General features: G+C 57.7%; 1 protein-coding gene across 8 annotated transcripts; it reads left to right on the top strand.

The window, feature by feature from the left end:
* The first annotated feature begins 34,554 nt into the window (after positions 1-34,554).
* On the top strand, positions 34,555-55,670 carry ACBD4 (acyl-CoA binding domain containing 4). 8 transcript variants are annotated; one of them, XM_024104580.3, is made up of 10 exons: positions 34,555-34,661; positions 35,927-36,021; positions 37,636-37,756; positions 37,852-37,936; positions 38,373-38,493; positions 46,396-46,502; positions 47,830-48,016; positions 53,220-53,407; positions 54,008-54,052; positions 55,068-55,670. In XM_024104580.3, exons 2-10 carry the CDS (start codon positions 35,940-35,942, stop codon positions 55,191-55,193), a joined length of 1,062 nt encoding a protein of 353 aa, XP_023960348.2. In that variant the 5' UTR covers positions 34,555-34,661; positions 35,927-35,939; the 3' UTR covers positions 55,194-55,670. The 8 variants fall into 8 exon arrangements, with proteins under 8 accessions (XP_023960348.2, XP_065433993.1, XP_005282915.2 ...); XM_065577921.1 differs by lacking the exon at positions 34,555-34,661 and adding an exon at positions 34,826-34,847; XM_005282858.5 differs by lacking the exon at positions 34,555-34,661 and adding an exon at positions 35,216-35,628.
* Positions 55,671-69,402: the final 13,732 nt, after the last annotated feature.

Consider the following 69,402-nt stretch of genomic DNA (forward strand, 5'->3'; position numbering starts at 1 on the left):
TATTTGTCAATGGAATTTGTCTCTTTTCACCTTCCAGCCATTCCCAAACCTCAGCCAGTATTTGTAGGTGACAAATCTCATGAATTGTCACAGATTGCGGTGTTACTAGAGGAGGTTTTGGAATTAACTGATAAGTCACTGGGACCAGATGGCATTCACCCAAGAGTTCTGAAAGAACTCAGATGTGAAATTGCGGAACTATTAATTATGGTTTGTAACTTGTCCTTTAAATCAGCTTCTGTATCCATGACTGGAAGATAGCTAATGTAACGCCAATATTTAAAAAGGGCACTATTGGTGATCCCGGCAATTACGGACCAGTAAGTCTAATGTCAGTACCGGGCAAATTAGTTGAAACATTTGTAAAGAATAAAATTGTCAGACACATACAAGAACATAAATTGTTGGGCAAAAGTCAACATAGTTTAGGTAAAGGGAAATCGTGTCTTACTAATCTATTAGAGTTCTTTGAAGGGGTCAACAAACATGTGGACAAGGGGGATCCAGTGGACATAGTGTACTTAGATTTCCAGAAAGCATTTGACAAGGTCCCTCACCAAAGGGTCTTATGTAAATTAAGTTGTCATGGGATAAGAGGGAAGATCCTTTCATGGATTGAGAACTGGTTAAAAGACAGGGAACAAAGGGTAGGAATAAATGGTAAATTTTCAGAATGGAGAGGGGTAACTAGTGGTGTTCCCCAAAGGTCAGTCCTAGGACCAATGCTATTCAACTTATTCATAAATGATCTGGAGAAAGGGGTAAAAAGTGAGATGGCAAAGTTTGCAGATGATACTAAAGTGCTCAAGATAGTTAAGACCAAAGCAGACTGTGAAGAACTTCAAAAAGATCTCACAAAACTAAGTGATTGGGCAACAAAATGGCAAATGAAATTTAATGTGGACAACGTAAAGTAATGCACATTGGGAAAAATAACCCCAACTATACATACAATATGATGGGGGCTAATTTAGCTACAACGAATCAGGAAAAAGATCTTGGAGTCATCGTGGATAGTTCTCTGAAGACTTCCACGCAGTGTGCAGCGGCAGTCAAAAAAGCAAACAGGATGTTAGGAATCATTAAAAAGGGGATAGAGAATGAGACGGAGAATATCTTATTGCCCTTATATAAAACCATGGTACACCCACATCTTGAATACTGTGTACAGATGTGGTCTCCTCATCTCAAAAAAGATATACTGGCATTAGAAAAGGTTCAGAGAAGGGCAATTAAAATGATTAGAGGTTTGGAAGGGGTCCCATATGAGGAGAGATTAAAGAGGCTAGGACTTTTCAGCTTGGAAAAGAGGAGACTATGGGGGGATATGATAGAGGTATATGAAATCATGAGTGATGTGGAGAAAGTGAATAAGGAAAAGTTATTTACTTGTTCCCATAATATAAGAACTCCACTAGTAACCTCCCTCCAGCCTGACAGTTCACCTTTCAGTACGACCCGTTGTAGTCTCCCCTTTAACCAGTTCCTTATCCACCTTTCAATTTTCATATTGATCCTCATCTTTTCCAATTTAGCTAATAATTCCCCATGTGGAACCGTATCAAATGACTTACTGAAATCGAGGTAAATTAGATCCACTGCATTTCCTTTGTCTAAAACATCTGTTACCTTCTCAAAGAAGGAGATCAGGTTGGTTTGGCACGATCTACCTTTTGTAAAGCCATGTTGTATTTTGTCCCAATTACCATTGACCTCAATGTCCTTAACTACTTTCTCCTTCAAAACATTTTCTGAGACCTTGCATACTACAGATGTCAAACTAACAGGCCTGTAGTTACCCGGATCACGTTTTTTCTCTTTCTTAAAGCTAGGAACTATGTTAGCAATTCTCCAGTCATACGGTACAACCCCTGAGTTTACAGATTCATTAAAAATTCTTGCTAATGGGTTTGCAATTTCGTGTGCCAGTTCTTTTAATATTCTTTGATGAAGATTATCTGGGCCCCCCGATTTAGTCCCATTAAACTGTTCGAGTTTGGCTTCTAACTCAGATGTGGTAATATCTACCTCCATATCCTCATTCCCATTTGTCATCCTACCATTATCCCTAAGCTCCTCATTAGCCTCTGAAAGACTGAGGCAAAGTATTTGTTTAGACATTGGGCCATGCCTAGATTATCCTTAACCTCCACTCCATCCTCAGTGTTTAGTGGTCCCACTTCTTCTTTCTTTATTTTCTTCTGATTTATATGGCTATAAAACCTTTTACTATTGGTTTGAATTCCCTTTGCAAGGTCCAACTCTACATGGCTTTCGGCCTTTCTCACTTTGTCCCTACATGTTCTGACCTCAGTAAGGTAGCTTTCCTTGCTGATCACTCCCATCTTCCACTCCTTGTAGGCTTTCTGCTTTTTCTTAATCATCTCTCTGAAATGCTTGCTCATCCAACTTGGTCTACAACTCCTGCCTATGAAATTTCCCCCTTTCTTGGGATGCAGGCTTCTGATAGTTTCTGCAACTTTGACTTGAAGTAATTCCAGGCCTTCTCCGCTTTTAGATCCAAAAGTCCTTCAGTCCAATCCACTTCCCTATCTAATTTCCTTAATTTTTTAAAGTTAGCCCTTTTGAAATCAAAAACCCTAGTCACAGATATATTTTTGTTTACCCTTCCATTTAGTTTAAACTGAATTAGCTCATGATCGCTCAAACCAAGGCTGTCCCCTACAGCCATTTCTTCTAAGAGATCCTCACTACCCACACCAAATCTAAAATGGCATCCCCTCTTGTTGGTTCTTCAACTACTTGGTGAAGGAATCCATCAGCTATCACATCTAGGAAAATCTGAGCCCTATTATATTACTAGCACTTGTCCTCCAGTCTATATCTGGGAAGTTAAAGTCTCCCATGATCACACAATTCCCATTAGTATTTACTTCATTAAAAACATTAAAGAGGTCTCTATCCCTATCCAAATCAGACTCCTGTTGTAACAGACAGCAAACCCCCCAAAGACAGGGATAGAGCCCAGGAATCGAGATGGTGGGGAAATTTCATTGAAACCGTTTCTGTCCGAAAATCCCATTCAAACTAAACCAGTTTCTTTCTTGAAATCATATCAAGTGGCATGAAAATTCTTTGCAAAAATATCTTGTTGCAAAACAAAAGCATCTTCTGTGTCACAAAAAGAACAGGAGTACGTGTTTGTCTCGTCGCACACAAAGAGGAGACACTCAAAAATTAGATAAGATGTTTCAGTCTGAGCTAAGTAGTTGCTGCTCTTAACAATTGCAACATAATAAAATACAAATAAAATAGACTATTTCAGCCATTCTATTCTGTCATAATCTGATCTGAGTAAACATGATAGGACACCTCATCTTATGCACTGCTCCTAGTGACACTCTCCAATAGATCCCCATCCTCCACCTGTCGGGAGGTAGGTAGGGGTGGATTGTTATCCCTACTTGAAAGAGGGAGAAGCTGAGGCTGAGCAAGGAGAATTGACTTGTCTTAGGTCACACAGCCAGTCCGTGGCAGAGTTGGGAATAGGACCCAAGAGCCCTGATTTTCAAACTAACCATCGGATCTTGAATTTCAGACATTGAATGACCTGAATAAAGTGCTCTCAAGTGAGTTCCAGACCAGCAAGGGTTCATAGTAATTATTCAGTATTTTAGGAGAACTGGAATGGTAGAGAAAATAATGAACTGCAGAGAAGCAGCAAAATTTGTCGAACATATGACTGGTTATGACTATTTACTTGGTCTTAAAAGAAAACAACAGGGACCTGAGTCTCCACCCTGTCAATAACGCCCTGGTCAGCCAATCAGGGTAGAGACCGAGGGGCGGGAGGATGAGGGTTCTCACCAGAGAGCCCAAAGGATGGCCCAGGTCACCGCTGGGGATCACTGTCTGAGCACTATTTCAGCCCCACATTTTTCGGTGGACCTCCCACAATGGGAGTCGTAGAGCAACCCCCACGACACACACACACACACCCTCCTGGTGGTGGGAGGGGAACAGGGGAACAGACAAAAGAAGTAAGAGATGAAGAGAAAGGAGGGAGGGATGGAGGAAAAGGTAAAAGAAAAAGGACAAACCTTAATGTCCCCAGAGATTCTAAGGGACAAAATCCCAGGTGGGGAATAAAATTTGGCCACTTTAAGCTAGTGTTTTCCATGCCTAAAATTCAGATGGCGCCAGATGCATCAGACTGAACAGGTTCCAAACCTCTCAGAGGCTCTTACCTTCTAAACAGGGACGTCAGTTTTCTAGTGAAATCAGGAAAAAGAAAGGAGAAAACTCAAAAGAGGTTCCTCCTGGTGCTCACGTACGTGACCCCTAATACTCTCTCAGACCTCAAAGAGAGATCTCGAGAAGGAGACTTGCTGAAGCAAAGCCACAGGGGTCTCTGAGGTTTCCCTGGCCCTGAGCCCCTGTCCTGCCTGGCTGATGTCAGCATCCCTCTGTGAGGTCACCACCTCCCCTACACCTTTGACCAATAGGCTGAGGTCCTGAAAAGGCCTTTGTGATGTCACTGCCACACCCACCCCTCCCCTGCAGTGCTAATGTCCTGCCACAGGGCAGACACTTTGGAGGTTTGAGCTACTCCCTGTGGATCACCCCACTCAATGAGTGTTCATTCTAGGAAGCAAGCCGGCTAGACAGTAAAACATCACAAGCTGCTCCCAATGCTACACTCGGTTTCTCAGAAATGAGTAGACTTTATGGGCAGAAGAGACAGTTAGAGCATCTAATCTGACCCCCTGCATATCACAGGCCTCCTGTCTACCACAATAGCTACTTTTGGGGCAAACACATTCCAGAAAGGCATCTAGTCTTTATTAATGACATCAAGAGATGGAGAATCCACCACTTTCCTTGGTAGTTTCTTCCTGTGTTCAATCATCCTTGCTGTTGAATATTTGTGCCTTATTTGTCATAGGAATTTGTCTCTTTTCACCTTCCAGCCATTGGGTCTTGTTCTGCCTTTCTCTGCTCGATTAAAGAGCCCTTTAATACCCAATATTTTCTCTCCATTAAGGCACTTCAACACTTCAGTGAAGTCACCTTTCAATCTTCTTTTGATAAGCTAAACAGGTTGAGCTCTTTCAATAGCTCACTAGAAGGTATTTTTCTCCAGCCCTCAGAACATTTGGTGGCTCTTTGCTGCCCAGCTCCAATTTCTAGGACCATCTTTTTCAAAGGAGGACATCAACACTGGAGGCAGTATTCCAATAGCAGTCTCACTGCTGCTGTGTCACCTCCCTATCCTACTCACGGCTCTGCTCCTTCGTCTAATGATGGCTTTAGCCCTGTTCACCACAGCATCACACTGGGAGCTCATGTTGAGTGGCTTTTCCACTCTGGCCCCTAAATCCATTTCAGAGTCACTGCTTTCCTGGATACACGTCCCCATTCTGGAGGTGTGGCCGGCATGCCTTGTTGCCACGCATAGGACCTTGCATTGGGCTCTGCTCAAACTTGTTTTCTTTGAATGGGTCCAGCTGGCCGAATGAGCCAGATCGCTGTGTATCACTGCCCTCTCCCCATCAGTAATTACCACTCTGCCTGTATTTTGTCACCCCCCAATCTTATCCGCAGTGATTGTATGTTTTCTCCCAATTCATTGATAACAATTATTTTTAAAAATTAGTCCTTGAGAGCTTCTTCAGACCCTTAGTACCCAGGACCTGCTCCCCACATCACAGTGAGAAATGCTGTCCAGCCCTGCTGGTACATAGGGGGTAAGAACAGAACAAATGTACCTTTAGGAGCTCTGAACAACATGTGGGGGTCAGCAGATTACAAACGCACGACAGACCTGTAGTGTAGACAGGTCCCAACTGTGTCTCGGTTTCCCACCCTGTAAAATGGGGAGAACAAACAAAACCTTGATTAGCTCCATTTGATAGCTGGGGAAACCGAGGCACCCAGCGGTGCAGAGACTCGCTCATGGTCCCAAAGCCAGGAATAGAAAACAGCAGATCTGATAGCCAGGCCTAACCCTGGTTTTCCTGGCCTTGCTGCTCTAAGTTTAGTCATAGCCTCCATGTCTTTTCCCCCGTGTCCCTTAACCCCACGTCACTGCAGAAGAGAGATTTTCTGGTAGCCAGCTGGCTCTCCTGCATGTGGATGTCGTTCCAAAAGACGTGCTCTGGCTCAGTCCCATGCTATGGTTGGCTGAAGGAACCACTTGGTCACATACTAGCCCTGAGTTATACAGGAAGGGCGACTAGATGCACATAATGGTCCTTTCTGACCTGAACCTCTATCAATCGCTACATTTTCTGCTCCTAGGAAGAGAACTCTGGACCTATTTTCTCTCATTCACTTTCAGTCGGAATAATTTCAATCCAGGCCAAAGGATTTCCTCTTCCATTGTGTCTTCAGCACCTTTGCGAGCAACCAGTTACTGTTACCCACAGGTTTCCAGTTTCAACCTGTCCCTGGTTGAGATGGCCAGGAAAGGGGTTGGAGCTCAACTGCACCTGGCCCAGGTGATGCAGCTCCCTAGGGTGAAGGGAATAAGTGTGGGGGTCACGTGACAAGACGCAGCCTGTGACTAGGACCCAGGCCTGCTGAGAGATAGAAGGGCAGCCTGTGCTCAGCCAGGAGAGAGACCCCAAGGGAAGCAGGCATGGGAGGGGCTTGGAGAGTCCTTTAAAGGTCAGGGACAAGCTGGGAAGGGGCCAGGCTGAGCACTAAGTACAAGGCCCTAGGAGGGAAAGACAGGGCAGTTTAGGAGATGGGGCAGATAGTCCAGTTGGTTTTGGCTCCCAGGATCAGACACCCAGAGGTGAAGGTGATTGTCGGGGCTTCTGTCCTTCTTCCCCAGTGTAGATTTGATAGTGGAGAAGACTGATGCCGTAAGGGGGAAGTGAGTTACCCCAAGGTCACCCAGTGAGTTTATATCACAAATGCATAGTCGGAAGTATCCAATAGAAACATGGATTTTCCAGTCTCTTCTTTCTAGGAGTCCCCAGGGCTAAGGTAAAACCCCTGCTGCCCCTCCCCATTCTGCTCACCTCCAAGATGTGCTGGAGTCTGTCTGTGCTGGGGGGTGCTGTCAGCAGGATCGAGAGCTCATCATCCATGTTCTCTGGGCAGGCCTTGCTCAGAGCCTGCCAGCGGAGGGAGACCAGGGGTCAGGAGCCTGCATTAGCACCGGTGTGCCATTGACCAGGAGCTGGCTGAGGTAAGCGCCGCCTGGCCGGAGCTCACACCCAGAAACCCTGCCCCAGGTCGGAACCCCCCCATACACCCAAATTCCCTCCCAGACCTCACACCCGGCACCCCAACCCCCTGCCCCAGGTCGGAACCCCCTCCTGTACCCTAATCCCTCCCAGACCCCACACCCCCACCCGCACCCCAATCCCCTACCCCAGCCCTGAGCCCCCTCCCGCACCCAAACTCCCTCCTAGAGTCCGCACCCCAACCCTCTGCCCCAGCCCAGATCCCTCTCTGGCACCCCAACCCCCTAATCTCCAGCCCAATCCCAGAGCCCACATCCCCACCGGAGCCCTCACCCCTCCCTGCACTCCAACCCCCAGCCCCAGCCCAGTGAAAGTGAGTGAGGGTGTGAGAGCGAGCGACTGAGGGAGCTGGGCTGGGCTGGAGTGAGTGGGGGTGGGGCCTTGGGGAAGGGCATGAAAGGGGTTGGGTCAAGGGCGTTTGGTTTTGTGCAAGTAGAAAGTTGACAACCCTAATTAAGGACCAAAAGCAGCCTCCTTAGCAGGGCCGGCTTTAGCAAGAGCGGGGCCCGATTCCTGGGGGCGGGGCTTGCAGCCGCGCCGTGGGGGGGGGGAGAGACACGGGGAGACCCGAGCCGCGCCGCGCCGCGCCGCGGGGGGGACGGGGGGAACGGACACGGGGAGACCCGAGCTGCGCCGCGCCGCGGGGGGGACGGACACGGGGAGAGCCGAGCTGCGCCGCGCCGCGGGGGGGACGGGGGGGGACGGACACGGGGAGACCTGAGCTGCGCCGCGCCGCTGGGGGGACGGACACGGGGAGAGCCGAGCCGCGCCGCGGGGGGGACGGGGGGGACAGACATGGGGAGACCCGAGCTGCGCCGCGCCGCGGGGGGGACGGGGGAGGGGGACACAGGGAGAGCCGAGCCGCGCCGCGGGGGGGGCGGGGGGGGACGGACACGGGGAGACCCGAGCTGCGCCGCGCCGCGGGGGGGACGGGGGAGGGACGGACACGGGGAGACCCGAGCTGCGCCGCGCCGTGCCGCGGGGGGGACGGGGGGGGGACGGACACGGGGAGACCCGAGCTGCGCCGCGCCGCGGGGGGGCTGGGGGGGGACGGACACGGGGAGAGCCGAGCTGCGCCGCGCCGCGGGGGGGACGGACACGGGGAGAGCCGAGCCGCGCCGCGGGGGGGACGGGGGGGGACGGACACGGGGAGACCCGAGCTGCGCCGCGCTGCGGGGGGGACGGACACGGGGAGAGCCGAGCTGTGCCGCGCCGCGGGGGGGACGGGGGGACGGACGGACACGGGGAGACCCGAGCTGCGCCGCGCCGCGGGGGGGGACGGGGGAGGGGGACACGGGGAGAGCCGAGCTGCGCCGCGGGGGGGACGGGGGAGGGGGACACGGGGAGAGCCGAGCTGCGCCGCGCCGCGGGGGGGACGGGGGGGGACGGACACGGGGAGAGCCGCGCCGCGGGGGGGACGGGGGGGATGGACACAGGGAGAGCCGCGCCGCTGCGGGGAACGGGGGGGGACGGACACGGGGAGAGCCGAGCCGCGCCGCGGGGGGGGGACAGGGAGAGCCGAGCCGCGCCGCGGTGGGGGACGGGGAGACCCGAGCCGCGCCGCGGGGGGGGGACGGGGAGACCCGAGCCGCGCCGCGGGGGGTGGATGGTGGGGACAGGGAGACCCGAGCCGCGCCACAGAAGCCGCGCAGGGGTGGGGGGGACCCGAGCCACGGGGATCGGGCCGGAGCCGGGCCGCCGGGGCCGGGCTGGAGCCAAGCCGGGCCAGAGCCGCTGGGGCCTGCGGGAATGGGCCGCGCCACCCCGGAGCCCTTCTCCCGCCCCCACCACCCCCACCCCAGCTTACCTCGTGCTGCCGGCCCGCCCCTGCTTCGTCTCAGACTTCCCGCGAATCTCTGATTCGCGGGAAGCAGGGGAGGGGGTGGAGCGTGCAGGGGAGGGGAGGAGGGGGAAGTGAGCTGGGGGCGGGGCGGACAGCTGCAGCGCGGGGGCCTTGCTCCTTAGCACTGCTCCTGATACCAAAGCGCCAAGGCGCCCCCGGACATGAGAACCACAATAGGCCAGAGCAAAACGCTGTGTTAGAAATCGGAGTTCAAGCTGCCAAGCGAACGATAGCTGACAGACAGGAGATGCGGGAATTAAGGTTGTGCCTTCAGCCAGCAACTGGTGTTCATCCGTTTGCACCACACACACACCTGTAGGCAGGGCCACTATTTCCTTGTCTGTCTGCCTGTTTAGCGTCTCTCGGTCCTTACTGTGCCCATCACCGTGATGTCTGAGTGGCAAACCAAGGGTTTGACGTGTGCATATGAAACTGCCTGACTGGAAGGACGTGGTTTGGTGTGGATCAGTGACTGCTGGGGCGATTGGTGGCAGAAGGCTCTGAGGGCCTGGCTCATTCCGACCTGGCTCATTCCAATGGCTTCTACAGCTGAGAGCAGCCCAGTCTCCTGCCTGGGTCCGACGCAAACCAGGAAGTACAGGACCACGGTTAATAAGAGCAGCTCAAAAGATCATTTTCGCTGAGCCCAGCCCTGCACAGATTTCCAGCTTAGGTTTGCATTTTCAGCAAAAGTTCTTGTTGATTATTTTCTCCCAACCCCCTTCTGCCTCCATAATAGCCAGCCACCCAGTCAGTCGCATCCTGGGGCGCTCCAGGGACAGCGTATGTGCGTGTATGTGTACGTCTGTATATATGTGTATGTGTATATGTGTGTATGTATGTGTGTACGTGTATGTGCACATGAGTGTGTGCACATGTGAGTGTGCGTGTTTACGTGTACCCCAGTCAGATGTATACATCTGGATTTCCTTTGAAAGAATTTTCAAATTGAGCTGATCAAGTGCAATGGCAAAGCACCCAATTCCTCTGCCCCCCAACTGCCTTCGCTCCTTTAACGTTCAACCTGCTCCGCTGACACCTCTGACTCCTGAAAGCCCTAACGCTCCAGGGGAGCAGGCCGTGCCCTGCCCTGCCCTGGCTGCCCCGGGTGTTACCTCGGAGGGAATCGTGACAGATTCCAATGGGTGGCAGGTCCAGGGAAGAGCCTTATCTGGGGAGAGGCTGTACCAGACCCGCCCGACCCAGGCAGGCTCCCAGGTACTCTCTGCTCGGAGCTGATAAGGCTCCTTAGCAGTTTCTCTCCAAACAAATTCCAGTTCAAGACACCTGAGAGCTCCACAGCAGGGCAGCATCCCCAGAGCGCAGCAGGGCGGGGGTTAGGGGGAGCAGTCGGTAGCAGCACCTGCCCCTCGTACGGCAGGAGCGAGAAGTGCCAGCCTCTCTGCACAGAGGAGCAGCGTTCAGCCTGAGCCAGACGTGCTGCGGTGATGGGTAAGAGCGGGCTCGGAGAGCCAGAGGGTCTGTGGGGCAGCGCTGGGCCCTTCTGCTCCGCACTAGGGCCGGGTGGGCGTGTTCAGCTGGGATTGGAACCCACCAGCACTTGTGGGTGTGAATGTGGGGCTGGAACGCAATGTGGGGCACTCCCACCTTGCCCGGGGACGACTTGGGGGAAGGGCAGAGAGACACCTGGGCTGACACCCCAGCTCCAGGGAGACAGTCACCCCGGCCCAGCCGGGTTAAATTGCCCAGCTGTGTGACAGCCCCCCCATCCCCGAGGGGGTCCCCCCCCCCGGTATGTCACAGCAGGGTAATGTGCGTATTGAACGGCAGGGGTTGCCAGAGACTGGCTGGGAGAGCCCTTTGGGGATGGAGGAAGCAGCACTAAGGTACATGCCAACCTCCCTACAGAGGAGGGGCCATGCCCCACAGGTGTGGGGCAGGGAGCTGGGACACTGCGCGGTGGGTCATTGTCTGGCCCAGGCCCTTCCTAGCCGGAGGCCGAGGCCCGAGGCATTTCCTTCAGGTCACCTTCCGCTGCAGCTTGGCCACGGGCCCCCATAGCCACTAGCCCAGCCAGGGATCCCAAGTGGGGATTGTCACGGCTGGCTCCTCCCTGCCGCCAGCAGCTCTTCACTGCCAGGGAATTCCTGAAATCCTGTGTGCCCCTCCCCCACCCACCTCCTGGGGCTGTGAGTGCCCCCCCCGGACAGCCCCCCCCCCCGAGCTCTGAGTGCCCCTGGCCAGTCCCTCCCCTCAGCCCCCCCCCCACTTCCTGGGGCTCTGAGTGCCCTCAGCCAGTCCCCCCTCCCAGACCCCGGGGCTGAAGTGACCTTGGCCAACCCCCGTCCCTTCAGGAGGAACTCCCAGTACCCCACCCAGCCACCACACCTCAGGGTTCCCCTCCCTGCCGCTCTGTGGCCATACCCCACCAGGGCCGGCTTTAGGCCAATTCAACCAATTTCCCTGAATCGGGCCCCGGGCCCAAGCCCCGGTACGGTGTACCGGCAAGAGCCACTGCGCTGTACCAGGGTGGCCCGGCTTCCCCAAGGGGCAATTTAAAGGACCTAGGGCTCCCAGCAGGGGCCGGAGCCCCAGGCCCTTTAAATTGCTACCAGACCCCCACTGCTGGAGCCCTGGGGTAGGGCTGCGGGGCTCTGGGGGCTATTTAAAAAGTCCGGGACTCCTGCTGCCTCTACTGCCCCGGCCCTTTAAATAGCCGCTGGAGCCCCGCTGCTTCCCCCAGGGCTCCCGCGGCTAATTAAAGGGCCGGGGCCGTAGAAGCAGGGGAGCCCTGGGCCCTTTAAATAGCCCCCAGAGCCCTGGGATAGCGGGGCACTCGGGGGCTATTTAAAGGGCCGGGGCTCCAGCTGCCTCTGCTGCACCCCATCCCCGCACCAGCCCCGCACCCCCTGCCCGCAGCCAGCCCCATCTCCAGCCAGCCCTGCACCCCCTGTTCTGCCCGCACCAGCCCCGCCCCCCTGCCCTGCCTGCAGCCAGCCTGCACCCCCTGCCCACAGCCAGCCTCTGCCGCACCCCCTGCCCTGTCTCCAGGCAACCCGTGCCGCACCCCCCCTGCGGCCCTGCCCAAAGCCAGCCAGCCCCACACACCCCTGTCTCCAGCCAGCCCCGTACCCCTTGCCCTGCCTGCAGCCAGACCCTACCTCCAGTGACCCCCTGCCCTGCCTCCAGCCAGCCCCATGTCCACTGGTGCCCTGCAGTTCCCAGGGCAGTAACCCTGCACACCTGCTTCAATGAGGGGGGCAGGGAGCAGCTGGCACCCACACATGTGCACACCACTAGGGTGACCAGACAGCAAGTGTGAAAAATCGGGACAGGGGGTGGGGGATAAATAGGATCCTATAAGAAAAAAGACCCAAAAATCGGGACTGTCCCTATAAAATCAGGACATCTGGTCACCCTAGCACACCCCCAGGAGTGGCGGGGACCCACACACGTGAAACGGAGCTCATTAATAACCGATCAACAGCATATATGATGCAATGTACATAATATATAATTTTATTATTTATATAGTTATAGAAAGTAAATAATACATGGAAGAAATGAAAGGCTTTTTTTTACATTATTTTTTTTGTTAGTCATCCCTGCCGGGGCCCCGCCAAAAATGTTCGAATTGGGCCCCGCCCTTCCTAAAGCCGGCCCTGCTGGAGAGAACAGGAGGATTCAGTCAGCAGGGGCTGCCGATCCGTCCCATTCACCAGGGCTGCCATCCTGCGGCTTCAGCATTAGTGGCTGGGGTGACTTGGGGAAAGGTCTCAACCTCCCCACATCCCACTTCACTGCTGCCAGAATCCCTCCTGCCCCCCCCGCTACAGTCCCCTCCCTACCCAACCTGGGTGGTGGTGGAGGTGAGGGATCTGAGAACTTGAGCTGTGGATTGGAGGTGGAACAGCTGTCAGGGGCACTGAGGGGGAGGTGGCAGGAGCTCCCCGTACAAGGAGGGGGGTTGCCACTGGAGGTCACTAGGAAGGACAACAAGACTCCATCCTGGGGGTCAGGAGGGGAAATCCATCCCTCAGAGGTGGGCAGGGGCTGGGTGGAAATGCTGCTGCTTCCAGGGGCCGTTAATCCCCCCTGATTCCTCGGAGGCGTCTGAGTCTCAGACAGGTTCTCGTTCCCTTGCAGCAGGAGGACGTCACGGCCAATGTGATGCGCCAGCTCCGTATCATGCGGCACTTGCGCCAGGTGCCCAAGGCGCTGCAGGGCCTGTGCCTCTGAGGCCACCAGCAACTCCTGCTCCCTGCTGCAGGTACTGCTCTGGCTCTCTGTAAATGGGGAGCTAGTGGAAGGAGAAATGGAGCCCCTTGGCACTCACAGAAAGCTGATTACAGAATGAGCCTGAACTGAGAGGCACCATATCCGCCCCCCTAAAGAGCCAGACTTCAGTGGTGATACAGCCCAGCTGGGGTAGCAACAGGATTGAGAACGAGGTAGGAAGTTCAGAGCAGCAAGGAAAGCCTGGAGGGGAACTTGAGAAGAGAGGTTGGAAAAGTGCAGCAAAGAGAAAGGTGCAGACCTAGCTGTTGGGTCCAGGGCCCTGAGCTGCTATCAATGTCAGGGTGGGACTGGGTTCCCCTACCAGCCCCAGAGGAGGCGGCGTACACGCAACTGGAGAGGGTTCCCAAGCCCAGCAAGGGGGCTACAGGCTGAGCAAGTGCCCCAGCGATGGCAGAAGGACTTCTGTCTGTGGAAAGACCTCTTTGGACTTTTAGTGTGAGGCAAGCTGGGCCCCAGAAGGGTGGACTAAAGAGGTTCCTCCTGGCGCTCACGTACGTGAACCCTAATACTCTCTCAGTCCTCAAAGAGAGACCTCAAGAAGGAGACTTGCTGAAGCAAAGCTACAGGGGACTCAGAGGTTTCCCTGGCCCTGAGCCCCTGTCCTGCCTGGCTGATGTCAGCATCTCTCTGTGAGGTCACCACCTCCCCAGCACCTTTGACCAATAGGCTGAGGTCCTGCAAAAGGCCTTTGTGATGTCACTGCCACACCCACCCCTCCCCTGCAGTGCTAATGTCCTGCCACAGGCCAGACCCTTTGGAGGTTTGAGCTACTCCCTGTGGATCACCCCGCTCAATGAGTGTTCGTTCTAGGAAGCAAGCCAGCTAGACAGTAAAACATCAGAGGCTGCTCCCAATGCTACACTCGGTTTCTCAGAAATGAGTAGACTTTATGGGCAGAAGAGACAGTTAGAGCATCTAATCTGACCCCCTGCATATCACAGGCCTTTCTGCACCGTATGGGGCAGGCAGGCAGAGCTCTGCCTGGTCGCAGGGGGAATGGGATGGGGGTAGATCAAGGAAATGGGGGAGGAGAATGGGTGTGAGGGAAAGAGCTCCTGTCCCAGATGAAGGAATTCGGGGGCAGAGGAAAGGACCCTGCTCCACAGAGAGGGGAGAGGGTTTCTGTGAGTGCCAGGGGGCTCCATTTCCCCTTCCACTAGCTCCCCATTTACAGAGAGCCAGAGCAGTACCTGCAGCAGAGAGCGGGAGTTGCTGGTGTCCTCAGAGGCACAGGCCCTGCAGCGCCTCGGGCACCTGGCGCAAGTGCCGCATGATACGGAGCTGGCGCATCACATTGGCCGTGACGTCCTCCTGCTGCAAGGGAACGAGAACCTGTCTGAGACTCAGACGCCTCCGAGGAATCAGGGGGGATTAACGGCCCCTGGAACCAGCAGCATTTCCACCCAGCCCCTGCCCACCTCTGAGGGATGGATTTCCCCTCCTGACCCCCAGGATGGAATCTTGTTGTCCTTCCTAGTGACCTCCAGTGGCAACCCCCCTCCTTGTATGGGGAGCTCCTGCCACCTCCCCCTCAGTGCCCCTGACAGCTGTTCCACCTCCAATCCACAGCTCAAGTTCTCAGACCCCTCTCCTCCAGCCCCACCCAGGTTGGCTAGGGAGGGGACTGTAGCGGGCGGGGGGGGCAGGAGGGATTCTGGCAGCAGTGAAGTGGGATGTGGGGACGTTGAGACCTTTCCCCAAGTCACCCCAGCCACTAATGCTGAAGCCGCAGGATGGCAGCCCTGGTGAATGGGACGGATCGGCAGCCCCTGCTGACTAGGGTTACCATACGTCCGTTTTTTCCCGGACATGTCCTGCTTTTCGGCAATCAAACCCCCGTCCGGAGGGAATTGCCGAAAAGCCAAACATGTCCGGGAAAATGCCGGCCGGGCACTTCCCCTCCCGCGGCTGCTCTGCTCCACTCCTCCCCTCTCAGACTTTAAGAGCCGAGCTGCCCGAGCCAGCACTACTGGCTTCTGGCAGCGCCCCCCTGCCTCCGGACCCTGAGCCGCCGGCCAGGCACTTCCCTTCCCGGGCTCCAGCTGAGCTGCTCCGCTCCTCCCCTCTCAGACTTTAAGAGCCGAGCTGCCCGAGCCAGCGCAACTGGCTTCGGGCAGCCCCCGCTGCCTCCGGACCTCAAGCCGCCGGCCAGGAACTTCCCTTCCCGGTTCCAGCTGCTCTGCTCCAGCTGCGCTGGGGAAGCGCCGGCCGGGGGCGCAGGGTCTGGGGGCTGCCCGGCAAACCGTGAAGCCGGTAGTGCTGGGGCAGCCCTTTCCCCATAGCTGGGAGTGGGGAGGAGGGGGCGGAGTTAGGGCGGGGGAAGGGGTGGAGTTGGGCGGGGCTAGGGGAGGGGAAATGGGCGGGGCCAGGGCCCGTGGAGGGTCCTCTTTTTTTATTTATTAGACATGGTAACCCTACTGCTGACTGAATCCTCCTGTTCTCTCCAGAACGGGTCCAGCCTTGCCAGCAGCAGGACAAGCGTCCCCTGCCCATGTGCCTCAGCCCTGCCTGGTCAGACGCCATCACCCGTCAGTCCTTGGCCTCCCAGGCTGCCAGTGATGGGAGCAACTCTGGGTGGTGGCTCGGGTGACACAGACACCAGACCACTAGGAATTGGGTGCGGCCCTGTGGGACAGGAGAGTCTCGCAGAGGGCACTTGGGGGACTCTCCTGCCCTTCCCAAGAGCCATAGCACCCTGTCCTAAGAACATAAGTCTGGGATGAGGCAAAGCTTGTCATTAATTAGCCTGGCTAAAGAGCTGGGTGGAGCTGCTCCGGGGACAAGCTGGCTCGCTCCTGCTCATGGAGGTGAATTCATCTCCCTTCCCAGGAGCACCTGCTCTCCCTTTCATTCCCCACCAGGCTCCTTGTGCCAGGCCAGCGAATGGCCACAGGATGGGAATGAGGCCTGGGCCCCGCCCCAATCTCCTGAGTCTAATGCAGCTGCTCATCTTGTCCCCCATCAGCTGCTGGGTTTCCCCCAGGAGGGAGTAGGTGACAGGGAGAGAGACACACACACATTTGTCCTTCTGGTTGCAGGGCTTGTGTCCTTCCAATCCCATTGGTGGCTGCACAGTGGGCAGAGTCCTCGCTGCGTGCCCGGCCCAACAGAATTGCAGGGCGTGGTGTGGAACACAGAAAGAGATAGAGAGACTCATCCTCCAGCCGGGGTCAGTCTGAGAGAACATGGCTGGGGTCCCAGTCTCACTCTTCTAGCGGGTGCCATTTCCCAGCTGGGTTCCTTACCCCTCTGGTGCAGCAGCAGCTGGGAGAGCCGGTAAACCCCCTCCCTGGCCTGCCGGCTGATGTCCTTGGCTGGGTCACTGACGGACAGAGCCAGCTGTGCCATGTGGTGACCCATCCTGGGGAATTCCGCTGAGTTCTAATGGACAGGAGAGGGAGAGGGGACTCCATCAGCATTTTCCTGTCAGCTCCCAGTCCCCCCCGGGCCAGGACTCTCCTTCCCCTCAGCCCCTCTGCAGGAGATGCTAGAGCCAGACCCTTAATTTCCTCTGCCCCCAAGGAAGCCTGGAGCACAGGGCTGTGGGCAGGGCCCTCCATGAGGACTTGCTTCCCCAGCTGCTCCAGGATGACAGGGAGGCATGAACCTGGAGCACAGTCCCCTTAAAAGCCCAGAGTCACCACTTAACTAGGACAAGAAGAACTTGACTCAAGCCAGGCTCACTCTCTGCTCTGACTCTGCCTCCCCAAGAGGAACACTCCTAACCCACAGCCCCTGCAGCAGCAGATCCTACAGCCCGTCGGAGCCAGATCACCTACGCCTGGAGTCAGGAAGCTGGGGTCAGAGGTCACTTACGTCAAACTCAGGGAGGGTGATGGTGAATCTGAGCAGGGCCGTGCTGCTCTTAACGGCCCTGGCTCTCTCTCGCGGCACCCTGGACACGATCCAGTAGTTAATGTGCTGTGGGGAAAGGAGGCAGATCAGGATCAATGGGCAGGTGCACGTATTGTGGAAATGAGACACAGACACACACCCATCCCCAGGGGGCGGAGACATTGTGCGCAGGGTGGAATATCTGATTCATTGATTGCAGAGCTTTGGAAGGGGATTGTTGCCCGCAGGACGATTCTTGAATCCTGCAGGTCACAACTTGTCATTGTCTCTCTAGACTGGAACAATGTTCAGTGTCGGGGCTGGTCCCATCCTCCCTGCACTCCTGATTCCTGAACAATCCCCTCAGAAATCTCAGGGCCCGTCGGAGAGACGGGCTGATTCTCTGGGGCCCTCCTGTTTCTCTAGGAAGGAGCCTGTGACTCTTCTCTGAGGACCCTCTTCTGGATCTCCCAGGAGGGGTTCAGACTCTCACTCCCCAAGCCAGCCAGGGGCCCTGTGGTTAGTGCTCAACACAACCAGGCAGAGCTCTGGCTTGAAGTCCCAGCTCCTTCCTCTGTCCTTTAAGGAGGAAGGGCCTGACACTGCATTGCACTGACTGCCCTGACCAAGGATGCCCACTGGGGGCTCAGCTAGGAGGACAGACTGGAAAATGGATCTAAGAGTGAAGGTAAAATTGCCCCCACCCCTCTCATCGGGCTCACCTCCAAGATGTACTGGAGCCTGTCGGTGTCTGGGGACTCTGCCAGCAGGTTCCCCAGCATGGCGTCCAGGAGGTCTGGCAAGACCCTAGGCAGATCCTGAAAGCAAGGGAGAGCCATGGGTCAGAGATTCGGGTCTCACTGACACTTCTCAGTGAGGAGATTACACAGCCAGGGCCCCACACAGCCAGCAGGATCCCCCACCTACCTCCCGCTCCTCCGATTCCTGCCCAATAGTGACCACTCTCCGAATTTCTCCGTCTCTTCTCCCCAGTCTTCAGCCCCAGCAATCCCTGCCCTCTGCTGCCCCTCCAGCACCAACAATCCCCCTCCATTGGCCTGGGGAGACCCCTGCCCCTCCCATGTCTCTGTCTTTCCTCCAGCTGCTGGGCGCCGTGTCTTGCTCACCACAATCCTCTCCGCCACAGCCGCCTTGCAGCAGTGCGGCTCCACTGTGTCCTGCCTCTCTGCTGTGCAGCGAGACACGGGGTGGATGGCGTGCAGGAACACGAGCTGCTGGGCCTCCTCCTGCACCCACCAGGAGTGGGGTTAGGGGAGAGAGAGCCAGTTAGCCAGGGACCTCCCTGCCCCCACACAGCAGCTGCAGGACTCAGGCCTGAATGGGGGATAGTGGGGACCCGCCCATTGTCCAAATCACCCACCACTCCACCACAAGCAGGGTCAGGAACTGGGACAGTGCCTGTGGGGGGAGGAGACCCGGCTGGTGTGTGACAGACACCCCCACCTCTGGGGTCCCAGATTATGGAGGAGAAAGGTCCCCATTAGGGCTGGTGGATCATCAGGGACAAGACCCTCTGCAGGGGGTCAGGTGCTGGGAAGGGGCAGGACAGTCTCGGTTCCAGCACAGCTGGGTACGTTTGTACCTTTTTTCCGCCTTGGAGCTGCTCTCGGCTGTTATTGAGAGCAGCCTCCTCTGTGGCCACGTCCACCCATTCCTCCTTCTCGTCCCCTGAGTCCCTGGCAGTCCCTGCATCAGGGAGAGAAGGGGACAGGGTGACGCCTGCTGCCACTTGGGGGAAGGACAGGGGCACGGTGGGGCAATGTGTCCCCTTCCCACCTCCGGGACCCAGGGCAGATCGGGCCCCACACTCCCCCCTCTCAGTGATGCCTTCAGCCCCCAACTCCTTCAGGAGCCCATAGCAAAGAGACCCCCCCACGCTGTCCTGGACTCCCTGGGAGGTGCCTCCCCCCAACTGGAGCACCAAGGACCAAAGTGGCAGCATCTAGTGTCAGTGGGGTTCATGTGGCTCAAGCCAGACTCCTGGGCTGGGGACCCGCCCCCATAGCACTGATCGAGGGCCTGGGCCCAGGGTGTTCACAGCCCCGCCCTCACCTCTCCCTGAGCCCAGCCTGACTCCTCACCTAGAACAAAGCTGCGGCGTCCATCGGCCTCGCTGCTGCCCGAGTCCCAGGCACTGCTGCTGTCCCATGGGGAGCGGGCCGAGCTGCTGGTGGTGGGACAGGGATCCTCCACCTCCTGCCCTGGGGAGGCTGGAAGGTCCTCAGTGACCGGGCAGGGCGATGCCTCCTGCTGGGAATCAGGACTGGGCTCCTGGGGCTGCTGCTTCCCACACAACAAGCCCCAGAGTCACCCTGCCCGGCTCCCCTCCTGCGCTGGGTCCTGCCTGCCCAGCCGCAGCCTGGCCCAGCTCCATTTCGACCTGGCCTCTCCCACCTCGGCGCCTGCGCTGGGAGCGGGTTTTCTCCGCCAGAAGGCTGGGCACTTCCACCTCCTGGCCTGGCCGGGAGCTCCTTCCCCGCCAGTGGGGACGGAGGAGCCGCTCTGCTCCTGGGGAAGATGGCAGCTGCTTCCCTCAGGCTCTGGGGCCACCTGCAGAGCCTTCTTCCTGAACATCCTCAGGAGACTGGCCATCCTGGAACCGAGCGGGGAGCGGGCGTGAGTCTGGGGTCAAGGCAGCCTCTCACTAACCAGCCTGTTTGATCCCTCCCCATCCCTGCCCCAGCCAGAGCAGCTCCTCCTCCTGCACAGGGGTGCATGTAATGCAATCTACACGCACTGGCAGGAGTTCATTGCATGATCTGCTTCCTGCTGTTTGGTTCTGGGCTGTTGGAGTACGGGCTTGCAAGCATCTGTGCACACATATTATACTAATTGCATCTAGACCACATCTCCCTAGATTGTTTGTGAGAATGTCCTTATTAACACCAAGATGGATCACATCTACTGTTTACCCACCTCCACTAGGCCCGTAACCCTGCCAAAGAAGGAGCTAGGATTGGTTTGGAATGATTTGTTCTTGACAAGTCCATGCTCGCTAGTCCTAAGAACCAAATTGTCCTGTAGGTGCTGACAAACTGATTGTTTAATAAGGAGTTCCAGTATCTTTCCAGGTATGTTAATGGATGGGAAGGCGTTCTTTTTCAGGGATCTCTGACGAGAACTGGGGCACAGCACTTAGTTTGTTGAGGCCATAAAATGGAGACAGGCACCTCTTCTCTCCTCCCAGCACCCCAGATACCTAAAAAGGTGGGACTCACATCCCTCAATGGGCTTTAAAAAAGACAATGGTTACAATGTGGCCCCGACCATTTCTGGTTTCTGCAGACTAGATGTTTTAGCAAAGTTTAGAATTCCTTGGCGCTCAACACCGTGAAACTCCCCTTTCTCCTTCACAAAGGGCTTTAACGCCCCTTATCTCACCCAGGCTCTCGACTGCCCAAAGTTGGAGAATTGTCCCTGTTCCCATTGCAGAGCACCCCCCACGACACACACACAGAGTCCTCCTGGTGGTGGGAGGGGAACAGAGGAAAGGACAGAAGATGTAAGAGATGAAGAGAAAGGAGGGAGGGATGGAGGAAAAGGTAAAACCAAAAGGACAAACCCTAATGTCCCCAGTGATTCTAAGGGACAAAATCCCAGGTGGGGAATAAAATTCGACCACCTTAAGCTAGTGTTTTCCATGCCTGGAATTCAGCTGGCGCCAGATGCATCAGACTGAACAGGTTCCAAACCTCTCGGAGGCTCTTACCTTCTAAACAGGGACGTCTGTTTTCTAGTAAAATCAGGAAAAACAAAAGAGAAAACTCAAAAGAGGTTCCTCCTGGTGCTCACGTACGTGAACCTAAATACTCTCTCAGTCCTCAAAGAGAGAGACCTCGAGAAGGAGACTTGCTGAAGCAAAGCTACAGGGGACTCTGAGGTTTCCCTGGCCCTGCGCCCCTGTCCTGCCTGGCTGATGTCAGCATCTCTCTGTGAGGTCACCACCTCCCCAGCACCTTTGGCCAATAGGCTGATGTCCTGCAAAAGGCCTTTGTGATGTCACTGCCACACCCACTCCTCCCCTGCAGTGTTAATGTCCTGCCACAGGGCAGACCCCTTTGGAGGTTTGAGCTACTCCCTGTGGATCACCCCGCTCAATGAGTGTTCATTCTAGGAAGCAAGCCGGCTAGACAGTAAAACATCACAAGCTGCTCCCAATACTACACTCGGTTTCTCAGAAATGAGTAGACTTTATGGGCAGAAGAGACAGTTAGAGGATCTAATCTGACCCCCTGCATATCACAGGCCTCCTGTCTACCACAATAGCTACTGTTGGGGTAAACAAATTCCAGAAAGGCATCTAGTCTTTATTAAATGACATCAAGAGACGGAGAATCCACCACTTTCCTTGGTAGCTTCTTCCTGTGGTCAATCATCCTCGCTGTTGAATATTTGTGCCTTATTTGTCATAGGAATTTGTCTCTTTTCACCTTCCAGCCATTCCCAAACCTCAGCCAGTATTTGTAGGTGACAAATCTCATGAATTGTCACAGATTGCGGTGTTACTGGAGGAGGTTTTGGAATTAACTGATAAGTCACTGGGACCAGATGGCATTCACCCAAAAGTTCTGAAAGAACTCAGATGTGAAATTGCGGAACTATTAATTATGGTTTGTAACTTGTCCTTTAAATCAGCTTCTGTATCCATGACTGGAAGATAGCTAATGTAACGCCAATATTTAAAAAGGGCACTATTGGTGATCCCGGCAATTACGGACCAGTAAGTCTAATGTCAGTACCGGGCAAATTAGTTGAAACAATTGTAAAGAATAAAATTGTCAGACACATAGAAGAACATAAATTGTTGGGCAAAAGTCAACATAGTTTAGGTAAAGGGAAATCGTGTCTTACTAATCTATTAGAGTTCTTTGAAGGGGTCAACAAACATGTGGACAAGGGGGATCCAGTGGACATAGTGTACTTAGATTTGCAGAAAGCATTTGACAAGGTCCCTCACCAAAGGGTCTTATGTAAATTAAGTTGTCATGGGATAAGAGGGAAGATCCTTTCATGGATTGAGAACTGGTTAAAAGACAGGGAACAAAGGGTAGGAATAAATGGTAAATTTTCAGAATGGAGAGGGGTAACTAGTGGTGTTCCCCAAGGGTCAGACCTAGGACCAATGCTATTCAACTTATTCATAAATGATCTGGAGAAAGGGGTAAAAAGTGAGGTGGCAAAGTTTGCAGATGATACTAAAGTGCTCAAGATAGTTAAGACCAAAGCAGACTGTGAAGAACTTCAAAAAGATCTCACAAAACTAAGTGATTGGGCAACAAAATGGCAAATGAAATTTAATGTGGACAACGTAAAGTAATGCACATTGGGAAAAATAACCCCAACTATACATACAATATGATGGGGGCTAATTTAGCTACAACAAATCAGGAAAAAGATCTTGGAGTCATCGTGGATAGTTCTCTGAAGACTTCCACGCAGTGCGCAGCGGCAGTCAAAAAAGCAAACAGGATGTTAGGAATCATTAAAAAGGGGATAGAGAATGAGACGGAGAATATCTTATTGCCCTTATATAAATCCATGGTACACCCACATCTTGAATACTGTGTACAGATGTGGTCTCCTCATCTCAAAAAAGATATACTGGCATTAGAAAAGGTTCAGAGAAGGGCAATTAAAATGATTAGAGGTTTGGAAGGGGTCCCATATGAGGAGAGATTAAAGAGGCTAGGACTTTTCAGCTTGGAAAAGAGGAGACTATGGGGGGATATGATAGAGGTATATGAAATCATGAGTGATGTGGAGAAAGTGAATAAGGAAAAGTTATTTACTTGTTCCCATAATATAAGAACTCCACTAGTAACCTCCCTCCAGCCTGACAGTTCACCTTTCAGTACGACCCGTTGTAGTCTCCCCTTTAACCAGTTCCTCATCCACCTTTCAATTTTCATATTGATCCTCATCTTTTCCAATTTAGCTAATAATTCCCCATGTGGAACCGTATCAAATGCCTTACTGAAATCGAGGTAAATTAGATCCACTGCGTTTCCTTTGTCTAAAAAATCTGTTACCTTCTCAAAGAAGGAGATCAGGTTGGTTTGGCACGATCTACCTTTTGTAAAGCCATGTTGTATTTTGTCCCAATTACCATTGACCTCAATGTCCTTAACTACTTTCTCCTTCAAAACATTTTCTGAGACCTTGCATACTACAGATGTCAAACTAACAGGCCTGTAGTTACCCGGATCACATTTTTTCTCTTTCTTAAAGCTAGGAACTATGTTAGCAATTCTCCAGTCATACGGTACAACCCCTGAGTTTACAGATTCATTAAAAATTCTTGCTAATGGGTTTGCAATTTCGTGTGCCAGTTCTTTTAATATTCTTGGATGAAGATTATCTGGGCCCCCCGATTTAGACCCATTAAACTGCTCGAGTTTGGCTTCTAACTCAGATGTGGTAATATCTACCTCCATATCCTCATTCCCATTTGTCATCCTACCATTATCCCTAAGCTCCTCATTAGCCTCTGAAAGACTGAGGCAAAGTATTTGTTTAGACATTGGGCCATGCCTAGATTATCCTTAACCTCCACTCCATCCTCAGTGTTTAGTGGTCCCACTTCTTCTTTCTTTATTTTCTTCTGATTTATATGGCTATAAAACCTTTTACTATTGGTTTGAATTCCCTTTGCAAGGTCCAACTCTACATGGCTTTCGGCCTTTCTCACTTTGTCCCTACATGTTCTGACCTCAGTAAGGTAGCTTTCCTTGCTGATCACTCCCATCTTCCACTCCTTGTAGGCTTTCTGCTTTTTCTTAATCATCTCTCTGAAATGCTTGCTCATCCAACTTGGTCTACAACTCCTGCCTATGAATTTTCCCCCTTTCTTGGGATGCAGGCTTCTGATAGTTTCTGCAACTTTGACTTGAAGTAATTCCAGGCCTTCTCCGCTTTTAGATCCAAAAGTCCTTCAGTCCAATCCACTTCCCTATCTAATTTCCTTAATTTTTTAAAGTTAGCCCTTTTGAAATCAAAAACCCTAGTCACAGATCTATTTTTGTTTACCCTTCCATTTAGTTTAAACTGAATTAACTCATGATCGCTCAAACCAAGGCTGTCCCCTACAGCCATTTCTTCTAAGAGATCCTCACTACCCACACCAAATCTAAAATGGCATCCCCTCTTGTTGGTTCTTCAACTACTTGGTGAAGGAATCCATCAGCTATCACATCTAGGAAAATCTGAGCCCTATTATATTACTAGCACTTGTCCTCCAGTCTATATCTGGGAAGTTAAAGTCTCCCATGATCACACAATTCCCATTAGTATTTACTTCATTAAAAACATTAAAGAGGTCTCTATCCCTATCCAAATCAGACTCCTGTTGTAACAGACAGCAAACCCCCCAAAGACAGGGATAGAGCCCAGGAATCGAGATGGTGGGGAAATTTCATTGAAACCGTTTCTGTCCGAAAATCCCATTCAAACTAAACCAGTTTCTTTCTTGAAATCATATCAAGTGGCATGAAAATTCTTTGCAAAAATATTTTGTTGCAAAACAAAAGCATCTTCTGTGTCACAAAAAGAACAGGAGTACGTGTTTGTCTCATCGCACACAAAGAGGAGACACTTAGATCTCAAAAATTAGATAAGATGTTTCAGTCTGAGCTAAGTAGTTGCTGATCTTAACAATTGCAACATAATAAAATACAAATAAAATAGACTATTTCAGCCATTCTATTATGTCCTAATCTGATCTGAGTAAACATGATAGGACACCTCATCTTATGCACTGCTCCTAGTGACACTCTCCAATAGATCCCCATCCTCCACCTGTCGGGAGGTAGGTAGGAGCGGATTGTTATCCCTACTTGAAAGAGGGAGAAGCTAAGGCTGAGAAAGGAGAATTGACTTCTCTTAGGTCACACAGCCAGTCCGTGGCAGAGTTGGGAATAGGACCCAAGAGCCCTGATTTTCAAACTAACCATCGGATCTTGAATTTCAGACATTGAATGACCTGAATAAAGTGCTCTCAAGTGAGTTCCAGACCAGCAAGGGTTCATAGTAATTATTCAGCAAGTATTTTAGGAGAACTGGAATGGTAGAGAAAATAATGAACTGCAGAGAAGCAGCAAAATGTGTCGAACATATGACTGGTTATGACTATTTACTTGGTCTTAAAAGAAAACAACAGGGACCTGAGTCTCCTCCCTGTCAATAACGCCCTGCTCAGCCAATCAGGGTAGAGACCGAGGGGCGGGAGGATGAGGGTTCTCACCAGAGAGCCCAAAGGATGGCCCAGGTCACCGCTGGGGATCACTGTCTGAGCACTATTTCAGCCCCACATTTTTCGGTGGACCTCCCACAACGGGAGTTGTAGAGCAACCCCCACGACACACACCCCCCTCCTGGTGGTGGGAGGGGAACAGGAGAACAGACAAAAGAAGTAAGAGATGAAGAGAAAGGAGGGAGGGATGGAGGAAAAGGTAAAAGAAAAAGGACAAACCTTAATGTCCCCAGAGATTCTAAGGGACAAAATCCCAGGTGGGGAATAAAATTTGGCCACTTTAAGCTAGTGTTTTCCATGCCTAAAATTCAGATGGCGCCAGATGCATCAGACTGAACAGGTTCCAAACCTCTCAGAGGCTCTTACCTTCTAAACAGGGACGTCAGTTTTCTAGTGAAATCAGGAAAAAGAAAGGAGAAAACTCAAAAGAGGTTCCTCCTGGTGCTCATATACGTGACCCCTAATACTCTCTCAGACCTCAAAGAGAGATCTCGAGAAGGAAACTTGCTGAAGCAAAGCCACAGGGGTCTCTGAGGTTTCCCTGGCCCTGCGCCCCTGTCCTGCCTGGCTGATGTCAGCATCCCTCTGTGAGGTCACCACCTCCCCTACACCTTTGACCAATAGGCTAAGGTCCTGCAAAAGGCCTTTGTGATGTCACTGCCACACCCACCCCTCCCCTGCAGTGCTAATGTCCTGCCACAGGGCAGACACTTTGGAGGTTTGAGCTACTCCCTGTGGATCACCCCACTCAATGAGTGTTCATTCTAGGAAGCAAGCCGGCTAGACAGTAAAACATCACAAGCTGCTCCCAATGCTACACTCGGTTTCTCAGAAATGAGTAGACTTTATGGGCAGCAGAGACCGTTAGAGCATCTAATCTGACCCCCTGCATATCACAGGCCTCCTGTCTACCACAATAGCTACTTTTGGGGCAAACACATTCCGGAAAGGCATCTAGTCTTTATTAAATGACATCAAGAGATAGAGAATCCACCACTTTCCATGGTAGCTTCTTCCTGTGGTCAATCATCCTCGCTGTTGAATATTTGTGCCTTATTTGTCATAGGAATTTGTCTCTTTTCACCTTCCAGCCATTGGGTCTTGTTCTGCCTTTCTCTGCTCAATTAAAGAGCCCTTTAATACCCAATATTTTCTCTCCATTAAGGCACTTCAACACTTCAGTGAAGTCACCTTTCAATCTTCTTTTGATAAGCTAAACAGGTTGAGCTCTTTCAATAGCTCACTAGAAGGCATTTTTCTCCAGCCCTCAGAACATTTGGTGGCTCTTTGCTGCCCAGCTCCAATTTCTAGGACCATCTTTTTCAAAGGAGGACATCAACACTGGAGGCAGTATTCCAATAGCAGTCTCACTGCTGCTGTGTCACCTCCCTATCCTACTCACGGCTCTGCTCCTTCGTCTAATGATGGCTTTAGCCCTGTTCACCACAGCATCACACTGGGAGCTCATGTTGAGTGGCTTTTCCACTCTGGCCCCTAAATCCATTTCAGAGTCACTGCTTTCCTGGATACACGTCCCCATTCTGGAGGTGTGGCCGGCGTGCCTTGTGGCTACGTATAGGACCTTGCATTGGGCTCTGCTCAAACTTGTTTTCTTTGAATGGGTCCAGCTGGCTGAATGAGCCAGATCGCTCTGTATCACTGCCCTCTCGCCATCAGTAATTACCACTCTGCCTGTATTTTGTCACCCCCGCAATCTTATCCGCAGTGATTGTATGTTCTCTCCCAATTCATTGGTAACAATTATTTTAAAAAATTAGTCCTTGAGAGCTTCTTCAGACCCTTAGTACCCAGGACCTGCTCCCCACATCACAGTGAGAAATGCTGTCCAGCCCTGCTGGTACATAGGGGATAAGCACAGAACAAATGTACCTTTAGGAGCTCTGAACAACATGTGGGGGTCAGCAGATTACAAACGCACGACAGACCTGTAGTGTAGACAGGTCCCAACTGTGTCTCGGTTTCCCACCCTGTAAAATGGGGAGAACAAACAAAACCTTGATTAGCTCCATTTGATAGCTGGGGAAACCGAGGCACGCAGCGGTGCAGAGACTCGCTCATGGTCCCAAAGCCAGGAATAGAAAACAGCAGATCTGATAGCCAGGCCTAACCCTGGTTTTCCTGGCCTTGCTGCTCTAAGTTTAGTCATAGCCTCCATGTCTTTTCCCCCGTGTCCCTTAACCCCACATCACTGCAGAAGAGAGATTTTCTGGTACCCAGCTGGCTCTCCTGCATGTGGACGTCGTTCCAAAAGACGTGCTCTGGCTCAGTCCCATGCTATGGTTGGCTGAAGGAACCACTTGGTCACATTCTAGCCCTGAGTTATACAGGAGGGGCGACTAGATGCACATAATGGTCCTTTCTGACCTGAACCTCTATCAATCGCTACATTTTCTGCTGCTAGGAAGAGAACTCTGGACCTATTTTCTCTCATTCACTTTCAGTCGGAATAATTTCAATCCAGGCCAAAGGATTTCCTCTTCCATTGTGTCTTCAGCACCTTTGCAAGCAACCAGTTACTGTTACCCACAGGTTTCCAGTTTCAACCTGTCCCAGGGTGAGATGGCCAGGAAAGGGGTTGGAGCTCAACTGCACCTGGCCCAGGTGATGCAGCTCCCTAGGGTGAAGGGAATAAGTGTGGGGGTCACGTGACAAGACGCAGCCTGTGACTAGGACCCAGGCCTGCTGAGAGATAGAAGGGCAGCCTGTGCTCAGCCAGGAGAGAGACCCCAAGGGAAGCAGGCATGGGAGGGGCTTGGAGAGTCCTTTAAAGGTCAGGGACAAGCTGGGAAGGGGCCAGGCTGAGCAGTAAGGACAAGGCCCTAGGAGGGAAAGACAGGGGAGTTTAGGAGATGGGGCAGATAGTCCAGTTGGTTTTGGCTCCCAGAATCAGACACCCAGAGGTGAAGGTGATTGTCGGGGCTTCTGTCCTTCTTCCCCGGTGTAGATTTGATAGTGGAGAAGACTGATGCTGTAAGATTCATAGATTCATAGATTCATAGATTATAGGACTGGAAGGGACCTCGAGAGGTCATCGAGTCCAGTCCCCTGCCCGCATGGCAGGACCAAATACTGTCTAGACCATCCCTGATAGACATTTATTTAACCTATTCTTAAATATCTCCAGAGACGGAGATTCCACAACCTCCCTAGGCAATTTGTTCCAGTGTTTAACCACCCTGACAGTTAGGAACTTTTTCCTAATGTCCAACCTAGACCTCCCTTGCTGCAGTTTAAACCCATTGTTTCTGGTTCTATCCTTAGAGGCTAAGGTGAACAAGTTCTCTCCCTCCTCCTTATGACACCCTTTTAGATACCTGAAAACTGCTATCATGGGGGAAGTGAGTTACCCCAAGGTCACCCAGTGAGTTTATATCACAAATGCATAGTCGGAAGTATCCAATAGAAACATGGATTTTCCAGTCTCTTCTTTCTAGGAGTCCCCAGGGCTAAGGTAAAACCCCTGCTGCCCCTCCCCATTCTGCTCACCTCCAAGATGTGCTGGAGTCTGTCTGTGCTGGGGGGTGCTGTCAGCAGGATCGAGAGCTCGTCATCCATGTTCTCTGGGCAGGCCTTGCTCAGAGCCTGCCAGCGGAGGGAGACCAGGGGTCAGGAGCCTGCATTAGCACCGGTGTGCCATTGACCAGGAGCTGGCTGAGGTAAGCGCCGCCTGGCCGGAGCTCGCACCCAGAAACCCTGCCCCAGGTCGGAACCCCCCCATACACCCAAATTCCCTCCCAGACCTCACACCCGGCACCCCAACCCCCTGCCCCAGGTCGGAACCCCCTCCTGTACCCTAATCCCTCCCAGACCCCACACCCCCACCCGCACCCCAATCCCCTACCCCAGCCCTGAGCCCCCTCCCGCACCCAAACTCCCTCCTAGAGTCCGCACCCCAACCCTCTGCCCCAGCCCAGATCCCCCCTGGCACCCCAAACCCCTAATCTCCAGCCCAATCCCAGAGCCCACATCCCCACCGGAGCCCTCACCCCTCCCTGCACTCCAACCCCCAGCCCCAGCCCAGTGAAAGTGAGTGAGGGTGTGAGAGCGAGCGACTGAGGGAGGTGGGCTGGGCTGGAGTGAGTGGGGGTGGGGCCTTGGGGAAGGGCATGAAAGGGGTTGGGTCAAGGGCGTTTGGTTTTGTGCAAGTAGAAAGTTGACAACTCTACTTAAGGACCTTTGAAAAGCAGCCTCCTTAGCACCGCTCCTGATACCAGGGGCCAAGGCGCCCCCGGACATGAGAACCACAATAGGCCAGAGCAAAACGCTGCGTTAGAAATCGGAGCTCAGGCTGCCAAGCGAACGATAGCTGACAGACAGGAGATGCAGGAATTAAGGTTGTGCCTTCAGCCAGCAACTGGTGTTCATCCGTTTGCACCACACACACACCTGTAGGCAGGGCCACTATTTCCTTGTCTGTCTGCCTGTTTAGCGTCTCTCGGTCCTTACTGTGCCCATCACCGTGGTGTCTGAGTGGCAAACCAAGGGTTTGACGTGTGCATATGAAACTGCCTGACTGGAAGGACGTGGTTTGGTGTGGATCAGTGACTGCTGGGGCGATTGGTGGCAGAAGGCTCTGAGGGCCTGGCTCATTCCGACCTGGCTCATTCCAATGGCTTCTACAGCTGAGAGCAGCCCAGTCTCCTGCCTGGGTCCGACGCAAACCAGGAAGTACAGGACCACGGTTAATAAGAGCAGCTCAAAAGATCATTTTCGCTGAGCCCAGCCCTGCACAGATTTCCAGCTTAGGTTTGCATTTTCAGCAAAAGTTCTTGTTGATTATTTTCTCCCAACCCCTTTGTGCCTCCATAATAGCCAGCCACCCCGTCAGTCGCATCCTGGGGCGCTCCAGGGACAGCGTGTGTGCGTGTATGTGTACGTCTGTATATATATGTATGTGTACATGTGCGTATGTATGTGTGTACGTGTATGTGCACATGAGTGTGTGCACATGTGAGTATGCGTGTGTATGTGTGTACATGTACCCCAGTCAGATGTATGCATCTGGATTTCCTTTGAAAGAATTTTCAAATTGAGCTGATCAAGTGCAATGGCAAAGCACCCAATTCCTCTGCCCCCCAACTGCCTTCGCTCCTTTAACGTTCAACCTGCTCCGCTAACACCTCTGACTCCTGAAAGCCCTAACGCTCCAGGGGAGCAGGCCGTGCCCTGCCCTGCCCTGGCTGCCCCGGGTGTTACCTCAGAGGGAATCGCTCCAGATTCCAGTGAGTGGCAGGTCCAGGGAAGAGCCTTATCTGGGGGAGGCTGTACCAGACCCGCCCGACCCAGGCAGGCTCCCAGGTACTCTCTGCTCGGGGCTGATAAGGCTCCTTAGCAGTTTCTCTCCAAACAAATTCCAGTTCAAGACACCTGAGAGCTCCACAGCAGGGCAGCATCCCCAGAGCGCAGCAGGGCGGGGGTTAGGGGGAGCAGTCGGTAGCAGCACCTGCCCCTCGTACGGCAGGAGCGAGAAGTGCCGGCCTCTCTGCACAGAGGAGCAGCGTTCAGCCTGAGCCAGACGTGCTGTGGTGATGGGTAAGAGCGGGCTCGGAGAGCCAGAGGTTCTGTGGGGCAGCGCTGGGCCCTTCTGCTCCGCACTAGGGCCGGGTGGGCGTGTTCAGCTGGGATTGGAACCCACCAGCACTTGTGGGTGTGAATGTGGGGCTGGAACGCAATGTGGGGCGCTCCCACCTTGCCCGGGGGCGACTTGGGGGAAGGGCAGAGAGACACCTGGGCTGAGACCCCAGCTCCAGGGAGACAGTCATCCTGGCCCAGCCGGGTTAAATTGCCCAGCTGTGTGACAGCCCCCCCATCCCCGAGGGGTCCCCCCCACGGTATGTCACAGCAGGGTAATGTGCGTATTGAACGGCAGGGGTTGCCAGAGACTGGCTGGGAGAGGCCTTTGGGGATGGAGGAAGCAGCACTAAGGTACATGCCAACCTCCCTACAGAGGAGGGGCCGTGCCCCACAGGTGTGGGGCAGGGAGCTGGGACACTGCGTGGTGGGTCATTGTCTGGCCCAGGCCCTTCCTAGCCGGAGGCCGAGGCCGAGGCATTTCCTTCAGGTCACCTTCCGCTGCAACTTGGCCACGGGCCCCCATAGCCACTAGCCCAGCCAGGGATCCCAAGTGGGGATTGTCACGGCTGGCTCCTCCCTGCCGCCAGCAGCTCTTCACTGCCAGGGAATTCCTGAAATCCTGTGTGCCCCTCCCCCACCCACCTCCTGGGGCTGTGAGTGCCCCCCCGGACAGCCCCTCCCCCGAGCTCTGAGTGCCCCGGCCAGTCCCTCCCCTCAGCCCCCCCCCCACTTCCTGGGGCTCTGAGTGCCCTCAGCCAGTCCCCCTCCCACACCCCGGGGCTGAGTGACCTTGGCCAACCCCCATCCCTTCAGGAGGAACTCCCAGTACCCACCCAGCCCCCACACCTCAGGGTTCCCCTCCCTGCGGCTCTGTGGCCATACCCCCATCAGGGCCGGCTTTAGGCCAATTCAACCAATTCCCCTGAATCGGGCCCCGGGCCCAAGCCCCGGTACGGTGTACCGGCAAGAGCCGGTGCGCTGTACCAGGGTGGCCCGGCTTCCCCAAGGGGCAATTTAAAGGACCTAGGGCTCCCAGCAGGGGCCGGAGCCCCAGGCCCTTTAAATTGCTACCAGACCCCCACTGCTGGAGCCCTGGGGTAGGGCTGCGGGGCTCTGGGGGCTATTTAAAAAGTCCGGGGCTCCCGCTGCCTCTACCGCCCCGGCCCTTTAAATAGCCACTGGAGCCCCGCTGCTTCCCCAGGGCTCCAGCGGCTATTTAAAGGGCCGGGGCCGTAGAAGCAGGGGAGCCCTGGGCCCTTTAAATAGCCCCCAGAGCCCTGGGATAGCGGGGGACTCGGGGGCTATTTAAAGGGCCAGGGCTCCAGCTGCCTCTGCTGCACCCCGTCCCCGCACCAGCCCCGCACCCCCTGCCCTGCCCGCAGCCAGCCCCGTCTCCAGCCAGCCCTGCACCCCCTGCCCACAGCCAGCCTCTGCCGCACCCCCTGCCCTGTCTCCAGGCAACCCCTGCCGCACCCCCCTGCGGCCCTGCCCAAAGCCAGCCAGCCCCACACACCCCTGTCTCCAGCCAGCCCCGCACCCCTTGCCCGGCCTGCAGCCAGACCCTACCTCCAGTGAGCCCCTGCCCTGCCTCCAGCCAGCCCCATGTCCACTGGTGCCCTGCAGTTCCCAGGGCAGTAACCCTGCACACCTGCTTCAATGAGGGGGGCAGGGAGCAGCTGGCACCCACACATGTGCACACCACTAGGGTGACCAGACAGCAAGTGTGAAAAATCGGGACGGGGGTGGGGGATAATAGGATCCTATAAGAAAAAGACCCAAAAATCAGGACTGTCCCTATAAAATCAGGACATCTGGTCACCCTAGCACACCCCCAGGGAGTGGCGGGGACCCACACACGTGAAACGGAGCTCATTAATAACCGATTAACAGCATATATGATGCAATGTACATAATATATAATTTTATTATTTATATAGTTATAGAAAGTAAATAATACATGGAAGAAATGAAAGGCTTTTTTTTCCATTATTTTTTTGTTAGTCATCCCCGCCGGGGCCCCGCCAAAAATGTTCGAATTGGGCCCCGCCCTTCCTAAAGCCGGCCCTGGTGCCGCCCCTCTCCGGAGCGGCCGCCCCAAGCACCTGCTCCCCAGAGCTCTCCTCCTCGCGCCCCCCTGCCCCAGCTTACCTGCTGCTGCCTCCCGCCTGCCCCTGCTTTTTTTCAGACTTCCCGGGAAGATCTGATTGGTGGGAAGCAGGGGAGGGGGAGGAGCAGGCGGGCGGAGCGTTCAGGGGAGGGGAGGAGGGGGAAGACAGCTGCGGGGCCGGACGGCGTGGTAAGGCTGCAGGGGATGGGGGAGCCGGGAAGGGGCTTTGGCTGCCGAGCGGTGCTTGGCCGCCGCTTTTCTGTCCATAAATAGCCGACCGGGGGGAAATCCCGGGCATTTTTAGATTTTTTAAAATTCCCCCCGGACGGCTATTTATAGACCGAAAAGCCGGACATGTCCGGGGAAATCCAGACATATGGTAGCCCTAGGTGCTGTGGATATGCAAACCATGGTGTGGTGCAGGCAGAGGAAGTGACAGTTCTGCCCAGGTGTGAATTCTTGGATTGTCACTCTGATGATGCAGCTAAGGCCTTGGTCACAGGAGGCCTCCTTGGGTTAGGGGTTATCTCCCTAAGGAAGGGATTTCAAACCAGCTGCTCGGTCTGCCTATGACCCACAGGAGACAGTGCCCAGACTCACGCCACACAGGGAGACGCTACTCCTTTGGTTCAGTCCATGCTAGTAAAAAGCAGCCAGGTGGGGAGATGTCTCCCTCCCACACACACTTTCTCTGGACCAATGAGCCCAAGATTCCTTCCCTAGTCGGGGCTTCACCTTTGAGACTCTGTCAAAGAGCCAGGACCTCAAATTACAGCCTTGGAACGTAATCGCCTCAGACCACAGCACAGCCCCCGATCACTCACTGCTGTGACTCCGTTCTCCCACCGCTCGCTCCGTCCCTCTGCCGCAGCCCTTCACTGTGTTCAGTCTGATCCAGATTGTGAACTTCCGGTACCAGGGACCTGTCCTTTGTCTGTGAAGTGCCAGGAGCACTTCCCACACTCTGCAGTCTCTTCTTTGGCCTTGTCCACACTGCCCGTATAGCGCATCCTTACCTCTGCCCTGCGCTGCTGCCTAGGCACCAAACACCGGTGCACTAACATGGGGCCATGCAAACACACGCCACACACCCAGCCACAGGGCCACTGTTCTGCATAGGCCCCTGCCACACTGGAATCTCTCCTCTCCACCCCATGTAATAAATCAGCCCAGAGCTCGCTTCCCAGCTTCGCCCATTAACACGCTCCTGCAGGGGGCACTACTGCCCAAGGTTAGCCGCCCGCAGGTCATCCCTCCCCCTGAAGGGGGCGCTGTTACATCAGCTTGGCGGCTTGATTTGGCCTGTCTTAACCCTGTGGCGGACGTAACAGCACGCTGCGGCGCGGAGGCGCTTATTTGCATTATTTTTAAAGCTCGATGCTAATTGGGCGAAGTGTGACGAGGGAATGAAAGGCATGTCGCTATTGGTTGGGACGGTCGCTCCCCATGCACATCCCCGGCCCCGGCCCGGAAAGGGGGGTCGGGGTGGATCAGCTGTTCGGAGCGGCGGGGAAGCCGGGCTGGGGGGGATCCGGGGTGCGAGCTAAGGGGGTGCTGGGCTGGGCTGGGCTGGGGGGGATCCGGGGTCTGAGCTAAGGGGGTGCTGGGCTGGGGGGGATCCGGGGTGCGAGCTAAGGGGGTGCTGGGCTGGGCTGGGGGGATCCGGGGTGCGAGCTAAGGGGGGGCTGGGCTGGGCTGGGGGGGATCCGGGGTCTGAGCTAAGGGGGGGCTGGGCTGGGGGGGATCCGGGGTGCGAGCTAAGGGGGTGCTGGGCTGATCCGGGGTGCGAGCTAAGGGGGGGCTGGGCTGGGCTGGGGGGGATCCGGGGTGCGAGCTAAGGGGGGGCTGGGCTGGGCTGGGGGGGATCCGGGGTGCGAGCTAAGGGGGGGCTGGGCTGGGGGGGATCCGGGATCTGAGCTAAGGGGGTCCAGGGCTGGGCTGGGGGGGATCCGGGGTTTGAGCTAAGGGGGTGCTGGGCTGGGGGAGATCTGGGGTCTGAGCTAAGGAGGTCCAGGGCTGGGTTGGGGGGGATCCGGGATCTGAGCTAAGGGGGTCCAGGGCTGGGGGGGATCTGGGATCTGAGCTAAGGGGGTGCTGGGCTGGGGGGGATCCGGGATCTGAGCTAAGGGGGTCCAGGGCTGGGCTGGGGGGGATCTGGGGTCTGAGCTAAGGGGGTCCAGGGCTGGGCTGGGGGGGATCCGGGGTGCGAGTTAAGGGGGTGCTGGGCTGGGGGAGATCTGGGGTCTGAGCTAAGGAGGTCCAGGGCTGGGCTAGGCTGAGGGGAATCTGGGCTGGGGGCCATGGGGGGATCCAGGCAGGGGGCAGCAGGGTCCATGCTGGGGGCACTAGGGAGGGCACCCTAGAGTAGGGCACTGCGGGTCGAGGTGGTTGGGCCCTGGGTCCGGTCTGGTGCAGGAGCGCTCGGGGTAGGAGCTGGGCACTCAGGACAGGGCTGTGGATCCACCCGGCAACTCCTGCTCCGGGCCAGCGCCTCCCAAGCCTGGTATGCCCGGTACAGAGCAGCTCCTGCGGGCGGAGGAGACCCAGCTGCCCTGTCGCCCCGGAGGGTCCCTGCTGGATGGGGCTGAGGGCAGGCGGGGCATTGGTGAATCGAGAGGTTCCTGCCTGGCAGGGCTGTGACCCCAGGGCAAACTCACAGACCAGTATGAAGTCCTGGCCCACGTGCCCGAGCCCCAGAGCCCTGGGGAAGGCCCCTATCCGGCCCAGTGGCTCTGCCACAGCTGGGAGTGCCTCTGACAGGCCCCCCCAGCTAACATGGTGGGGTTGTGCTTCTCTCTCAGGTCCCGTGAGTGGATGGGGATGGAGCCCACGGAGACGGACTACCAGAAACAATTCCAGGCTGCTGTCAGAGTCATTCAGGGCCTGCCTAAGAACGGTGAGTCCAGCATCACTGCAGACGGCCTAGCGCGGGCTTTGCCAGCTGGATGTTGGGATGAGTTTCCATGTAGGCGAGGCTGAAGCTTGGTCACTTGGAACTGGACAAAGCCTAAGTGTCCAGTATGGACAGGCCTGTTCCGGCCCCCAGGAGACAGACTAGATGGGAACTAATGGACTGTCTCATCCTCCACCATGTGTCACATCACAAAACACCCTCACCATGGGCATGGACTGGTCCTCTCGTTGGCAGTCTCAGTAGAGGCCGAGGACTGGAAGGCCACTGAACTCTCCATCTCCTGCCACTAGAGCTGGCTCCCCAGAGCAGGGCAGAGGCAGGCTGAGTGAAGGGCATTGTGCTGCTGCTGCCCGGCGTGTATCAGTCCCCAGGACTCTCAGCCGGCACTTCCCACTTGCTGTAAGCACACACGCAAGCTCAGCTTGTAGCGTTTCTGTGCTCAGACCCTGCGGTGCTGGGGTGGATGCTAGCTAGCGCTTGGAGAACACAGCTTAATTCCCAAATAGCCTGGTTCTGCAGCGCTGGCTCGAGTAAAAGGGTGGAAAAAATGGGTTTCTATCAGTTAAACTGTGTGACGTTGACAAGGTGCCACTTCAGAGTCAGGTTTCTGACTGTAGCCGTGCTTTGGTGTCCTGTCCTGGCAAATCAGAATTCCACTGGCAATTACACCAGGGAGGATAAGAACAAAAGGTTGTTAATTCTCATGCTTCAGGCCACACACTCCTCACCGGTGGGCGGTCAGGAAGGAATCTCTCCTTTGTAGGGTATTGTACAATTAGGTGCGTACATGGAGCAGAGGGACTCCTGTCTTCAGGAGCAGCCAATGCAGGATGCTCTAGGAAAAGAATACCGGAGTGGATGGGCCTTTAATCTCTTCTGGCAGTTCCTATGGGCCTGATCTCCAGAGGTGCCGAGCACTTGCACTTCCCATAAACTTCAGTAAGGAGCTGCATGTGCTTAGCAGCTGTGAAGACCAGGCATTCATTTCTGTACTTGTCTTTGGGCCATGCTGGAAAATCTTGGCTCTGATGCTTTAGGCCGTGTGACATTTCAGCTTACACTTAAGAGGAGAAAGGAGAAGAGAAAGACATCGTGACCGATCCGCTTTGTGCACCTTGTGTACCTGGCATCTGCCCTCGTTGTTTCTCTCCCTGTATCAATAGCACCTTATGGTATATGGGGCTTCCCGCCCCAAAACATAAACGCAGTTTCACTCACCACTGAAACACAGCTACCTCTGGGGTGGAACGCAGCCGCTTTTTAACAGAGCACAACAACACTATGCATCCTCTGAACTTTCCAGCTAAAAGTGCAGGGGTATTTTCGGGAGGCAGAGTATAATTGAATGGGAATTGGGCCAGGATCGTGGTTAACACCCTGACTCCTGTGTCCTTGAATGACCAAATGGTCACCTCAGCGCCATGCCTCTCTGAAGGGCAGAGCTCCAGCAGTATGGGGTGAGTGCTGGTCTAGTGGGCAGAGCACCACTTACTGGCTCACAGCGACAGGATGCATGTAACAGGCCCTGAGTGGCCATGGTGGGGAAGTGGCCGCAGTCCCTCTGCTCCTGCTCTGATGGTTTTGCGTGTGTTCTAGGGTCCTACCGGCCCCCCTACGAGGTGATGCTACGGTTCTACAGCTACTACAAGCAGGCGACGGTGGGCAGCTGTGAGATCCCCCGGCCGGGATTCTGGGATCCCATCGGCCGGTATAAGTGGTAAGGCTGAAACAGTAACTGCTTGGCATGAGTGCTGTGGCCTGCAGTGCAGCCTTGTTCGTGGGGCATCAGTCATGAGACCTTCTGATTGGCAGGGACGCGTGGAACAGGCTGGGGAAGATGTCCAAAGAGGAGGCCATGGCAGCGTATATCTCGGAGATGAAGAAGATAGCCCAGAAGGTACAGAGCTTGTTTCCCTGCTGCGTGCAGCTCCTGGGGCTGCTCCACTCGCTCCCGGTGTGCCTTGGGACACCCTGGAAGCAGTGCCCTCAGCATCGTCCCTGGTGGAGTGCAGGCCACGTGGCACACACTGGCACAGCTGAGGGGCTCTGGCTGAGGAGGGCCTGGATTCAGAGTTGTCAGAAGGTGGGGAGGGAAGGGCGCTGGCAGTGCTGAGGAAGGGCCCCCGGCTGGGAAGAGCAGAGGTGCCTGGCAGAGCTGTGCGGGGAAACTTTCGGAGCCCGCTTGCCACAGCCAACTTGCCATAGGCAGCAATGTCGGTCCCTCCGTCTCCCAGACACTGTGCTCTGGCCCAGGGTTTTAACGACCATTGCCTCAGCGCGGGATTCTCCATCTTCCGACTTGGCTACATACGAGCTGTTGGGGTTCTCTCCAGGTCATTGACACGATCCCGGCGGGCGAGATGTCTGAGGACGTGTTTGGGTTCTTCGAACCTCTCTATGAGGTGATACACGACATGCCCCGGCCCCCCGAGTCTTTCTTCAAGAAGAAGGCTGGTAAGCCTGGGGCATTGGGAGGGGGGCTGGGCTGGGCTGAAATGGGCAGAGCAGCAGCCTGGGAGTCAGGACTCCTGGGTTCTAATCTCGGCTGTGCCAATTCCTTGCTGCAAGGTCTTGGACAAGCGGCTTCACCTCTGTCTGCCTCAGTTTCCCCAGCCATGAAATTATACTTCCTTCTGCTGGTTCCCGCATGCCCTAGCCCATAAGAGAAACGACCCGCCCCTTCCGGCTCCCTGGCCATCCATCGCAGGCACTGATCTGACCCTTCCTCTTCCTGTCAACCTGGACTCCCAGATGGCATGCCCTCGAGGGCAGTGCGGCCTCGGCCCAGCTGCATCCAGCAAGCTGGCATTGCCCGACGTGGGTTTGTGCAGCAGAGGCCGAGCCCCTCGCCACCCCTCTGCTGTGAAGGGGGGGAGTGGGGAATGAGATTACAGGGACTTGGAGGGGCTGGCCCTGGGCTTGCTCCTGACTAGAACTTGCACCCAGTTTATCTCCGTGTTCCTGAGACGAGTGATTGTATGTGAGAGCCTCAGACCCTCCTCTACAGAGTGGGAGGAGGGCCAGGCTGGGCTGCAGGGATGCAATGGTTTTCTGACTAGGCTCCGCCCTCCTTCCTATGCCCCGCCCCCCAGGGCAGGACACTGACTGCCCAGCTCCACAGCGTGACTGACAGCCTGCAGGCCGGGGAGCTTCAGCCTAGCTGGGGTTGTGTGGTTAAATCTGGGAGCCCAGTGTTAATGGAGACATCCCCTCTGACCTTTAAAACATCAGCTTGCGCTTGCTTCCTCTCCGGGAGCATTCATATCAGGGTCACTCGAACTGCCACCAGCTGCTTTGGTCTGAGGGCAAACTCCTGCTCTGCCACGCAGATGGTGGCTCTGGCCGTGGCTGCAAGTGGAGCAGGTATCAGAGCAGAGATCTGCCCTTGCACTTGGAGCATGTCCCTGCCCTGGAAGCACTGATAAGTGTTCGTTTGGCTGCCGCCAGTGCTTCGCCTTGCTGGTTGAGCCGTGAAATCGTGAGGGGTCAGTTCCCCAGGGAGCAGCAGGAGAGCAGCGTTGAGAATGAGTCCTGCTATGGGGCTGGCCTGGGAACTGTGAGACAGGCTTGGCGGGGCAGTGGAGGGTTCCCGCTGAAGAACAGTCCTGGAGCACCCACGGAGTCGGCGTCTGTGGCACTGCGTGACTGGCTTAGACCCTGCAGCAGGAGGGCCTGTATCTAGGGGAACTCCGTGGTCTTGGCCTCATGTCAGTGCTGGATCCTCGTTGGAACCTGTGGGTGATAGAAACGTGCTCTGTTGTCTCCAAAACGGAAACGCAGAGCCGAAGCTACCAGCCATTGCCCATCTCAGGGGGTCTCCATTCGCGACAGCATGGCGCGCCCCGCCCCCGTAAACCTGCACACGTGGCCTCTGACTATGGATGGGACAACGTTGTTCATTCGAGCCCTAGGGGGAAGCTGTTGACTCAGGCTTCATACGGAGTGAGAGGAGGCAGCCGCTTAACTCCTGATTTAAATCACTTGGTTGGTTTTTAGTCATTGATTTAAATCAGGATGAAGATTTGTAAAAACTAATCTGAAAGTTTGTCCTGTTGCAGCTCTAGGTTTAAAATGGATGAGCTCAGTTCAAAATGCTGGTGTTTGGTAGGGTTGCCACCTCTGGTAGGGTTTCCTGTTTGAATTCTATAGAACTGCTATAAGAACATCAGAACGGCCAGACTGGGTCAGACGAAAGGTCCATCTAGCCCAGCATCCTGTCTGCCGACAGTGGCCAGTGCCAGGTGCCCCAGAGGGAGTGAACAGAACAGGGAATCATCAAGTGATCCATCCCGTCACCCATTCCCAGCTTCTGGCAAACAGAGGTTAGAGCAAGGGTCTCAAACACGCGGCCCACGGGGCTGTTTCCTGCGGCCCGCCGAGCGGCTGGTGCCCACCCCGGCCTACCTCCAGGCCAGGAGTGGGCAAACGACACCCGTGGGATTGCCCCCCTTGAGCCTCATGCCGGCTGGCATCATGTCCCTGCGGCTGGGGGCGAGGGCTCAGTCTGTGTGTTGCCCTGGCTTCCAGGCACGTCCCCCCCGCAGCTCCCATTGGCCGGGAACGGGGAACTGCAGCCAATGGAAGCTTCAGGGGAGGTACCTGGAGGAGGGGCAAGCAGCATGCGGAGCCCTGCATCCCCCTCCCCCAGGGGCCGCAGGGGCGGGGCCGGGAGCCTTGGCCCTGGTGTGCTCTGCTGCCATCCCGGAGCCCGAAGCCCTCCTGCACCCTGCCCCCCAACTCCCTGGCCTGAGCCCCCTGCTGTATCCCGCACCCCAACCCCTTGCTCTGAGCCCCCTGCTGTACTCCAACTCCCTGCTGAGCCCCTGCCTGAACCCCAACCCACTGTTGCACCCCAACTCCCTGGCCTGAGCCCCCTGCCTGCACCCCAAACCCCAAACCCCTGCTCTGAGCCCCCTGCTGTACCCCAACTCCCTGCTGAGCCCCTGCCTGAACCCCAACCCACTGTTGCACCCCAACTCCCTGGCCTGAGCCCCCTGCCTGCACCCCACACCCCTCCTGCACCCCAACCCCCTGCCCTGAGCCACCTGCTGTACCCCACACCGCTGCTGTACCCCAACTCCCTGCTCTGAGCCCCTGCCTGAACCCCAACCCACTGTTGCACCCCAACTCCCTGTCCTGAGCCCCCTTCTGCATCCCACACCCCAACCCCCTGCCCTGAGCCCCCTGCTGTATCCTGCACCCCAACCCCTTGCTCTGAGCTCCCTGCTGTACCCCAACTCCCTGCTGTACCCCAACTCCCTGCTGAGCCCCTGCCTGAACCCCAACCCACTGTTGCACCCCAACTCCCTACCCTGAGCCCCCTTCTGCATCCCACACCCCTCCTGCACTCCCTGCCCTGAGCCACCTGCTGTACCCCACACCCCAACCCCCTGCTCTGAGCCACCTGCTGTACCCCAACTCCCTGCTCTGAGCCCCTGCCTGAACCCCAACCCACTGTTGCACCTCAACTCCCTGTCCTGAGCCCCCTTCTGCATCCCACACCCCTTCTGCACCCTGAGCCCCCTGCCTGCACCCCAACCCCCTGCTGCACCTCAACTCCCTGTCCTGAGCCCCTGCCACACCCCTCATGCCCCCTCTAGGGTGGGGACTTCAGGGAAGGGGTTGGAATGGGGGCAGGGAAGGGGTGGGAAGAGGCGGGGCCTCATGGAAGGGGTGGAGTGGGGGCAGGGCCGGGGGCAGCGAAGGGGTGTGTGTCAGTGATTCGGCCCTCGGGCCAATGAACTAGCCCTCATGTGGTCCTCGTGGTCATTTGAGTTTGAGACCCCTGAGCTAGAGACACCATCCCTGCCCATCCTGGCTAATAGCCATTGATGGACCTATCCTCCATGAACATATCTAGTTCTTTTTTGAACCCTGTTATAGTCTTGCCCTTCACAACATCCTCTGGAAAAGAGTTCCACAGGTTGAATGTTGGGAATCATTAAGAAATTGATAGATAATAGCACAGAAAATATCATGTTGCTTCTATATAAATTCATGGTATGCCCACATCTGGAATACAGTGTGCAGATCTGGTTGCCCCATCTCAAAAAAGATATATTGGAATTGGAAAAGGTTCAGGTTTCTTCACACAACACACAGTCAACCCGTGGAACTCTTTGCCAGCGGATTTTGTGAAGGCCAAGACTATAACAGGGTTCAAGAAAGAACTAGATAAGTTCATGGAGGATAGGTCCATCAATGGCTATTAGCCAGGATGGGCAGGGATGGTGTCCCTAGCCTCTGTTTGCCAGAAGCTGGGAAGGGGCGACAGGGAATGGATGATTATCTCTTCTGTTCATTCCCTCTGGGGCACCTGGCATTGGTCGGCAGACAGGACACTGGGCTAGATGGACCTTTGGTCTGACCCAGTCTGGCCATTCTGATGTTCCATGCATTTATCTAGTTCTTTTTTGAACCATGTTATAGTCAAATTGAGGAGGGTTCAGAGAAGAGCCACAAGAGTGATTTAAAGGATTAGAAAACCTGCCTGACAGTGATCAACTACATTAAGCTCCTTGATCTTAACAAAGAGAAGGTTCCGGGGTGACTTGATCGCAGTCTAGTACCTACATGGGGAGCAGATGATTTAATCATGGGCTCTGCAGTTTAGCAGAGACAGGTGTAACGTGATCCCGTGGCTGGAAGTGGAAGCCAGACAAATTCAGATCTGGAAATAGGGTGTGAATTCTTACTAGCGAGGGCAATGAAGCACTGGTACAACTTACCCCGGGTCCCTCAGTGGCACTCTTTAAATCAAGGTTGGCTGTTTTTCCAACAGCTCTGCTCCAGGGCTTGTTCTGGGGCAGAGCTCTGACCTGTGCTCTATGGGAGGTCAGAGTGAGGGATCACAGTCTGACGACAAACAAGGCGAAATTGCCTCCCATGTTTTCCCTTGGCCAAACGGAGCCACGCAAGGAGTCAACGGAAGAGCCTGGTTCCAGGGTCGTAAGCAGCTGCTGACTCAAGGATGTTTCAGTGTGAGGTGCTCTACTCAAGGCATGTTAAACAGGCCTGATTCCAGACCGTGCTGGGAACCTGCTGGCTGAACTCAGACCTCTCCTTGGTGTCCCAAACTGGCCTTCCTCCCCCACCCCCAGCACTAACCCCGTTTGAAGCCCTTGGCCATGCAGCGTGAGGTGAGCTGGCTTCGTAGACTCGCTCCCTGTCAATCACCTGAGCTGCGGAGCTGAAGTAGAGCAACGCGTGGCTGACCACGGGACTCTTCAGCCGACAGCGTCCCGCCCGTTAAGGAGTGGAAGAGAGGCACTTTGTGAACGGACGTCCCGCTGGACAGCAGAATGCAGCTTCTGGTCAGGGAAGCAGCTATGTGATACCAGCCCCTCCCCCTGCATCAGTGCCCCCAGCCCTGTGCCAGCAGACGGGAGGCACAGACAAGCTTCCCTCTGGTGAGCCCTGCAGGAGCGGGCACAGCTAGGGGAGAGCGCCTCGCAGTCTGCTCTGGCACTGTGAGGGCAGGACGGTTATTACCCGTCACCAGGCAGCAAGTCCCAGCCTGTGCTCACGTCTCGGGGGCGTTTGCTGTGTTCAGTTCCTAGCCCCCGGCACAGCAGTGTGACCTGCTGAGCAAAGCAGGGCTCCTCTGGGGAGAGAATAGCCGTGCAGGGGGAGTTCGCTGCCTGGTCTGTCGCTCTGTTTGCCGTAACTGGTGGGGATGCAGGACAGACCCAGGGGAGCCCCATAAGCCACTCGCTTTCTGGGCCCCGGGGGCTCTGGACCCCTTGGAGGAACGGGGCCCGCACTCCTAGTGTGAGCACATTGGTGCCACTAGCAACCTCTGTGAGCCACTTCCACAGAGCCCATGGCCCTAGTGTTAACCCCGTGCATGCTGCATCCCACCACGGGCGTTCACCAAGGAAGGGTCGAATCGCTGGCCAAAGCCGGGACCAAGGCCCTCATGGCCAAGCAGCTCCTCCAGGGCTACGGGCAGCCTAGACAGGGTGTCTGCTGGGCCGGGCCTGCTGCACACTGCTCCTGTCGGGAGAGCTGCCATCCTGGCTCAAGCGGCTCTCACTGGCGCTGCCCCTTGTGGCTCACGTGGCTTGCTGGAAGTGGGGGATCTAGGGCACAGCAGGGCAGCCAGCCGGTGTTTGCTTGGCTCCTGCCCAGAGTCCATCCTGTGGGGTCACTTTGCTCAGTGCCGCAGGCTCCCTCATCCCAAGGCCAGGGCTGCCCGGGGGGGGGGGGGGGGGGGGAGAAGTGGGGCAATTTGCCCCAGGCCCCGCGAGCCCTGGCCGAGAATCCCTTCCCTGGCTACTCACCCGGCGGAGGTCCGGGTCTTTGGCGGCGGGCCCTTCAGTCGCTCCGGATCTTCGGCAGCAGGTCCTTGAGTGTAACCGAAGGCATGGAGCGAGTGAAGGACCCGCCGCAGACTCGGAGCGCCGCCCGGTCAGTACAAGCGCCGCAGCGGGTGGCACCTTTTTTTATGTCCGCTCCTCCGCTTTGCCCCAGGCCCCCTGAATCCTCTGGGCGGCCCTGGCCAAGGCCTCCTGTCTGCCACCCACATAGAGCTGGAATCATCCGTGCCAGGCTGGGATCTGGAAAGAGGAAAGAGACTCACCTCCTCCCCACACACCCATGCGTGGCCCTGTCACACTCCAGCCCTCCCAGAGATGGACTCATGTAGGGTTACCATACGTCCGTTTTTCCCGGACATGTCCGGCTTTTCGGCACTCAAACCCCCGTCCGGGGGGAATTGCCAAAAAGCCGAACATGTCTGGGAAAATGCCGGCCAGGCACTTCCCCTCCCGCGGCGGCTCTGCTCCTCCCCTGACTCTTCGGCTCTGTTTAGGAGCCGAGCGCTACGGGCTTTGGGCAGCCCCCATGCCTCCGGACCCTGCACCGCCGGAGCCCGGGAGGGGAAGTGCCCGGCCGGGGGTGCAGGGTCCGGAGGCAAGGGGGCTGCCCGAAGCCCGAGCGCTACCAGCTTCACAGTTTGCCGGGCAGCCTCCAGACCCTGTGCCCCCGGCTGTGCGCTTCCCCTCCCGGGCTCCAGCTGCACAGTGTGGGAAGCAGTCAGGATGGCGGAAGCACTCTCAGTAGCGCCCCCATAGGGAAATGGAGGGAGGCTGCTCAGAGGGCTTCCCGTGTCAGTGTGGACGTGGGTGGCCCAGCGCATGCTCAGCCGCAGGCGGGAGGGGCCCCTTTAGCAATCCCCTCCCCAAGGCGAAGGGGGCGGGAATGGGTTATATCACTCCTTAGGTCTCCTTACTGTGAGGAAAACAAACCCAGTGTCCTATCTGGCAAGGGCGCAGGGCCTGCACCCCAGGGCAGGGGGGGTCGGGTGGTGGCTGGCACAGGGGCAGGGCCTGCACCCCAGGGCAGGGGGGTCGGGTGGTGGCTGGCACAGGGGCAGGGCCTGCACCCCAGGGCAGGGGGGTCGGGTGGTGGCTGGCACAGGGGCAGGGCCTGCACCCCCAGGGCAGGGTGGAATTGGGCAGGGGTCAGTGATGGCTGGCTGCATTCTCAGCTGGGATGATTGTTTTGGCTGCAGGATTCCAGCGTGTGGTTAGTCCGTGGTGGGGCATGTGGGCCGTGTGTGGCGCTGGATAAACACCGTGTGTGGCTCTTGTAACTCCTGGGACATGGGGCTTCTCTTGGCTGCGAGTCACATTCAGTGGCGCTTTCTCCCATCCAGGAAGCTTCACAGGAGGGCGCACCCCCACCAGAGTGCCATGTCGGGGGCCATGGCAGTCTTGTCTTTTGTCCTCCTCATCAGGGTCTGAGGTGGCCAGAGCCCTGCGCTGTGTCCTGGGGAGAGTGTAATGTAGTGGGAACAGCAGGGCCATGACTGAGAGCCTGGACTCCTGGCTTTCTACTGACTCCATGGCCTTGGGCACGTCCCTTCTCCTCCCAGTTCCCCATCTGTACAGTGAGAGTGATGTGCAATGAGGTGAGCTCCAGGGCTTTGTGTGAGCCAGGGGCGGTGAGATCCCCGATGGGCGGCACTCGGGGAAGGATCAAACCCCCCAGGTGCACGTTCTGGGCTTTGCTTCCTGTGCACGGCTCTTTGGCCTTCCAGTGACTGCCCCAGCCTGTGGCTCTGGGTCACAAAGGACACTGATTAGACTGAAAATCCTTCCGCTCAACATCCTGTACTGCTGCAATGAACCCCCTGCTCTCCTGGTGTCCGGCCAGAGAGTGTGTCCCTCCACCCCTGCCGAGCTGCCCACGTCCCCCCGAGCCGCATGTGTCCCCCCCTGAGCCACCCGCGTCCCCCCAGAGCCATGTGTGTCCCCCCCCGAGCCACCCGCGTCCCCCCAGAGCCACCCATGTCCCCCCACCTGAGCCACGGGCATTCCCCCACTCCGCTGAGCCATGCATCTCCCGTTCCAGGCGGCGGGCCGGGCTGGGCCGAAGAAGCCCTTGAGAGCAGCCAAGTGACCAGTGACTCGGAAAGCGAAGTCTACAGCGACACCCTGGAGCAGATAGAGCCTGGTCAGGTAACGCCGCTCATGGAGCGAGCCGACGTGGGGCCTGGGTCCAGACACCTTCGTGGTCCTGTGCCAAGAGCTCATCCCTCCTCCCGCACAGCCATTCCCCCACTCCACTGAGCACGGTGCCCCGATTTCCTGTGCCAGGCCTGGGTCTGCAGCGTCCTGTCCTAACCTGCCTCTGCTCAGCAGAGGTCTGACTTCCCTTCGGACCCCTACCCCTGCCTGGTGAACCCAGTATCCCTTGCTGCCGTCTGGGCACCTGCACTGGAACCCTGTTCTCCGGCCGTCCCCAGGGAATCCTGCGCAATGCTGAACCTCCCAACCCCGAGGAGACACCAAACTGCTCAGTCAGAGCCCTGATCGCAGCTGTGCCCCCCTCCGTGTGCACCGGGCGGGGGCCTCGCTCGCTGCAGAGCGTTGCGTGTGTGGGATCAGGGAGAGAAGGACCCCTCGGGGCCCTGCACCGTGCTTGGGGGCAGTGGGAGGAGAGCCCCAGCCCATGTGCTCCCACCCCCAGCAACTAGTAGAAGCTCCTTCACCGGTATCGCTCTCGGACCCCCAGAGCTGCCACTGCTGGCTCCATGGAGAGGGGAGGGGAATGGCTCCGTGGGTGGAGCTTGGGCTGGTTTCAGTTAGTTGTATTAGGAGGAGGCGTGGCTGTGGGAATTATGCAAATCAAAACTCAGTGTCTCTCACCCCAGGTGTTCATGGGTGGTTCCCTGTGCTGCGGATTGGTCAAGGGACCCACTGCACCCCATGCCATGTTTGCTCAGGCTTTTGCTTGTTGCTTCTAGCCCAGTCCTCGGGCAGCAGGATAATTCAGGGGTTACCCCAGGGCTGGGGCAGGGAGCTCACAGACTGTCAGGTATAGCCAACCCTATCCCGCTTTGTAGGTGCTGCTGTGAGATGTTCTGTGTAGGATCAGGGTGGGGGGTATAAAATGCCACTGAAAGTCTTGTGTTTGGTGGGGTGAAGCCTGGCCTGGGAGTACTGGGTCTGTTCCTAGCTTTGCTGCAGTCAAGTCACATCTCTTCTCTGTGAAATGGGGGTGATGACACCTGCCTTCTGCCAGGTTTAATCAAAGCCCTTGGAGACCCTCATTTGCAGGGTGGTGGAAAGGTGAATTGTTATTTGCAGGTGGCTGTTGTGTGTGATGTGGGGAAGGGGCACAGAGCAGGGGAGCAGCTCACCCCAGGTCATGTAGAGGGTCAGTGGCAGAGCTGGGCCTGACTCCCTGACTCCCCAGCTGGCCTCTCCCTGCACCCAGTATCCTCGTCCCCTCTGCACCCTACGGGCTTCACTGCAACTCTTGCTGCCCTTTCCCCTCACGCAGGCTGGTCAGCGCGTGGCCGGGCAGAGCCTTTCCCTAAGCAGTCCTCACACAGCCAGCCTGCGAGCTGATGTCGGACATGAGTCCCCGGCCCGAGTGCCGGAAACCTGCTGGGAGGGAGATCTGGGCAAAGGCGGAGAACTAGTCGAGCGGAGCAGCGATGACCCCAGGCCCCTCGGCACAGAGAGAGGTGGGTGTGGCACCGGCCCTGTGCTGGGTGGGGTGGGGCAGAGCAGGGGCCTGGGAACTGGGTGGAGGTGGGGCAGGGCATGCAGGCCTGTCTCTGGGTTTGCTGGTAGTGGGGTGCTGGGTGGGGCCTGGGAGCCGGGTGGAGGTGGGGCCGGGCGTGCAGGCCTGTCTCTGGGTTTGCTGGTAGTGGGGCGCTGGGTGGGGCCTGGGAGCTGGGTGGAGGTGGGGCCGGGCGTGCAGGCCTGTCTCTGGGTTTGCTGGTAGTGGGGTGCTGGGTGGGGCCTGGGAGCTGGGTGGAGGTGGGGCTGGGCGTGCAGGCCTGTCTCTGGGTTTGCTGGTAGTGGGGTGCTGGGTGGGGCCTGGGAGCCGGGTGGAGGTGGGGCCGGGTGTGCAGGCCTGTCTCTGGGTTTGCTGGTAGTGGGGTGCTGAGTGGGGCCTGGGGGCCGGGTGGAGGTGGGGCAGGGCGTGCAGGCCTGTCTCTGGGTTTGCTGGTAGTGGGGTGCTGAGTGGGGCCTGGGGGCCGGGTGGAGGTGGGGCCGGGCGTGCAGGCCTGTCTCTGGGTTTGCTGGTAGTGGGGCGCTGAGTGGGGCCTGGGGGCCGGGTGGAGGTGGGGCCGGGCGTGCAGGCCTGTCTCTGGGTTTGCTGGTAGTGGGGCGCTGAGTGGGGCCTGGGGGCCGGGTGGAGGTGGGGCAGGGCGTGCAGGCCTGTCTCTGGGTTTGCTGGTAGTGGGGCGCTGGGTGGGGCCTGGGAGCCGGGTGGAGGTGGGGCAGGGCGTGCAGGCCTGTCTCTGGGTTTGCTGGTAGTGGGGTGCTGGGTGGGGCCTGGGAGCCGGGTGGAGGTGGGGCAGGGCGTGCAGGCCTGTCTCTGGGTTTGCTGGTAGTGGGGTGCTGGGTGGGGCCTGGGAGCCGGGTGGAGGTGGGGCAGGGCGTGCAGGCCTGTCTCTGGGTTTGCTGGTAGTGGGGCGCTGGGTGGGGCCTGGGAGCCGGGTGGAGGTGGGGCAGGGCGTGCAGGCCTGTCTCTGGGTTTGCTGGTAGTGGGGCGCTGGGTGGGGCCTGGGAGCCGGGTGGAGGTGGGGCAGGGCGTGCAGGCCTGTCTCTGGGTTTGCTGGTAGTGGGGCGCTGGGTGGGGCCTGGGAGCCGGGTGGAGGTGGGGCTGGGCGTGCAGGCCTGTCTCTGGGTTTGCTGGTAGTGGGGCGCTGGGTGGGGCCTGGGAGCCGGGTGGAGGTGGGGCCGGGCGTGCAGGCCTGTCTCTGGGTTTGCTGGTAGTGGGGCGCTGGGTGGGGCCTGGGAGCCGGGTGGAGGTGAGGCCGGGCGTGCAGGCCTGTCTCTGGGTTTGCTGGTAGTTCAGCTCCATGCCGCAGTGGCGGGCGGGGGGCTGAGCTCTGGAAGTGCTGATATGCAGCAGGGAAGGGGAAGACGCTGAGTCAGGGAAGCAGATGCTGGGGCCAGGGAGCCCTTGGGCTGAGCGCCTGCCGGGTGACTGCCAGGTCTGCAGGAGGGGAACAGCCACAGGTGCTGGAACTGGGGGGGCTGCTGCACCCCCCGGCCTGACGTGGTTTCCACCATATGCAGGGTTTGCAGTTTGGTTCAATGACTCTCAGTCTCTCCCCCTCCCCCGCCCCGCACGTTGTCCCAGCCCCCTGGGAACAGAGGAGCTAGGGAGCCTCTCCCCAGGTCGCCAGGTCGAATCCAGCCCAGCCCTGGCTGCGCCGTGTCCTCTGCTGAAGGAGTTGGTGGGTCTGAGGGACGGGGTGTGTCGCACACGCTAGTGCCGTGTGGGCAGAGCCACCAGGGACCGAATGGGCCACGGAGACCGAAGCCCCCCACCTCCCCGGGAGGTCCTGCCAGGGCAGGGCTCAGGCACATGCTGGCAACGTGCAGTCTCTTTAATGGCCCGATGCCACCAGGCGCTGAGTATCCCCCCGCTTCCCTGAGACCTGGGGCTGGTGCCTGTGCCCTGGCTGTGCCCGGCCGCCTCTTCCCGAGGCATTCGGCTTGTGGCTGCCCCTCAGGCAGGCCCTGACTAGACTCAGCCCACGAGCGTGAGTCCCACTGCACTCTGTGGGTCACGTTTCAGGAGGCCGCTGTCACGTGACCGGCCCAGTCCTGTGGAAACGCCAGCTGGGCAGGTCTGATGCCTCTGCCCTCCGCACATGCAGTTCGGGGTTTGCACCCCCCAGGCAGTGGGGCAGCATGTGCAACGGGAGCCCGGGCACATATCGCAAGTGCTCTCAGGAGGCCTGTCGGGCAGGTGGCCGGCGGTGTGAAGCTGCGCCCAGGACTCAGACTGGGCCCGTGGGCTGTGACTCTCCTCGCTGAGGAACGGTTCCTGAGGAGCATCTTGGCAGGTCTCTTCTGAGCACATTGAGTGTGGGAAGCTGCTGCCTTTGTCTTCTGGCTGCCCAGCCCCGCAGGAGGTGTCTGGTTCAGGGCAGCTCAAGTGGCCAGGGCTGTCTGCACGCAGGCAATGCCATGTCGTAATTACTGCACTCGCCCAGCACTCTTGGACATTAATGGGTTACGGCTGGCAGCGCCTCTGTGAGCTGGGTCAGTGTCGTCATCCCTCTTACACAGGGGAAACTGAGGCACAGAGACGAGAACTTGTGCCCAGGCTGCTGGCACACAACCATGTGCCCTCCCCACAGGACCTTTCTTCCCCTCCCCTCGCCGCTCAGCCTGACGCGCCCCAAGCACCCCCAAGGCGCAGCTCCTCGGGGCGGCAGGGGACAGCCTGGGCTCAGCAGTGGGAATGGGCCAATGTTGGCCATGGACATGTGGGCAAATCCGTCCTATCTCAACAAGCCCCCCAGGCTCCAGGGTGCCCCATGGCACAAGCCTGAGGCTCCCCAGGGGTTCCCCGTCCAGTCCTGACAGAATCCTCCGCCTCCCTTGGGGCGCTGTTCCCATGGCTACATACCCTCGCTGCTCATGTGCCCCCAGAGCCACCCCCTCCAGCGAGGGCTGGGTAAAGCAGCCCAGCACTGGACTGAGGAGGAAGGCGACGCCCCACGGCAAGGCCACGTGCGATGCCGTCTGTGCTTTGTCACGCGTCTGCCCCACTCGCCTCTAGAGAGGGCGAGTCCCCGCCAGCGCCGTGCCGCAGACGTGGAAGGCGGGCGCTGGCATCCTGCCCTCTCGAAGCAGAATGCAGCTTATCTCCTCCATTCACGTTCCGTCAGCCCCATCCCAGGCTGCTTGGCCTTGACAGGTTAATTTGTAACAGCTCTCGGCATAAGGCCACCCTGGGCCTGAGTGGGTGCAGAGCGGCCCCTGGGCTTGGCCTGCTCCTTGCCCAGCCCGGTGCCTCCGTGGCAGGAGCTGCTCTCTGCTCCCGAGTGTTGCTGTGAGGTGCGGCTCCAGTCTGCGTTAGCTGGTAGGGCCCGGGGCTGCCAGCCGGAACCAGGGGCGCTGGTCTGCACTCTTTGCAAAGCCCTCTCTGCATCCCGCCCCAGTGCTCCGGGCCTGGGGGGCCTCCAGCACAGGGGGATACAGTGCAACCTGAGGAGCAGGACAGACCACAGGGCTGGGAGTCAGGACTCCTGGGTTCTCAGATTCACCGGGTGACCTTGGGCGAGCCACGTGATCTCTCTGTGCCTCGTTGCAGCCACGCTGTGCCTCAAGCTAGCAGTGTCCATTGGAGGTGCACCCACAGCACACCCTGGGCCCAGAGAGCGACACTAGGTCATGGCGCTGGGGGCTGCGTGCCGGCGCTCGGTCAGACGGGGGCGGTTGGCTCAGTGCAGCTGCCTCTCCTCGGGGATTGCAGGACAGTGGGTTCAGGCATCGGCCAGGCTGCCGAGCCAGCTCTCTTCTCCCCTAGCCCTGAGACGCTGGGCCTGGGCCCGGCTGGGAGCAGGTGAGGGGCCTGGGCGGCCGGCAGTTTAGCTTGGGGTGCGTGCAGCAAGAGACGTGTCGCTGACTCTGGATGAGCATTGCCCACCTGTTCACACACAGCAAAGCACCGACCCGCTCCCATTGCTGGGCGGAGCGGGGGGGAAATGCTCTATTGTCTCGGGCTCTGCTGACGCCCTGGCCAGTTTGTTTGGGCGCCTGAAGGGGAGCTGAGCCCTTCTGAAGACGTGAGCTCTGGGTCCCTGCTTGGCTGAGCCCGCGCTGAGCCTGCATTGCTGGGCTAGTGCAGCTTGGGAGGGGTGGCCTGTGTGCAGCGTTTGCCGTCAGACAGGCCCTGAGTTCGTGCGCTGAGCACGGGCTGGCGGGCGCCAGGGCTTGGCTGTAGCGGGCCCAGCCTTCCAGCTCTCCAGGGGCCTGAGAGCCCAGGGGCCTGATGTCCTGTGTTTCCCCGCAGAGGCAGGGCCATCCCCTCCCATGCAGCCGCCTGCCACCCCAGGGAACAGCCCGGGGGCGAGCTTGGTCCCCAGCCAGACTGCCACAAGGGGCCATTTGGTGGTTGTGGTACAGACACCTGGCCCCGTGGCCTGAGACACCCCCCCCCCACTACCCAGCTGACTTCACAGCCTGGAGACCCACCAGTTTGTGTCACGCAGGCCACCAGGATGCCTCTCTGTAGGCGTGGGCTGACGCCCACCGTGACCCACCAGGGTGAGCTCTGCAGGGCAGTTCCCCGGTGGAGCGGGCAGCAGGCCATCCAGCACCAATGGCCCGGATGCCAGGAGCAAGCAACGTGCTAATGAGTCGAGGCATCTGGGTCCCTGGCGTACTTTGCTCATAGCCAGCGGCCAGCTACACTCACTAACCGGTCTGATGGCTCCTGCTATGTGCTGCCCCCTGCTGGAGTTAGCGCTGAGGTGGTGCTTACCCAGCCCTTCCTGAGGCTTCTCCTGCCCGGGGGAACGTCTGCTTCCCCCAGCCCGGGAGTCTCGCCAGTCTGCCGGGGGGCAGGGGTGCTCTGGCCCCAGTAGCAGAACCATGAGTGCATTGGAGAAGTGATGGGCTGGGGATTGGACAGAGCTGTGCCACCGTCCCCCATCTGAGAGGGTTCCAGCAGAGCACGTCCTCCCAGCCGAAGGTCACTGCCCGGCCGCCCCAGAATCCCCCAGGGGAAGAGGCTTGTACCTGAGGGGGTTAGCCCAGCCTCGCACCACCAAGCCGCACCCACCTGGGCTGTAACTGGCCTGGGCCTGCAGCGTCCCTCGATTACAAACTCTGGGGCAGCCGTCTAGGCCGACGCCTCGTCCTCCCTGATCTGTCCCTCTGGCATCCTTGTCTGTCCTTCCTGCCCCACAGAGCTGCAGGCTGCCCCGGGAGCGTGCGGAGCCAGGGGCTGTCCTGATGCTGACCAGGGGGACGCAGCGAGCGCAGGGCTCCGGCCGGAGCTGGATGTGCAGCTGCTTGGCACCGTCCGCGCCCTGCAGGACAACATGCGGAGCGTCTTGAAGAGGCTGAGCCACCTGGAAACACTGAGCACCGCACAGGTACGTGCCCCTCACCATGGCGAGGCCACAAGGGGGCGTTCCAGGCCGGACACCCCCTTGCGCGCACACACACCCTTGGTTAAAATCAGGGGCTGGGGGCAGATGGTCGCTATCAGACCACAGGGCCTCACAGCAGCAAGGGGAGCTCCAGGTGGAGATGGACTTTGCTCTGGCCAGTGGCTGGGTGGCTCGGAGCTAGGCTGGATGGAGCCTAGGATGTGCGTGGCGCTGCTGGTGGGGGTTTAGCGCCGCTCTGACGCTGACTCACGGGGTGACCCCAGCAAGTCCCTTCCCGCGGGGCAGGGCGTCGGGAAAGGGACAGCAGAAGGGCGCTGTGCTGGTGTGGGAGCCCCGGGGTGCAGAGCCAGGAGACGTTGCCCTAGGCTGCGGGGGGGGGGGGGGTGGATGCTATTATGCCCATGGAGGGTGTGTGCAGTGAACGTGGCAGTGGTGTTTCTACATAGCAGTAAATGGGTGAAGCTGGGCTCCCATCACTGGGCCCATCTTCCCAGCCTCTCGCACCAGCCCCGTTACCAAGGAGCCGGCGCTGTTACCTGCCAGCCCACGTGGCGCTGAGCCAAGCCTCTTTCTGTCTTTCAGGGGCACGAGTCTGGGTCTGGCCCTCGCCACCCGCTGGGTCCGCAGGTACGGCTGTGCTCCAAGACGTGTTGCGCTGCAGGCCCCGGTTTCCCGGCAGATCCCAGTCACACGCGCAGTGCGGCTGGGCCCCCCTCGCCACGGCTGGATTACAGCCGGACCCTGGGGAGCTGCCCCAGCTGGTTCGGGGGAGCGGTGCAGCGGGGGAGGAAGGGCCTGGGAGGTGCTGTCCCTGAGCAGGGAGAAGGACAAGGACTCCAGGAGGAAGAAGTGGGGAGAGACACTTAGGCTTAGCCTCCATTTGCAGCTGCCTACTGGGCTTGTGCAGCCTGGAGTGGCGAGTCGACCAGCCCCAGCAGCTGGCAGAGCAGAGTCTGGGGGCCAGACCCTCGTCCGCCCAAAGCCACCGCGGGTTCAGCCCAGCCACGCTCTGCGCTGACCCCAGACCCGGGGACTAGTGGGGTTCTCCTGCATTCAGCTGCTGCCCAGGGCACTGCCCACTTCAGCAAACCAGGCCCGGGTGTCTAAAGGCAGGTCCCCAGCTAGGCGGCAAAGCAGCGGTCCGGGACTCAGGAAACCAGGCGTCTCTTCCCCGCTTGGCCACGGGCTCCACATGTGGTCTGGGGTGAGTCTCTGTTGGGGTCCAAGCCCTGGGTGGGCCCCTTCCTCCTAGTGAGTGACAGCCCTGGGTGAGCAAGGGGCCTTCAGTCCTGCCCTTGGTGTCTGCCGTGGTTTGCCTCTGTGAGATGGGGTGATTCCCCCCCATGCGCCCCCCCTCCAGAGGGAGTCGTGTGAGACACTCGCTAGTAACTACGGTAACAATACGCCGAAAACTTGGGCCCTAACGCTGCGTCTCCAAAGGGAGATGGTGACGCTGTCTCTTGGGGAGGGGGTCTGGGGGCTACTGAGCTAGAGACGCTAATAGACCCGAGAACCAAAGTACAGCAGCAGCAGGGGCCCCTCTCCGAGCCCCTGGGCCCAGCATCTGTGAACAGCACAGCACCCAGGAGCCCTCAGGGTCGCTAACCCCTCCCCACTGCCCTGTGCTTGTTCCTCTCTGCAGAAGCCGTCCCGCTGGCCGCTGGAGGTCTCTGCTCGCACCCTGCTGTTCCTCCTCGCCTGGCCCTTCCTCGTCCAGTGGCTGCTGCGGCGTTTCCAGCGCAGGAAAAGGGGATTGTTCTCTGTCTGAACAGGCAGCACTGAGCGGAAACCCCAGGAACGCGCTGCCTGGCTTGCAGCTCAGCCATCGGGACTCAGCACCCAGCAGACCCGCAATGGGTAACGAAAGTGGTTCTCCTCCCAGGAGCTGGGAAGGAGAACAATCCAGGCAGCGCTCGCTGTGGGAGCGACGGGCTGTCCCCCAGGTGCCAGGGACAGCTCCTCTGAAGGTCAAACCAGTCCAGAAGTGTGGCAAGGAGAGATCGGATTCAGCCCTTACTCAGCAAGCTCGGAGCCATCAGCTCGGTCGGGGGGACCCCAGCCTGGGTCTGGCCCAAGCATGTTCTCCTCTGAGACGCCATTTCACTTGCGGGAGGACAGGGGGACTCTCATGTGAGACCTGCCGGCAGGCTCCTCTGTCTCTCCCCACTCGCACGCTCAGGTGACCTGCACCACGACAGTGGCAGCAGATGAAACGCCCCATTAAAGAAAAACAGCTTTTCCGCTGTCTGCTCGTGTCGTTAGTCGTAGGGCGGATGGTGCAGCGAACGTGAAGTACAACAGCCAGCCTGCAAGAGGCTGTTCACCATAGAGAGAGCCGGTGGGGCAGTGGTTCGGGGGCTAGCCTAGGAGACCTGGGTTCGAGTCACTGCACTCCCCATGTGACCTGGTACGTCACCTAGGCCCAGATCCTCACAGGTATTTAGGTGCCTAACTCCCGTTGAGTTCAGGGGGAGCACGGCCTCTCTGTCCCTCCCTCCCCTGTACAGTGGGGTAATGGCACTGCCCCCCCCCCCGGCCGTGTTGTGAGGATAAAGACATGTAAAGGTGGTGGGATCTGGCTAAGGGCCGTGGGCACAGGTCATCGGGAAGCACCCCTTGCAGTGTCAGCTGCCTCATGCGTTCTCGCAGAAGCCCTCGTTCTCAATTGCTTTTCACTTTGCCAGGCTGTGACCGACGTTTCCCTTCCTGGCTGTGGCTGCCTCCGTCTCTGTTGAAATGGTTCAGCCATTTGGGAGGACGAGATTAGGGGACAATATGTTTTGCCCATGTTAAAAAACCAAATTCTTATAGCTGTGGTTGAGAAGCTCTCGCGCCCCGGTGCTTTGGAGCAGGGACTTGGAACTTGGCAGGAGTCGCCTGGTGCCAGATGTGCACCTTGGCTTCTCCCACGAAAATGTACCCGTTCGGCCAAGTTAGAAGCCTCTGAAAAGTTGCACTTCGCACATGCTCAGTAGAGACTTGTTAGTTTGGCAGCTAAAGTCTCCGCAGGTTCTGTCTGCACTGAGCATGCTCCAGTCGGAGGCTGCAGGGGTTGAGCTGGACTTTCCTGGGAATTGCTAGTCCCAGCTGCTGGGGATCGCTGTGGCCCTGAGCCCGGACCTGAGAGCAGGGCGCTTGCCCCTCCTGTGCGCTCAGAGCTCCCCTGCTGGGCCCAGGCAACGTGGAGGAGAAGGCAGAAGCAGCTTGACTCAAAGGGAGAGGGGTGAGGAGAGGGGACAGGGGAGGGGGATAAGAGTCGGGGGGGCAGGAGCCAGGGTGGGTTGCGATGGGATTGGGGAGATATGGGAAGGACGGGGGAGGGACAGGCAGAAGCTGGTGGGGATAACAGCAGGGGAGGGGCCAGTGGCAGAAGTTGGGATAGCAGGGCAGGGGGGCTGCAGGTCCTAGAACACACTTCCCTCCGGAGCCTGGAACGGGAGAGTACCAGCCGCTGGCTGTGTCTCTCCACATGAAGATAACAGCCTTCTACAGCTGCCAGTTCCTGTGGTCACGGGAGAGGCAGAGGGCTGTGCGTGGCATGTGAGATCCTGGTCCCGCTGATGGCCAGGTGGTGGGGGGAGGTGTCACTGTGGTTCCAGAGAGTGAAATGTTTGTTTTGTGCACAGGCCCCGTGAAAAGGCCGTGGAGGCTGCAGAGCCCTCAGCCCTTCAGAAATGCCCCGGGGACCTCTGAGGAGAACCCAGGGCTACAGCATGCAGGGGAGGTGGGGGGTACCTCCTTGCTCATGGCTGCGCTGCCCTGGCTGATGGCTGGGGGTGCTGTCCCATGGGAAGGGCTGGACGTAGACTCGGGGAGGATATGCCCTTGATGCTGGGGTCTGCGAGGGGCGCTGGATGCTGGCTCACCGCCCCCGCCCACTGTCACACTGGCCATGGATGGTCCGAGGCGGGGGTGGAATTGTAAGAGCTGTGCCATAGAACAGTTAACACCCCCACCCACCCCCAGCACATTCAGTGCAGCTCGGTCTCTGTGCCCCCAGGGCCAGGGCAGGGCCCCTCGGCCTCCTCCCCTTTAGTGCGGGGCCATTTACCATGCGCCCTGCCCAGCTCCCTGTGCTCAGTCAGTATCCTCCTGGGAGCAGCCCGGCCCCTCCCTGGAGCCTGACGCCCACGCCTGGGTGCCTTTCCCTGCCAGGGGACTGGCCAGGGAGGGGGCTGGGCTGCTGGCCCCGGTCCTGGCCCAGCCTGGGAAGGTCCAGCACTGTTGAGTGTGCGGGGGGGGCTCGGTCCCAGTTCCTCTGGGCGAACTGTTCGACAGCTGCCCAGGGCTGGCAGCCTCAGCAGGGGCTCAGGGCTGGAAGGGGCATGGAGGCTCCTCCCTCCCCACCCTGAGCCAGGGCTGGAGCAGATGCAGGGGGTGGGGTGGCTGGCAGAGGAGGGAAACAGCTGTCATGGCTGGCAGCGTTGCGGCCTGGCACCCGAGCGGCACCGTCTGGGGAGTGGGTGGCTGGAATGGCAATGCCCTTGCTGTGCCCTCCTCGGCCCCACAGTGCAGGGGGCAGCGCCAGCTGGGCAGGCAGGCTCCCTGCAAGCCGCCACCTGCGCCTGGTGCTTGAGCCCCCAGTTTCCAGTGGGGGACAGAGCCGAGGGGGGGAGGGAGCCCAGTGTCTGCATGGGGTCCCGTGGGCAAGAGCTACGTCCTCAGCCTCCCCCAAGTTAGAGAAGTTAGAGCTGTCCCCGCCCACACCTACTCACCTTCTCGCCCCATCCGAAACCGGGCTGGACCACTCTAGCATGAGAGCCCCACTGCCTGGACAATGGGGAGCCCCCCGCCCCCTTGGCTCTGGCCTGCCGCTGCAGCCCCGGCCCCTCGCTGTGGAAGCGCTGCAGAGGATTGCGGGGGGGGGGGGGAGGCAGTCACCGGGTGGGACGGTGGGGAAGCACCTGCTGTGGGGACTCCAGTGCTCTGAGCAGCCCCTGGTGTCAAATCCGTCAAATCCTTATAAGGCCACACGCGAGTCAGTCCCCCGCCTCAGTTTCCCCCGCTGGAAAATGGGGTGGACCCTACACCGTTTGGATCTGTGGGGCAGCCAGCCCCCCGGCTGCTGGCCAGCTCCAAAAAGCAAACGAGCTTCCCCTTTCCACCCCACTCCTGGCGGGGGAGGAGGGTTTCCCAGCCCCACTGGGTTCTGGGCCATGTCCAGGAGCAGCGGAACCTGGCAGCAGCTGCTTCCCCCACTGTGGCTTGAGTAAGGCGGGGGGCGGGGGCGACCAACGGCTGTGGGGGTTGCCTAGTGCTGCTCCCTGCGCAGGGACAGGCCCTGGCTCTGCCTTGGCCAGCCTCCCGCAGCCAGGGCCTGTCAGTCAGGGGCCGTCTCCCTCCCTCTCCGGCAAGGCTGAGTCCCTGCTCCCGGCCTACAGGCCCCTGCAAGACTCAGCGAGGCCAGGGAGCGGCAAGCTCTGCGCTGCCCGCAGCAAAGTGCTTCCTCTGGGCCGGTCCCTGCTGGCGCCTGCCCTCCACTCTGGGGGACGGGGACGGGGACGGGCCCAGAGGCTGCCAGGAGTGCCAGGGGCTCAGTGACCCCGGCTGGCCACAGGTTCAGGGCTGCTCCCTGCACCCGCTGCTCGGTTTGCAGGAGGTGGTGAGGCCCAGGATTGGGGGCTAGTCCTCATCTTGTTCCAAAACCTCAGCAGACTTGCTTGCCCCCTGCCAGCCCAGTGGGCAGGATCTTCCTGGGAGAGCCGCTTGCATTTGCAATGCCAGCTCCCTGCGTGAGCCCAGGCTGGGGGGCAGGCAGTGGGGCAGTGAAGTGAGTCTGCGGCCCCATTGATACCATTTCCCAGCCCAGTGCAGGCCAGATGGTGCCCTGGAGCCCGCGGTGGCTTCTAGTCTCGTGAAGTCTGGGCCAGGGCCGGTGGGGCTAGTATGGGTGGCAGCTCACAGCCTGCCCTGCCCTCTGGCATGGGATCACCACGAGACAGATTGTGCCCTAGTCTCCTCCCTATTCCAGGGCCAGTTCCTGCACAAGGTGCTGGTGGCTAGGGTTGCCAGGTGTCCAGTTTTCGACCGGAACGCCCGGTCGAACAGGGACCCTGCCAGCTCCAGTCAGCACCGCTCACTGAGCCGTTGAAAGTCCAGCCAGCAGCCCAGCGGGGCTAAGGCAGGCTCCCTGCCTGTCCTGGCTCTGCACAGCTTCTGGAAGCAGCTGGTATGTCCCTGTGGCTGCGGGGTACAGGGGAGGCCAGGGAGGCTCCATACGCTGCCCCTGCCCTGAGTGCCGGCTCCGCAGATCCCATTGGCCAGGAACTGTGGCCAATGAGAGTTGCAGGGGCAGCAGCACCTGCACGTGAGGGAGCGTGTGGACCCTCCCTGGCCACCCCTGCACCTAGGGGCCACAGGGACATACATGCCAGCCGCTTCTGGGAGCTGTATGAGGTGAGCGCCTCCTGGAGCCGGTACCCCTCCTGCACCCCAACTCCCTGCCCCAACCCTCAGCCCCCTCCTGCACCCAAACTCCCTCCCAGACCCTGCAACCCTTCCCACCCTCCGAACCCCTCAGCCCAGAGCCCCCTTCTCTGCACCCCAAACCCCTGGCCCTACCCCAGAGCCCACCTCCCCCCACACCCCAACCCCCTGCCCAAGCCCAGTAAAAAGGAGTAAGTGAGCGAGGGTGGGGGGAGAGCGAGCAACGGGAGGAGGGGAAGGGCAGGCCAGGGCCTCAGGGAAGAGGCGGGGCCTCGGGGAAGGGGCAGGGCAAGGGTGTTCGGTTTTCTGCAATCAGAAAGTTTGCAGCCCTAGCCAGGGCCGGCTCCAGGCACCAGGCACCAGGCACCCACGCACATGCTTGGGGCGGCACCTGGTAAGGGGCGGCGGGGGGAGCGTGGCGCGGCATTCTGCGGGGGTGGGCGCTCCGGCGCTCAGGCGGCGCTCTGGGGGGGGTTCCGGCGGCGCTCGGGGCGGGGGGCAACACGGGGCTCGGCGCTGGGGGTCCGGCGGCGCTCGGCACGGCAGGGAGGCGGGCTCCGGCGCGCGGCGCTCTGGGGGGGGTTCCGGCGGCGCTCGGCGGGGGGCGGGCTCCGGCGGGGGGGGCAGCGCGGGGCTCGGCGCTGGGGGGGGTCCAGCGGCGCTCGGCACGGCGGGGGGGCAGGCTGCGGCGCTCGGCGGGGGGTTCCCGCGGCGCAGCGCTCGGTTGGGGAGGTTCGGGGGGCGGTGCTTTTTTTTGCTGCCTGGGGCAGCAAAAAAGCTAGAGCCGGCCCTGGCCCTAGCTGGTGGCTGTGGTGAGACGCTGGTGCATCAGGAGTTAAACTGAGACACCCCTCCCCCCCCCACTGACGGAAAGTTGGATTCAGTTACATGGCCTCTAAGGAAAGGTTTCCTCCTGAGTCCTTGGTCTGTCCAGCCCTGCTCTGTCCAGCCCCCCCTGTAAAGTGGGACAATGCCCATCTTCCAGGGTGCCAGCTAGCTTCACTCATGTTTGTAAAGGGGGCTAGGACAGTGGATGGACACCCCGCCCCCAGAACCAAGGCCCATACCAAATCTCTCCACCTTCTGCTCCTTGTGCAAGCCATATGTCTCGGACCTGCCTTCTCTAACAGAGCAGCATTTGGGTGTGATGTCTGTAGTATAAAAAAAATCCCAAACACGATGCTGTCCAGGATGTCTTTCCTTGGCAAGAGCAAAGACCAAACAGGTGACCGATGTTCTTCACATTGCTTAGTGCACCGCTGGACGGCAGATACAAGGGTGATGAGCGAGGTACCAAATAGACTCCAAGAACAGAAAGGACATTTTTGGAATCTTTTTGCTAACATGGTAACCATGAAACAATTAATAGTGCTGCCCATTACACCACCGTAATCATTATGTTTCAGAGTGAACAGCCTGTTGCGAAGACATTTCTCAGGGCTGTTATTTCAGCCTGTCTTGCCACAGGCTCAGCCAGCCAGCGCTGCACTGGGTTTACACCAGGAAGAGCTGGGAACACAATGTTGGTTTTGGGATGAAAGCTGAGATTCTGGAGGATAAGGGGGGGTGGAGGTAAACTGTACAAAATGCCCTGATTTCAGGGCCTGGGTCTAACCCCCAGCTGATGGTAGAGAGCAAGGAGGCTGGCAGGCACAACTCCCACATAGTGCCAGTGTCCAGGCCATGCCAGCAGATGTTGGTGCTGTTGGAGCAGCAGACTTCCACGGTCGCACAGCAAACATGCTGGAGACACAGGCTGCCTGGTACAGTGAAAAACAGTAACTCCCACTCCACCACCACCCCCCCCCAATACTTCCAGGCAGTGTGCCAGGCCCTTGGCTGAGTGACACCCATTAAAATTGGTTGTGGAAAACCCAGCAACACTTTCTCAATCCCCCGAATCCAGTGTATAACAGGGCCCAGACACAATGTAGCCAGGTGGCAGAAAGAGGCTTGTCCCCGGGGCTTGGGCGCCACTGTGTCTAGGAGTCCATTAAGGCCAGATTTTCAGGAGAGCTCAGCCTGCCGGGTGCACTGGGGCTGGAGCTCACGGAAATCTGGCCCTTGGAGTCTGCTCCTGCAAGCCCCCGACGTGGGCTGTCACGGGTGTCAGTGGGAGCTCCGTGTGCTGCGGCCTAGTCTGCACTGGACGAAGTTTGCCAGCAGAGCTCCACATGCAAACCCTCTAGTGTAGCTGCTGCTTATGCTGGAAAAAGAGCTGGTCTAGCTTATTCCCCAGGTGAGCTAAACTGGAGCCTGGGAGTGGTAGTTATTGTGCCGGCAAAAGCACTTTTTTGCTGCAGTGAAATTGTGTCTACACTAAGGCTTTTGCCAATATAAAAATGTCATAAAATTATCACAGCCCTAAGTGACCTGACTGGACCAGCAAACGTGTCAGTGTAGCTGTGGCCTGAGCCGAGTGCAGGGACAGGCCTTGACAGGCCACATGGAAACAGGAGAAAAAAACAAGAAGACACAGCACCAGATGTGATGCACTGAGAGTAATTAACACTGTGGGAGCAAAGTTGGGGGCTGGGAGAGCCGCAGTTCTGATTGGTTCCACGGAGGCTCCGCCCACCAAAGGTGGCAAGTGGGAGAGCTGCCGTTCTGATTGGTTCCACGGAGGCTCCGCCCACCAGGGTATCCTCATATAGGCTGCAGAGGAAGCTGGGATTGGCTGATTCGCCCAGCGAGCAGGCCGCCAGCCTTTGGCAATCACTGTCCCCACAAGCCCTTGCTTTGTCCGGGAAAGACACGGGAGGCTCTGAGAGAAGCCCTGGGCCAAGAGAGGCTCCGGCAGGTGCCTGGAGAGGGGCTGGGACGCAGAGAGCTCCCCTTAGGAATCCAGTGCACAGCTCCGATAAACCCCAGGCTCCTAAGTGCAGCAAGCGCCTCCCCCCGCAGCCTAGTCATTGCGTGCTGGGATCGTAACCCCCGCACTCAGGGTTACCACCCTCCCTCCCACCGCAAATCCAACTCCCCAACCACAAGGTAACGCTGCTCCCCCCCCCTTCAACAGCCACTTCTAGTATCTAGCGAGAGGCCACACGCAGATACCTTTGATAACATCATTTTCTTACTTCAACTGCGGCAGCAAGAACACTGCAGCATCTTTACCTGGCCACAGCCCTTTTGCCATTAGCTAGCCCAGTGCAGCGTGAGAATAATGCAAGTCTTTAGATCCACGTAAAAAAAAAAAATAAGCGGATAAAATTATTTTTCCGACAGCTGGTAAAGCCATAAAAACACCAGCCCGGCTGGTCAAATCCCGGCCAGGTGGTAACCCCCCTCCCGTAGAGCAGCGAGGGGGCCACTCACCGCAAGCCCTGGCCAGCAAATGGCAGTGGGAGCTAGAAAAACTCCTGACTGCAGCAGCTCTGGGCAGGGCTGGCCTAGTCTCCTGTGCGCCCAGTGGAGGCCTCGTATCTTAGGGGCACTTTGGGGGAAGCAGGGTGTGGCAGGGGGCAGGGGAGAGCGGCGGGACCAGCAGCCCTGGCCGTGGGGCCTGGCTGCAATGCAGCTGCAGTAGGATGACCCCTGGCTGTGGCACGCGGTCCTGCTGGGGAGACTGACAGCTGCAGGCAGCCGAAGCCGTGATTACATCCCCCCAAGTCTGGGTTACGATTGGTGCAGGACCCAAAGGGGTCGGGGAGGAACAAAAATGGCTTTCTGCTGTCTTTGTGGGTCCCTGATTCTGCGGGTTTCTGGGAGCCAATTCCACCACTGGCATAAATTAGAGCAACCTCAGGGAAGCTCTAACCTACACCTGCCTGCTTATGGCTCAAGGGGAGCTCCGCAGGAAGAGCGTGAGTACAGAGGTGCTCCAGCCATGTCCCCTAAGCTGCGGGTGGCAAGTGGGCATGTGGGGAATCGGATCTGCCAAGCTGAGCCAGCGTCACAGCCCCTTGGTGACAATGGAGCCGTGCAAAGGGGCTGTGGGGCAGGGCTCACTGGGGCCTTAGACTTCTTTGCCTGTTTGGCTGCAAACCACGCTGGACCTGCTAGCGGTCAGGCCTGGATACACTTGGAGCGGTCAGTCCTTGTAGGCCTACAATGAGGGCTGAGATTTGCCACCCAGATGTTGCTATTAAAAGCATTTGCCAGCAGGAATGGGACCAGGATCTGGCTGTGTGTGTCCCTGTGGGGCACATGCCTGTGTGTGTGTGTGTGTGAGGTGGAGATGCACAGGAACCGGCATTTCCTGCCCAGAGAAAATGTTGCATTTCTGAAAAAAAGTCTTCCATGGGGGGGGGGAGAGGGGGCAATTGCCAAAATAAATTCTGTTTCAGAAGAACCAAAATGGAATTTTTGGAACATTTCCTGTCCCACCTCCCCCGGCTCCTTGGCAGTTCGCCAGACCACAGCCAAGGAGCCGAGACGCGGTGTGAGTCCTGGCTCCCAACAGCCTTGCTTGGCGGGCTGATGAGGCTGTGGGGGGCAGGTCCAGCCCACCTGCTTTTCTGCCTCCCTCAGAAATCCCGACGGAATTGACAGCTTCCCACAGAAAGTTTCGGTTCTGCCAAATCAGCATTTTTCAATGGCAAACGGTTCCCTCTGAAAATCTTGTCCAGCAGGTGTGATTATGCATTCGGGGAGGGGGGGAGTGAACAGCGTGTGTTTGTGTGTCTCTGGGTGTGTACGGGAACCTCAGTGTGTATGGCAAGGAGTGTCTCAGTGTGATGTGTGTGGATCTGTGCAGTCTGTGTGTGTGTCTCTCTCCGTGGCCTGTGTGCACACGTATAGTGCGGTGTGAGTGGCTTGGCTGTGGGGTGGAGGGTGCACCTACATGTCCAGTGTGTATGGAGAACTTTGGCGTGTGTAATGTGTATGTGTATCGCTGCATGTACCATGTGTATGTACTGTGTGTGTGTATGTACACTGTGATGTGTGTACAGTAGTTGTGTGTGCAGTGGGGGTGTGTGTGGCTAGGTGTGTGCATTTGGGTACAGTGGGGTAGGTGCAGTGGGTACGTGCAATGGGGTGTGTGCAGTGGAATATGTCAGGGCAGTGTGGATAAGTGTATGCAGGTGTGTAGGTGGGGATGTGCAGTGGGGGGCATGGGTGTGTGCGGTGAGATAGATGCAGGAGGGTGCATGGGTGGATGCAGTGTGTGTGTGAGGCGGGTGCTGTGGGGTGTTTATGCAGATAGAGGTATGTAGGTGTGCAGTGGTGTCGGTGTGTGCAGTGGGGAGGATGTGGGTGTGGGATGTGGGGAAGTAGAAGTGGGTGGCAACCTGGGAGGCAGTGACCATGAGATGGTCGAGTTCAGGATCCTGACACAAGGAAGAAAGGAGAGCAGCAGAATACGGACCCTGGACTTCAGGAAAGCAGACTTTGACTCCCTCAGGGAACTGATGGGCAGGATCCCCTGGGAGGCTAATATGAGGGGGAAAGGAGTCCAGGAGAGCTGGCTGTATTTTAAAGAAGCCTTATTGAGGGCACAGGAACAAACCATCACGATGTGCAGAAAGAATAGGTGACCAGCTTGGCTTAACAGCGAAATCTTTGGTGAGCTTAAACACAAAAAGGAAGCTTACAAGAAGTAACCTGGACAGATGACTAGGGAGGAGTATAAAAACATTACTCAAGCATGCAGGGGTGTAATCAGGAGGGCCAAAGCACAACTGGAGTTGCAGCTAGCAAGGGATGTGAAGGGTAACAAGAAGGGTTTCTACAGATATGTTAGCAACAAGAAGAAAGTCAAGGAAAGTGCGGGCCCCTTACTGAATGGGGGAGGCAACCTAGTGACAGAGGATGTGGAAAAAGCTAATGTACTCAATGCTTTTTTTGCCTCGGTATTCACAGACAAGGTCAGCTCCCAGACTGCTGCACTGGGCAGCACAGTATGGGGAGGAGGTGAGCAGCCCTCAGTGGTGAAATAACAGGTTAAGGACTATTTAGAAACGCTGGACGTGCACAAGTCCATGGGGCCGGATGCGCTGCATCCAATGGTGCTGATTAGGGTTACCATATTTCAACAAGCAAAAAAGAGGACGGGAGGAGCCCCGCCCTAGCCCCGCCCCTGCCCCTCCCACTTCCCGCCCCCCCAGAACCCCCAACCCTCCCCCCGTTCCTTGTCCCCTGACTGCCCCCTCCTGGGACCCCTGCCCCTAACTGCCCCCCGGGACTCCACTCCCTATCTAAGCCTCCTTGCCTCTTGTCCCCTGACTGCCCCAACCCTTATCCACACCCCCACCCCCAGACAGACCCCTGGGACTCCCACGCCCCATCCAACCACTCCCCACCCCCTGACAGCCCCCCCAGAACTCCCAACCCATCTAAACCCCTCTGCTCCCTGTCCCCTGACTGCTCCGATCCCTCTCCACACTCCTGCCCCCTGACAGCCCCCCCAGAACTCCCAACCCATCTAAACCCCTCTGCTCCCTGTCCCCTGACTGCTCCGATCCCTCTCCGCACTCCTGCCCCCTGACAGCTCCCCCCCAGAACTCCCAGCCCCCTACCCCCCGCTCCTTGTCCCCTGACTGCCCCCTCCTGGGACCCCTGCTCCTAACTGCCCTCCAGAACCCCACCCCCTACCTAAGACTCCCTGTTCCTTGTCCCCTAACTGCCCCCTCCTAAGACCCCCCCAACTGCCCCCCAGGACCCTACCCCCTACCTGTACCCTGACTGCCCAAAACTTTCTCCACTCCCCTCCAAAAGCCCCCCCCCGTTTCTTGACTGCCCCCTCCAGAACCTCCCTGTCCCTTCTCCTGCCCCCCCTTACCCTGCTGCTCAGAACAGGGTGTTGGGCTCTGTGCCAGCCGGACACATGGCTGAGCTCCCCTGCACAACACAAAACCCGGTCCCTGGCCCTGCACAGGGCTGCCAGAGCGGGCTGCAGGAGGAGGAGCTGCCGGCCGGCTCAGAATGCAGGGAGGGGGGGGTGGGAGGAGGAAGCTGCTCCGGAGTCCAGCCCGGGACTTTCCTGCAGCCCTCCCAGCCGCTCGCTCTGCCGGGGGAGGGGGAAATCCCGGATATTGTGAGTGCTTTACAAATTCCCCCCGGACGCTATTTTTAGCACACAAAAGGAGGACATGTCCGGGTAAATCCGGACGAATGGTAACCCTAGTGCTGATGGAGTTGGCTGATCTGATTCCAGAGCCATTGGGCATTATCTTTGAAAACTCATGGCGATCGAGGAAGTTCCCGGACGATTGGAAAAAGGCAAATATAATGCCCATCGTTAAAAAAGGGAAGAAGGAGAACTTGGGGGACTACAGACTCACCTCAATCCCCAGAAAAATCATGGAGCAGGTCCTCAAGGAATCCCTTCTGAAGCACTTGGAGGAGAGGAAGGTGATCAGGAACAGTCAGCATAGATTCACCAAGGGCAAGTCATGCCTGACTAACCTGATTGCCTTCTATGATGTGATAACTGGCTCTGTGGATGAGGGGAAAGCGGTGGATGTGATATATCTTGACTTTAGCAAAGCTTTTGATATGGTCTCCCACAGTATTCTTGCCAGCAAGTTAAAGCAGTGTGGGCTGGATGAATGAACTATAAAGTGGATAGAAAGCTGGCTAGATGGTCGGGCTCAATGGGTAGTGATCAACGGCTTGATGTCTAGTTGGCAGCCGGTATCAAGCGGAGTGCCCCAGGGGTCGGTCCTGGGGCCCATTTTGTTCATCATCTTCATTAATGATCTGTATGATGGGATGGATTGCACCCTCAGCAAGTTCGTGGATGACACTAAGCTGGGAGGAGTGGTAAATACACTGAAGGGCAGGGATAGGGTCCAGAGGGACCGAGACAATTGGAGGATTGGGCCAAAAGAAACCTGATGTGGTTCAGCAAGGACAAGTGCAGAGTCCTGCACTTAGGACGGAAGAATCCCATGCACTGCTACAGACTAGGGACTAAGCAGCAGAAAAGGACCTCGGGGTTACAGTGGACGAGAAGCTGGATTTGAGTCAGCAATGTGCCCTTGTTGCCAAGAAGGCGAACGACATATTGGGCTGCATTAGTAGGAGCATTGCCAGCAGATCGAGGGAAGTGATTATTCCCCTCTATTTGACACTACACACCTGGAGTATTGCATCCAGTTTTGGGGCCCCCACTACAGAAAGGATGTGGACAAATTGGAGCGAGTCCAGCAGAGGGCGACGAAAAGGATCAGGGGGCCGGGGCACATGACCTGCCCTCACCCCGGCACTTTGACACCCCAGGGCGTCGTTACTGCCACAGGGGCTCTCACGCCACAGCCAGGCACAGACACAGCCGGTGCAGTGACTCATGCTTCCTTCGTCTCCAGACCAGCCCCTGCGCTGAGAAGGGGGAGACCCACAGCTCTAGCCGTTCCAGTGCAGCCTGGCCGCCTCGCCTAGTGCCACGCAGCTCAGCCTGCTCACACCCCGCAGCGCAAACTAAACGAGTGGGGAGCCAGTCCACGTACAGCCAAAGGCCCCCCGCTACCTTCAGCAGTGATGGCGTCCTCGCTCAGGAGGCTGTCATCACTCACGTTCCCCCAAGACTCCATCAGCCACACATGGATGCTGGATGCACCAGCAGGGTGGGCGCTGCCCCTTCCCCTGGGCTCCCCGCCCCTGCCAGGGAACAAACCTCTCAACCTTCACGCAGGCCAGCCTGGGACACTCTCCTGCTCGGCCAAGCCCAGGGAATGAACCGCTGACCCAGAGCTCAAAGCACAAGTCATTCTGGCTTGTGCCAAAGAGTCAGACTCGCAGGGGCTCTGGGCACGGCAGGGGACCGCACACGCTGGCCAGTGGGTTACACAAGCTGAAGGTGCCCTGTCAAATGTCGCCATAACTGACAGATGGGCATCGTGTTTCAGTACAAAATCTTTTCTATTAATGCTCATTGGTATTGCAGCCGTGCCTAGAAGCCCCAGTCCTGGACCAGGGCCCGCCTGCACAGACACAGAACAAAAAGCGGGTGTCTGCCGCAAGGAGAGAGATGAAGATGGAGGCAGACAGCCAGACAGGTGCACTAGGAAACCCTGAGGCAGGTTTGAGCAGTATCCTGCCGTGGGCTCGGTACACCAGCAGCCTAGCTGGAGTCCAGCCGCGTGCAGATCCGACGGCAGAGGAGAGCGCTGAAGGCAGAAGTGGAAGATGGATAGTGCGGTGGCTTTGCACCCAGAGGTGCTGGAACTGTGTGGCTGCCCCCCCGCCTTGACATGGTTTCCATCACATGCAGGTTTGCAGTTTGGTTCAATGGCTCTCAGCCCCCCACTCTACACATTGTCCCAGCACCCCTGTTTGCAGGTGTTTGCAGGGGGCTCCTCCCAAGCACGGGGGCTGGGGGGGAGAAAGCACAAAGGGACTTGTTGGAAAATGTAACTGGTGGGTGGTGAGGACTGGCGTTGGGAGGCCAGTCACAGGTGGGTGTCAACAGCTCGTTAGCGACTGAGACACAATCGCTGGGGGTTGAGGATGGGCCAGGAAGGGCCTTGAGAGTGCAGACAGCAGCTGCTGTTTGGTGCACTAGACAAGGGGGAGCCCCGGGCGGGGATCCAGACAGCGGGGAGACATGGCCAAAGCAATGGCTTGGAGAACGATCGTTGCATTGCAGCTGCATTGGGAGTGGATCT

This window comes from Chrysemys picta, chromosome 24 (genome assembly GCF_011386835.1).
Source record: "Chrysemys picta bellii isolate R12L10 chromosome 24, ASM1138683v2, whole genome shotgun sequence".
NCBI classification, from domain to species: Eukaryota; Metazoa; Chordata; order Testudines; family Emydidae; genus Chrysemys; species Chrysemys picta.

Coding starts and splice junctions, on each gene's coding strand:
- ACBD4 (XM_065577919.1), top strand. CDS start 35,901: ATGGTGGGGTTGTGCTTCTCTCTCAGGTCCCGTGAGTGGATGGGGATG. Junction 46,503..47,829: donor AGCAGATAGAGCCTGGTCAG/GTAACGCCGCTC, acceptor CCCCTCACGCAG/GCTGGTCAGCGCGTGGCCGG. Junction 48,017..53,219: donor GCCCCTCGGCACAGAGAGAG/GTGGGTGTGGCA, acceptor CCTGCCCCACAG/AGCTGCAGGCTGCCCCGGGA.